Here is a 72,089-nt window from a genome sequence, read left to right as displayed (position 1 = left end):
AATAACACTCCAATCTGCATCATCTGCTCATCCCCACTGTTATTGCCTCTTTACACTCATTAGTTCTTGTCTAGATAACTGCAGCAACCACAGTTACCTGCTTCTACTTCATCCTCTCCAACCCGTTCTCCATGTGGCTGTCAGAGTTATTTTTCTAAGATACAAATCTGATCATGTTGCCTCCTGGTTTGGATTTCTTGAAAGCTTCCCAATGGCCTAGTGTAGGGGTCAGTAAAATTTTTAGGTTTTGTAGACCAGATGGTCTCTGTCTCAACTATTCAAAAATAGCATCAAAGGCAGCCACAGACAATACATAAATGAATGGGCATGGCTGTGCTCCAATAAAACAGTATTTACAAAAACAGGTGGTAGGGGCTGGGAGTGTAGCTCAGTGGCAGAGCACTTGGCTAGAATGTGGAAGGCCTTGGGTTTGATACCCAGCACTTCGATGACAATGACAGAAAGAAAGAAAGGGGAAAAACAACAGGTGGTGGGACAGATTGGGCCTAAGAACTATAGTTTGCCAACTTCTAGCCTCGGGAATGGAATCCAGGCTTCATCACATAACCAAAGGCCCTTTACAACAGAAATGGAAATGCCTTATTCTTCCCTGAATACATCACACTCTTCCCCACGTCCTGAGTCTAGGGTGTCCAATGATTCTTCAAGGTCTATTTCAAACATCACTTCCACAACTCCTTTGGGAAGGATTGGTTCTCCCTCACCTATTCCAGCACTTTCTACCTGTTTCTGTTGCCACATCTATCATTCTGAGTGCATATGATATTTCTTTGTAACCATCATTCAACCATGATACTTAAGACCAGTTTTGCTTATAATTTTTCCTCCCTCCCTCCTCATGCCAAGTTCATTGCCTGGATCATGATGGGTTAGTAATAGCTATTGAGAAACTTTATGTATTTATTTATTTTTGTGGTATGAGGAATTAACCTAGGTGTGCTTTACCACCATCCTATCCAGTCCTTTTTAAAATTTTATTTATTTATTTATTTGTTTGTTTATTTATTTATTTTTGAGACAGGGTCTTACTAAGTTGCTTAGGGCCTTGCTAAGTTGCATAGGGCCTTTCTTAGTTGCTAAGGCTGACTTTGAACTTGTAATCCTCCTGCCTCAGCCTCCCAGATTGCTGGAATTACAGGCATACGTCACTGTGTCTGGTGAGAATTAATGTATTTCCCAAGAGAATAAATGTATTAATTGTTTTTATGGTGCCAGGATATTAAAGTCATATGAAAAGTAGCTGTCCTTTCAGAAGAGATCCCCAATTCCAGTTTGGGAGAAGCAATTGGTTAAGGTCCCTGAAAACAAGAGGGGCCCAGGAGAAGAAGATCACTGATTAGCCAACAATGAGTTTAAGAAAGGGAGACTTGTGTTACATCTCTGCCACATGCAGAACACAGAGCAAGATGCCTTATGAACTATCTCCATTTGGATCCTCCAATAATTCTGCAAGCTGGATCTCATTAAGGTAGATAAATGGGGAATCGAGGCTAATATATTAAAGAAATTGGCAAAGTCCACAGAGCTAGGTAGTGTCAGAGGCAGGACTAAAACCCAGGTCCAGGGACTGGGGGTTTGGCTCAGTGCTAGAGCTTGTGCTTAGCACACATAAGGGTTAGGGTTTAATCCCCAGCAGGAAGAAGGAGGAGGAGGAGGAGGAGAAAGAAGAGAATGAGAGGGGAAAAAAGAAAGGAAGGAAGGAAGGAGAGAGAGAGAGAGAGAGAGAGAGAGAGAGAGAGAGAACACACAGAACAGAACAGAATTCAGGTCTCATTAGTTCAAAAAACACAATTTCCACAAATCCAAAGAAGAGGCACCATTATAGGTCTCCTGATTTCTCACATAGCTTCTAACATGTCATTTAAACCCTCTCCATCTCAGACTTCCCAGCTATAAAGGAAAAGGAATAATCTTTCTAGCAACAGAGTGAATAAAAATGTTACATCACCCTCATTTTTTCCTTGGAAAATGGCTCCATATAAAAAAATCTTTTTTTTTTTCCATGCTGGGATCAAACCCAAGGCTTCATATATGCCAGGCAAGTGCTCTACCACTGAGTTACACCCCCAGCCCTTTTCTATTTTTATTTTGAAGCAGGGTCTTACTAAGTTGTCCAGGCTGACCTCAAATTGCAATCCTTCTGCCTCAGCCTTCTGAGAATCCAGAGTGCTGGGGATCGAACACAGGGCCTCATGCATGCTAGGTTAGGGTTGTACCATTAAGTTACATCCCCAGGTGCCTAGCATTTTTAAGCATACCTTCCAGGTGCTAACAGTGCAAGAGATTTTCTGGTGGTTGTATTTAAAGACACAAACAGCTGGGTACCAGGAGTTTCACATCTCTAGTTACATTTGATATTGCTCCTTGTCATTTTTAGGCTCAAGAATTGTTTCAGAGGAATGAAATTGACATATGTGAGTGCAACCCCTATTCCATGCAAAACACTAAGTGGAAGAAGAACTGTGTGTCCTTCTGCAAAGCCCATCACTACCAGTCCTCTGGGACACTGAGATGAAAAGGCCAGTCAGAGACACGTGCAGAGTTACACACACAGGATGGATTTAAATAACTGCTCAAGACTGCAACAAAGAGGAAGTCACAAAACTATGCATGACTAATTATCAAGTGAAGTCTCAGAGGAGAAAAGGAGCAGAGGAGTGGTCAAGAAAGGCTTTAAAAAAAAAAAAGGTAGTGTGTGAGCATCTAATGGGTTTTCTTTCTTTCTTTTTTTTTTTTTTCTTTCCTTTTTAAAATTTTTCCTTTGGTACCTGGGATCAACATGCTAGGCAAGAACTCTACCACCGAAGTATGCCTCCATCCCAGAATTAAAATTCTACTTATTGAGGAGTGTCTGTGTGTCTGGCACTTACTTGCATTTTCTTACTTAATCCTCACAACAGGTATTATTAGTCATTTTTTAATAGATAAGCAAACTGTCTCCAAAGCACTAGATAGCCTGCCCAAGGCCAGCAAATAGAAGGGCAGGATTTAGATATTTATATGGTACCAGGGATTGAACCCAGGGGTGTTTAACCACTGAGCCACATCCCCAGCACTTTTTATTTTGAGACAGGGCCTCACTAAATTGCTGAGACTGGCTTTGAATTTCCAATCGCCCTTCTTCAGACTCCAGAGCTTCTGGGATTACAGGCAAACACCACCATGCCCAGCCATGGCACAGCAGGACTTAAATTCTGTTTGGCTCTGACACCTCAAAGGTCAAAGCTCCCTGGGAGATGCATCAGCAAAGGATGGGAGATGAGGAAGCCCATGGAGGTTCCAGACTAGCTCATAGGGCAGCCAAAATTGAGAGCTTCTATGGAAAAAAGTGGGTGACCAGCCCAGGTAGTACATCCAGCCCAGGTAGTACATCCCAATCTGGTTCAGGAGAGGTCTGGGTTGTCTCACAGAAGATGTGAGATGTTGAGGAGCTTCAAGAGAATTATTCCAGGAGAGCTCAAGGGGAGGCAGTGCAGATTGGAATGGAAGAAGTGGGCAATGCAGAGAGGCGCTTGGCAGGTTCAGAAATAGCAGTCCAGGGGCTGGGGATATGGCTCAAGCGGTAGCGCGCTCGCCTGGCATGCGTGCGGCCCGGGTTCGATCCTCAGCACCACATACAAACGAAGATGTTGTGTCCGCCGAGAACTAAAAACTAAATATTAAAAAATTCTCTCTCTCTCTCTCCTCTCTCGCTCTCTCTTAAAAAAAAAAAAAATAGCAGTCCAGTGAAAGTAGAATGGCAGCCTGAAGCAGGACATGATGCAGGGGACAGGTGTAGGAGAGATGAAGAAGGAAGATTTCTATGGAGACTTATCTACTAATAGCTATCAGAGTCACCGAGGGAGGAGCTGACAATGGATTCTACCATTCTAAGCAAACCAGGCAGCAAGTCAAAGCTATGCCCCAAATGGCTCCGTTTAATACAGGGACTGATGTTATTGTTATCTGCTACAATTGGTAATCACTTTACAAGCATAAACCTTCATCCTCATGACATCCTTTTTTCTAACTCTTAAAAATATTTATATTTATGAATTAATGGGTTCTCATGACATTCTTATGGATAGGATCTATTACTATTCCCATTTTTCAGGTAAAGAAACCTGGGTGCAGAGAGGTTAAGCAACTTCTCTGAGGTTACACAGATGGCAAGTGGCAGAGCTGGGATTTGAACCCAGACAGTCTGTTTCCAAAGGCCTTGCTCTTAAACACTTTACTAGGCTATATCTGTGGAGGCAACAGCTTCAAGAGGAAGCAGGGCTTCCCACATCCCCCACCCTCTAGGATCAAGCAAGATGGTAGGATTTTTCACTGGGTGGCATTGTCTGGTCAGAACTTAAGTCTCAGCTGGCTGCTTCTCACCACTAAGATGTGAGCTGGTAGCACTGGGGCCTGCCCTGCCCAGGCACTGACCAGCAGGAGTGTACCTGGAGCTGAGTCCTTCTTCAGCACAGTGGAACAGGAGAGGATGGGCAGGCAGCCTCAGAAGCAGGATTAGTAGGTACAAGCCACAAAGAGTTCCTAGCAATCCAAGACCCAGTCCAGGTAGTACGTCCCAATCTGGTTCAGGAGGAAGCAGCATACCTCACCTGAACAGGAAGTTCAGAAAGACCAACTCCTCCATGGTCCTGGACACAAAGTAGTGGGCACTGGTGGGACAGAGAGAGGACTAGCAGTAAAACCTATGAAGCACCAAATCTAAACAGAGAGAAATGCTCCACCAGGAAGCACCATGTGGGCAGTGTGAATGGCAAGATCCCATGTGACTTGCAGGCTGGGGTACCAGGCTATAGCTATGAGGCATCTAGGAAGGACCTCCTTTTCTACTAAGCTGTCCCTCTAGGAAAGAAGAGGAACTGAGGAGTCCCTGCCTGCTGATTTTTGCAAAGAGGTCTCCAGCAGGCACTCCTCTCTATATCCATTCTCTCCTCTCTCACCCAGACATCACAGAAGGTACAGGGCATGTCACTAGCATATTCCAGAAAGCCCAGAAATGGAAGAGGGAAAGGGCAAGAAGCAGACGGAGTGGTTGGTGCAGCCAGACAGGAACTTGGATGGCTCCCATAGACTCATCTTCCGCCGAGGTAACCAGCAGCATGTGGAAGACCAGGAGGATGGAGAGCCTCACCTGCCAACCACAGTGGAAGGATTCCACACTCGAATAAGGGGCCAATGACCAAGTCACTGATCTGGAGGACACAAAACTCACAAGCCTTGAAGGAGAAATTGAGGGGGTAGGGACAGGGAGAGGTGGGGATGGAAACATAAAGCTCCTGCAGTCAGATATTTGCAAAGCTATTTCTGGACCACAGTAAGAGCTCCAGTTCCCATCTGTGCCTGACGCCCAGGCATGCCACTCACTGCCTGACAAGGACGGGAGGAACAAGCTAGAAAAGGACACTCAGGAAGCAGCAGCTCTCAGAAGAAGCCCCAATGCAACCCAAAATTAACCAACAGGCAACACCTTTATCTTGCAATTAGACTTCTATAGAAATATTCCTTAATAGGCATTTGGGGCCTTTCAAGCGTCCTGGGCATTTTCTTGAGACCTCCGTCATACCGGGCATATTTTTCCTAAGATGCCAGAGTGGGCAAGGCATGACGAAGCAATTAGATTGTTTTCCCTCCAGATTCCAGAGACACATATGATTTTTGTCACTATGTCAGGGGTTGGTAAAGACAAGTCTCATGTTCCCCTGACCCTGACCAGTGAATGCTCTTTAAGGGCTCACACTGGCAGAACATCTCATCTTATCTTACATTTCTGCAGCTTCTGGCCCTGGAAATTACTGAAAACATTTGCAAGGGATAGTTGAGGGGAGCATTTACACCCACCAACACCCTCTCTTCAGCCTTCCAAATATACACACAATCTGGATGTAGCAGCGGCAGCGCATACACCCAGAACCAGGATGAGATAAGCCTGCATTGCAACTGATGGTCTTCCCTATTCCCCTCCTATGTGGCATCATGGAGCTGCTGCTGGTACCCTCCCTCTTCTACCCTAGCTTTCAGGAAGCCCTTGCTCCACTGCAGTCAGGGTGCTGTTCTTCTCGTCTCCTTGATTAAAATGTTCTTTGTGACCTCAAGTTACCTCAAACCTCTTGCAGGTTGGTTCTGGCAAATGCACTCTATTAGGATGGTCATGAGCATCTTCAATCCAGCATGTTCATGTGGCTCAGTGGTAAAGTGCCCAGTACAAAAAAAAAGTGCCTGGCATATAGTAAGTGCTTCATTAATCATAGGTATTAGTATCTGTTCCCCAAACTTACCCTTCTTTCTGTCTTGGTGAACAGCAACTTACTCTCTCAGGAAGGAAAGGTGTAGTGGCTATGATGAGAAGGCAGTGGTTGGTGGAGATATTAAGGAGGGAGCATCAAGGGGACTTGGTTACCAATTAAATGTAAAGAAGAAGCAAAAAGATGGAATTGTGGGTAGTGATCAGGATTTGGGCTTGGATGCTGGTGCTGTTCACCAAGACAGACAGGAAGAAGGGTAAGTCTGGGGGACAGATAATAATATCTATGATTAATGAAACACTTACTATATGCCAAGAACTTTTTTTAAAACTGGGGCACTTTACCACTGAGCTACATGCCCAGTCCTTTCTATTTTTTATTTTGAGACAGGGTCTCACTCAGTTACCCAGCCTGGCCTCAAACTTGTGATCCTCCTACCTTATCTTCATGAGTTGCTGATATTATGGACATGTGCCACTGCACCTGGCTGCAAGGAACTTTTCTATATCCCTTAGGTATACTAACTCAAGTAACCCATGAGCTAAAAGCCATTATTATCTCCATTATACAGATGAAGAAATGGAAACATAGAGAAGTCAAGCAACTTGACCAAGGTCACACAGCTTTGGACATCTAAATCCAAGTCTGAGTTTATAACCATTAGGCTTCTTCAGGAAGAAGATACTGGAAACTCCCAGATTGATTATGCAAGCTATCTTCCTCCAAGGAAGTAGGAGCTACCATAGGGCTAGCATTCTGTGTTGGCCTCCTCAGTCAAAGAGGGGACACCCAGAAGATGGGGGCCTCTAGAACTTTTTTCTTGATAAGAAAAACCAGCCAGGTGTTGGTGGAAAGAGGAAACTACCTATCCATCATTGATCAAATGTGTATTAACCAGCCAGGCACATGCCTGTAATCTCAGCTACTCATGAAACTGAGGGAGGAGGATTGCAAGTTTGAGGCTAGCTTGAGCAACCTTGTCTCAAAAAATAAAAAGGGCTCAGTGGTAGAGTTCAATCCTGGGTCCAAACCCCATTAAAACACACACACGCACACACACACACACACACACACACACACATTAATCAGTGATAGAGCCCATGCTTAGAACATAGGAGGCCCTGTGTTCAATCCTCAGAACCAAAAAAAAAAAAAAAAAAGAAAAACCAAGAGCATTAATCCTCCTCTGGTGGGCTTCCTACTCATCCTGGTCAGTCCTCCACCTGAGACAGATTGAAACTCATTTGGTAGCTCCCGGTGTCTGCCTCTCCACAGAACAAAGGCTCTGACTCCTTCCCAAATCCAAGAAAACAGAACTGAGCCTATGGTTCCCTGGATTTTTATTCTGGAAGGAGCAGGGTGGAGAGGAAAGAAATCGAGGAGGCCTCTGGGTGTGGTGGGCACATGCCTGTAATCCCAGCTGCTCTGGAGGCTGAGGCAGGAGGATTGCAGATTTGAAGCCAGACTCAGCAATTTAGTCAGGCTATAAGCAACCTAGTATAAGCAACCTAGTGTCTCAAAATTTATAATAATAATAATAATGTCTTGGGATGTGGTTCAGTGGTTAAGCATCCCTGGGTTCAATTCCTGATATAAATAAATAAATAAATAAATAAATAAATAAATAAATGAAATCAAGGAGGCTTTGCAGTAGTGAAAGGAAAATGCCAATTAGCCCAAGAGGAGGGTGGGATTGAAGAACTTTAGCTGGGGTGGCAGGGAAAGGTTTTAAGAAAAAAATTACAATATGAGTGAATGAGGTTAGATGTTTCTGGTTGCTGGAGCTTTAAGGCAATACAAGAGAACATAGTCTCCCAGGAGAACTTTGAATATGGGGCAGAGATTTATCTTTTTAGGTCAGGGTTTCTCAACATCGGTTTTAAGCTCAGCACACTGGCATTTGGGACCAGAGAATTCTACAGTGGTGGGGACTATACGTGCCTTGTCGGAGGTCAGCAGCATCTCTGGCCTCTACTTACTAGATGATGTTAGCACTTCCAACCACCAGTCATGACAATAAAATTATCTATTGCCAAATGTTCCCTGAAGGACAAAACTGTCCCCTGCCCTCCACTTGAGAACCACTGATCTAGGCTAAGCAAATTGTTTTGAAGGAATGAAGGAAAAAGTTGACTTTCCATCCCAGGAACTGAAAGGTAAACCTACAGAACTGTGTGAACAAGAGGCTGAGACTGGCGGAGAGGTAAGAGAGAAGAGCAGAAGTCTGTGTCATAGAAAACAATGACACTCCAGCCAGCCACCCAAAGTCACACAGGAAGGAAATTGCAATGTCAGGAGGGTCAAATCCCTGAGTTTCAGCAACTGACAATCCCCATGATGCAAATCAGCTGGACCTGGGTGGATCCTCCTTTGCCTCTGAATTCAGATCTTCTGGGGCTGGAGGAAGTGGCAGGGCCAGCCTTCTCTGAGTCTCCCTTTGAACTACACAGGAAATAGAAACCAGCAAGAAAAGAGGAGGCCCAGGAAAGATAAGGTCTAGCAAGAAAATTCCCAGCTCTTCTGGTCTTCTTCTCTCAGCATGTGAGCCTGAAATCAGGGGTCCAGGGCTCCGTCACTTCCTGTGTGACTCTGGGTAACTCACCCTCACTGGTCCTTATGTGTATGACAGAACCAACAAATATGAGATGGCTTTTCAGTCCCAAACACCTAGAAGCTTTACATTCATTCAAATCCTCCTTCTCACCCTATTAGGTTGATATTAGAATGCCAGCATTGGGGCTGGGGGTGTAGCTCAGTGGTAGAGCACTTGCCTACATGCAGGAGGCCCTGGGTTCCATCCCAGGACTGGGAAAAAAAATCCCTATGTCATAGCAGAGGAAAGTAACGGAGGAGCCCCGAGAGGCAGAGAGGTTAATTGGTTACCTAGCTCAGGTTGACTGATTCAAACTCCATAGCTCCATGTTATCAATCATCCAGTACTTGGCACAAGTGTAGCAGGAATGTCTGTGTCCTCAACTGAGGGGTATGGAAAACAGAACTTTTGTATAACTCAGTTTAACCCCAGTTTCAGGCTCCCCCTTCCTCAGGGGGATTTTGTCAAGATGTAACTGAGGCAGGAATGCAGGCACTCTGCCCCTCTCTGTCATCTGTCCCTGACTGGTATCACTGGGCCACCTACTGCCAAGTAGTTATTGATCCACACATAAGTTACTGCTGAGGTATCCTTTGTGTCTGATCTAGTGGCTTTCTTTGCTTCATCTATGCCAGGCACATGATCCCAGGGGTGGGGCTGGGGGGGGGCAAGTTGTCACCCTGACCAGCTTTTCATGCTGCTGTTCTCCTTCTGCTCCCCAAGGATCTGGCCCCAGAAACACAGAAGGATCCTTCCAGAGCCATATATTGCCATTACCCGCTCTATCCGGCAATATATGATACAATTGCTGGGACTCATGGCCACCAACAGAGCATCTCTTCCCCTCTGTCTCTTCCACCCTCAACCTGGAGAAAGTGTCTCTAGTTTCTAGTTTCTTCTCTCATTCTAGTTTCTCTAGTTTTCTACTCCCTTCCATCCAGCCCACATACCTACTCTACCCAGTTTTCACTTAACAATAATTCCCTTGGCTTTCAATCTACGCTAGGAGAACTCTCCATTGCCCTAAAAGTGAAATTTCTGGAGATTGAAGTCAGAAAGCAACTTTATTTCTGAGGCCTCATCCCTCCAGCAATAAGCACAGGAGAATGTAACCCTTAAAAAGTAGACAGTGTAGGGATGAGGTGTTAAAATGCCAGTAAGGCTGGGAAATGTGGCTCAGTGTTAGAGTGCTTGCCTAGTATGTGTGAGGCACTGGGTTCAATTCTCAGCACCACATAAAAATAAATAAGATAAAGGTATTGCATCCATCTACAACTAAAAAAAAAAAAAAAAAAAAAAAAACTTTAAGTGCGCCAGTAAGGAGGGAAAATGCATAAGATCTCCAAAAACCATAATAACCATATATAAAATTATGATTATTACTTCTCCCTGTTTCCCTTTTCTTGTGGGTGGAGATGTTCTAGTCCTACTGGCCTTAGTAATCACCATCATCTTTTTTTTTCCACCATCATCTTTATAATATCTGTTGAGTGTTTATTATGGACCAGGTGCTAGGATAATTGCTTTACCTGTATTATTTCATTTGATGCTCATAAAAATCCTAAGAAGCATGTTTTATTGTCCCCATTTTATATATGGAGAAACTGATCCTCAGAGAGAAAAACACCTGGTGCAAGATCGTTCCACCATTGAGACACACTATCTACATGTACCACAAACACTCACCAGAGTCACGCAGGCTGCCTGTTCACCAGCATCAAGAAACACCATACATAAGCAGAGCAGATGGGTGCCTCCCTACATGAAGGTGTAATGAAACCTTGACATGAGCCAGTTTCCCAATGCAGAAGCAGGAGTTGCTTAGGAGGAAGGTTACTCTCAAGGACCAACCTTGGGTCCTTCAGCCAGGTTGACCCACCTGGCCAGGGGCTCCCCAGGTTAGGCTCAGGACTATTATGCAGAAGTCTAGGCTGCAGCCTCCTGCCTATCTCCCCAATACTGGAAAACCACTGCCCTAATCCAGTGATCTCCTCCTCCACCCAGGAGCAACTGTGGGTAGCAGGAAGTAGATGCCAGATACAGCAGGTGATAGCACTATGGTCCTGGCGGGCAAGAGGGATCAGAAGCTGCAAGTTCAAGTCTGGCTACTGCCTGGATGCTCCCTCACTGTGTGCAAGCTCTCGCACATGCACGTGCGTGCACTTGCACATGTGTGCTCTGTAACAGAGACCGTTAACCTTTCCCTAATAGGAGATTCCATTTTCCCAGTAAGAATACAACCCTTTATTTATAGCTGGACAATGTCCACCTAGAATAAAGACCTTACTTCCAAGCCTTCTTTTCAGCTTGTTGTGGCCATGTGACTATACTCTGGTCAGTGCTGATATACATGGTGGTGGTTTATACGACTTCCAGGCAGGGCTCAGCTGGACTTTTTTTTTTTTCCTCCTTGTGCCATTGACTTTGGGCACTTGGCAGTGTTCAGCTGGTGCATGGTGCATGCCTAGACTGGAACCATATATCTCACACTTCTTTCTTTGTTTATATATATCTTTATTTTTAATATTAATAAATACATTTTAATTCTACACATTTATGGGGTAGCATGTGATGTTTTGATACATAATACACTGTATAATGTTCAAATCAGGGTAAATACATCTATGTAGTCAATCTTACTTCTCAAACTTCTTTCAGTTCCCATCCAACCTGTTCTTGCCCTCTCACCACACTCCCTCCTAATATTATTCAGTGATAATGCTATCTTAAGAGGTATATAGGAACTGCAAAGAACTCTTTACATAGATTGATTTATTTTAGCAACTGCAAAAGCAAGGTGTGTTTTTATTGTTCCCTAGTAGGATAATATTGGGTTGTAGGTTAATTGAATTACTGGAGGTCGTATAGTTAATATGTACAAAAATAAATAATGGACAGATATAGTTTTAATACAGTATCACATGCAGGGTGATTTTAATATGCAATTCCTAGGCCCTTAGAAAGTGACTCTCTAAGCCTGGGAATGAGAAAGTCAGAGTCCTCATTTAAACCATGTCCCCTAGATGATTGTAACTTGGTGGACTGTGGGCCACACTCTGAAAAAAACTAATTCTAAATTCAGAATTTTCTAGTGGAGTCCCTCCCTTCCCTGGTCCCCTGTAACTCACCATCAGAAGTAGACTTGGAATGAGGGTGCTCTGGGAACAGACAGATGCCCCCTGGTGGTCAGAGATGAGAGACCAAAAGAGCAACCAACAGTGTCCAGGTCTACAGCACAAACGTGATTTTTTCCAGAATCCCATTCAGTCACTATTACTGAGATGCCACTATGTGCCAGCACTGAGCCAATGAAACACATCACACACCTGACAGAAGGGAGACTTTTGGGAACAGAATTCTTCAAAGTGACTGCTCAGCTGTTTTCATCCACTGATACAAAGACACCTATTTGAAGCTGCAGTTGGGCAATTTTATCTGATCCAATTATTCATATCTGACAATACATGGCTCTGAACTCTAGGTCTTTAGGAAGCCCACTAAAGAGTTTTGTGAAAAAGGCTGAGCTCAAGCTCTGGAATGAGATGGAAGAACCCAGGCTCTGGTGTCAGGCTGCTGCCACTCTGTTGCTTCAAGCTCTGTGACTCCTAGGACAACTATTTCATCTTTCTGAGCTACAGCTACCTCACCTGAGCCATGTGACTAATCATCGTACCTACCTCATTGGGGTGTGATGAGAGTGAGCTGGTCTCTCAGGACAGAGCCTGGTACATGGTAAGAGCTCAAAAGACTTGTAATGCTTTTGATGCACTTTGTGGTTGTATGTTGTGAAGTATAAAAGATGTACCAGGGGATCTCACATCAGTCTTGATTCATTTGCCTTGAAAAGAACAGTAATAATTCTCAATCCAGTGTAGTTGAGGGACAAGATCTGCTCTGGTTCTGAATCCTCTATGCGACTCATGGACATCAAAACTGTTCCACACCATGGATGAAGTATAAATTAGTAAATGTTGAAAAATTGTTTGAACAGTGTCTGCTAAGGCAGAGCATGACCAAGATCCAGGAATTCCATTCCTAGGTGTATTCCCCAGAGAAATACATATACATATATGCTAACTGATAACATACAAGAATTGTCATAACAATGCTATTTAAAATAGCCTCCAAATTGAAAAATGCCTAAGTGATCAGCATTTAAATGGATTTAAGCCTGGTGTGGTGGTGCACACCTGAAATCCCCAGTGGCTGGGAAGGCTGAGGCAGGAGGATCACGAGTTCAAAGCCAGCCTCAGCAACTTAGTGAGGCCCTGTTTCAAAATAAAAAATAAAATGGGCTGGAGATGTGGCTCAGTGATTAAGCACCCTTAGGTTCAGTCTGTGGTACCACAAAAAAAAAAAGGATTTAAAAATTGATATTTTCATAGAGTAGAATACTATTCACAAATGAGAATAAACAAACCACAACAACATGCAACAACATGGGTAAAGCTCACAAATATAATGATGAGAGAGAGAGATAAGCCAGATACTGAAAAGCACATATGATATAATTTCATGTTTATAAAACACAAAATGGTTAAAATGAATCCATGCTGTTAGAAATTGCAATAGTGGTTACTTTAAGTGGAAAGTAGTGCGGGGGGTGGGGGGGTGGGGGGTGCTGAAGTGGTTCTGGGGAAGGGCTGCCAGTAATGGTCAATTTCTTGGTCTGAGTGGCCATTGCATAAGTGTGTGAACTTGATAAACATTTGTCAAAAATTTCACTCATAATTTGTGTACTTTTTGTAAGTATGTTAGATTTCAAAAGAAAGGAAAAAAAAATCTTACCTAAAAAAAGAAAAAAAGAAAAACAACTCTTGGTGGATTCCTCATGACCAGTCACAGAACATGCTCAGGTCTCACATATCACAAGTTGAAGCCCGGAGTTCCACAGGGTATCAGAATCAGGAATTTAATGCCCTTCTGGGAATGGGAGATGTGGCCTCAGGCCCAGAAGCTGGAACGAGGGTTCCTGCTCAAAGCTAACAACAAAAGGGTTGTCTTGTAGATAAAACAGGTTCTAGAAAAACCACGCCATTGGACTGTGAAACACACTAAGAGAGCTAGGTATCCACCTGGAGTCTGTAGGAAGGAAAAATCAGGCCTGTACATTCTGCAAATGTCGGATATAGCATCTGAGTACACAGTAGACTTGCTGAGAACCCCACTCATGAAATTACTAAACACTGTTCAGAAGTGGCAAAACACATAAAGTGCTTGCATGAAGAAACACAAAGCAAGCTGGCCATGGTAGTGCACACCTGTAATCCCAGTGGCTCTGGAGGCTGACAGGAGGATGGTGAGTTCAAAGCCAGCCTCAGCAAAAGTAAGGTCCTAAGCAACTCAGTGAGACTCTGTCTCTAAATAAAATACAAATTAGGGCTGGGGATGTGACTCAGTGCTTAAGCACCCTGAGTTCAATCCCCAGTACCAAAAAAAAAAAGAAGAAGGAGGAGGAGGAGGAGGAGGAGGAGGAGGAGGAGGAGAGAAAGAAAGAAAGAAAGAAAGAAAGAAAGAAAGAAAGAAAGAAAGAAAGAAAGAAAGAAAGAAAGAAAGAAAGAGTGGACCCTCCCACAGGAATTTGTCAAAAACCTAGAGAATGATCAAGACTTTGCCCTGTGCAGAAACAAATCAATAAAGATGCAAACGCCATGACAGAAAGATGGTAGATGTGATGAATGAGAAAATTTATAATCTATGAATTTAAAAAAAGGACAATCTGAAAAATAAAGTTTCAACTCATGAAACATGAAAGCTAATTTAAAATAAATGTTTAAAATGGTCAAGTACATGAAGGAAGAGATTAAATCCATGTGGTAATGATGAGATATTATGGAGGAAAACATGGGTTTGAAAAAAGACATTTGTTTTATTAACCTGGAGACAAGTCTCTTCATGTTAATAGATTAAACAGTTAAGTAGACCATACTATAGACTGAAGTAATGAATTAGAGCAAATATGAGGAAATCCGAATGTGGTACAAAGAGATAAGGAAATAGAAAATAAGAAACGAAAAATAAAAGTCATGGTGTATAGAATGAGAAGCTCCAAACAGGAGTTCAGAGCGGAAACAATGGCAAGAGTGGAGGAGAGGCAGTCCCTGAGCCGTAATGATGAAGAAGCTTCCTGATCGGAACAGAGGCATGAGTTTGTCCACTGAAGAAGCACAAGTTCTGAACAGAATACATAAAACCAAGTCTGTGTCTAACACATCCTACAGGACTTCAGAACATCAAGATTAATAGGAACTCCTAGAGGCTGCAAAAATGAATAGACTACGAACATTGGAAGGATATTCAGAATGAGAGTGGATTTCTTACCACTAAAAAAGTTTCCAGAAGATGATGACCAATGTTAGCAAAGTGTTGAGGAAATAACTATCAACCAAGAATTTTGTTCTTACCTATACTTTTATTCAAAAGTGAGAGTGAGGGTTGGGATTGTGGCTCAGTGGTAGAGCGCTTGCCTAGCATGTGTGAGGCACTGTGTTCAATTCTCAGCACCGCATATAAATAAACAAAATAAAGTCCATTGACAACTAAAAAAAATATTTTTTAAAAAAGTGAGAGTGAGGGCTAGGGATGTGGCTCAAGCGGTAGCACGCTCGCCTGGCATGATTGTGGCCCGGGTTCGATCCTCAGCACCACATACAAAGATGTGTCTGCCGAAAACTAAAAAATAAATATTAAAAAACTCTCTCTCTCTCTCTCTCTCTCTCTCTCTCTCTCAAAAAATGAACATCTTCAAGTCTGAAAACAATATATATTCTACCTGTAGTATAATATCTATACTTAAAAAAAAAGTGAGAGTGAGTTGTTTTTAAACATACAAAAATTAAGAGAGTTGATTTGCTAAAATAACTATTTAAGAATTACGTCAACAACAAGGAAGACAAATTCAGAAAGGAGAGGTAAAGTACATGAAGAAATGGCAAATTAAAAAAAAATATTTTCAATTGATCCATAGTAATTGTACATATTTATGGATACCTTGTGACATTTTAATACATATGCATAAATAAATATGTAACATAAATAAATAAATATGTAACATAAAGAAATAAGTATGTAACTTAAATAAATATGTAACTTAAAGAAAATAAAGAACCAAATACTAACATGGAGGAAAGGAATGGAAAATTCCTATCTCTATCTTGTTCAAAAGGACAGAGAAACTGAATACATTTACAGTCTAAGCCAGATGTGGTAGTGCACGTCTGTAATCCTGTTGACTTGGGAGGATTGGAAGTTTGAAGCCATTCTTACAACTTAGCAAAACCCTCCCTCAAAAAAATTAAATAGGGCTGGAGGTGTAGCTCAGTGGTAGATCACTTGCCTAGCAGGTGTGAAGCACTGGGTTTGATCCTCAGCACACATAAAAATAAATAAGTAAAATAAAAGTATTATGTCCATCTACAACTAAATACACAAATATATTTATATTTTTATAAATATAAACATATATATACATATATATACACAGATGGAAAGAATACATACCAACTTTAAGATAGTAGTTCCCTCTGAGGCAAGAAGAAGGAGGATAAAACTGGGTTAAAAGTCTGGGGCTGTGGCTCAGTGGTAGAGCACTTGCCTTGCACATGTGAGGCACTGGGTTCAATCCTCAGTAGCACATAAAAAATAAATAATATATAATTTTAGTTATAGTTGGACATAACACTTTTATTTTACTTATAAATATTTACTTATAAATATTATTTTACTTACAAATAAACAATAAATTATATATATATATATATATATACATATATATCTATGACTAGACTGAAGTACAAAGAAATCTTCAATTTTAAATGTAAGTTTTCTTTAAAAAAAATCTGAAGCAAATATGACAAAATGCTAACTTTTGTTAATTTGGACGAGGAAGGCATGAGCTAAGGTATTGAGAAAGTTCCTCTCTCCCTGTCTCCCTACCATTCTCATCCTCCCCATGGATGTGAACAATGAAGCACACAGCCCCAAGTGCTACTGGAAAATATCCAATAATGATGAAAGCAACCAGCCTTAGAATGAAGTCAACACTGAAGTCAGGGGAAGAGGGATGGAAAAACACCCAGGTCATTGAAACATCACTGGATCAACCCAGTCTGAAGCTAACTTTATTGAATTATTTTCTGTTAAGTGAACTATGTAGTTTCCTTATTGTCTAAGCCAAGTTGCATTAGGTCTTCTATTACAAAGAGCCAAACGTAACAATGGTCACGGATATAATGGAGCTGAGAAGTGGGCACATAAAGAACTATTGGGGAGGTAGAATCAGCAGGATTTAGTCAAATGTTGAAGATGGTGAGAAGAGAGAGAGAGAGATGTCAAGATTGGATTCCCAGATTTCTAGCTTGAGTGGGATCATCTCTGAGCTGGGAAACATCAAAGGAAGATCAGGTTGGACAACAGTGGAGATCATCTGAATAGTTTAGCTACATTAGGTTTGAGGTATCTGTTGAATATCATCTAACTGGGAACATTCCAGAGGTAGTTAACTACTCAAATCTGAAGTTGATTATACTGGGTATAGTATCTGTCTAAAACTTGCCCACCTGGAACCTCAGTCAGACCTTAATTGAAAATCGGATTTTTGCAGATAAAATAAGGTAAATTAAAATAAGACCAGATGGATTATGATAAGTATTAAATATAATAACCAATGTCCGTATAAGAAGACTATGTGGGCGATGGTTAGAGATCAATGGTAGTGTGCTTGTCTAGGGTACACAAGATCCTGGGTTTAATCCCTACCACCCAGGTGAAGACAGTGACACAGAAGAATGCTCAGTGCAACAGAGGCAGTTTGGAAGGGTGCATCTGCAAGCTAAGGAATGCTATGCATTGCTGGCAATCACTAGAAGCAAGGAGAGAAGCTTGACATAGTCACTGCCTCAGAGACTCCAGGAGGAACCAATCCTGAATTTAAGACTTCCAGCCTTCGAATTGCACGAGATGGTTGGGGATGTAGCTTAGTGTCAGAGTGTTAGCCAAACATGAGGGAGACCCTGAGTTCAATCTCCAGCACTGTAGGAGAATAGATTTATGTTGCTTCATGCCAAGTTTGTAACAATTTGTTACAGCAGCGCTAGGAAACTAATACGAAGAGATGCTTGAATTTGGATAATTTGGAAATCATCAGTGCAAAGTGGTTGTTGAACTCTTGGAAGTAGATGAAGGGACCCTAAGGAGGGTAGAATGAAAAAAAGGCCAAGAGGAAGACTGACACAAAGGGAGCCGGAAGAAAAGGAATGGACAAAGAAGATTTAGGAGAAGCAGCAGCAGAGAGTGTTTATAAAGAAGGAAATAAATGGTATCCAAATAGCATAGAGCTGTCACACCCAAGAAAAATGGAACCCAACATAGGAGTGCATACCTCTAGTCCCACTGCATGGAGATGAAGCAGGAGGATCCCTTGAGCCCAGGACTAGCCGGGCAATGTAGCATCTTTGCAGATGAGATTAATAAACTTGAGATGGGAGAACGATGCTGTATTATTTGGGTACTCACAAGAGTCCTTATGAGGGAGGCAAATGGAAGGATCAAAGAAAGACAGAGACAGTCAGCTTGAAATTTGAAGATACTATGCTGCTGACTTTAAAGATGGAAGGAAGACCATGAGCCAAGACACGCAGGCAGCCTCTAGAAGCTGGAAAATACAAAGGAACAGACTGACTCTCCCCTGAAACTTCCAGAGGGAAGGCAGGAAAGGCAGTTTCATTTTGCTGTGGGTTTTTTTGGTTCTAGGGATTGAGTTCAGGGGCACTTAACCACTGAGCCACATCTCCAACCCTTTTTTATATTTTATTTTGAGACAGGATCTTGCTGAGTTGCTTAGAGCCTTGCTAAATTGCTGAGGCTGGCCTAAAACTCACGATCTGCCTGTCTCAGCCTCCCAAGTTGCTGGGATTACAGACATAACACCATGGCAGGAAGGCAGTTCTGTCTCCAGAACCGTAAGATAATAAACTTGTGTTGTTTTAAACTACTAACTCTGTGGTGTTTTGTTAGCAGCAATAGGAAGTTAATAGGATTAAAAGCTAAAATCAAGGGAATTTCTTAGGAGTTAGTTGGGGGGGGACACATAAAATAGAAGAGAAATACAAGAAAATTAGAGCATCGATTCAGGAGTCCAACATCCAACCAATGCAAGTTGCAGAAAAAGAATACAGAAACTTTGCTAATAATTGAAGAACATACATTTTCTGAGAGTTTAAAGAATCTACCAAATGCCCAGAAAAATAAAGGGAGAAAAATCTCACTAAGGCATAGCCTCAGAAGCTTCTAGAAAATAAATAAATAGGGCTGGGGATGTGGCTCAAGCGGTAGCGCGCTCGCCTGGCATTCGTGCGGCCTGGGTTCGATCCTCAGCACCACATACCAACAAAGATGTTGTGTCCGCTGAGAACTAAAAAATAAACATTAAAAATTCTCTCTCTCTCTCCTCTCTCACTCTCTCTTTAAAAAAAAAAGAAAATAAATAAATAAATCACAAAAATAACAAGGAATCAAAACATCATTATACTAGGTTGGGATTGTGGCTCAGTGATAGAGCACTTGCTTAGCATGGGTGAGGCATTGGGTTTGATCCTCAGCACCACATACAAAAATAATTAATTAATTAATTAAAATTTCCTTTTTATTTATTTATTTGTTTGTTTATTTATTTACTTATCTATTATTACATACATGACAATAGTGGAATGCATTACACTAATTATTACCCATTTAGAACACATTTTTAAAATTTATTTTTTTAATTTCTTACATACATTACAATAGAGGAGTGCATTAGATTCATAATTTTTTTGCATTGCAATTCTTAATACACCTTTATACTACAATTTATCAAATCTCTGTTTGTATGTAAGGTATGTTGACACCAAATTCACACCTTCATACATGAATTTTGTATAATGGTGACCGTCTCCTTCCACGATCCTTGCTATTCCCATTCTCCCTCACTTTCCCTCCCACCCCTATTCTCTATCTAGAGGTAATCTTCCTCCCTTACTCTCCTTCCCAACCCCATTTTGAGTCACCCCCCCTTATATCAGAGAAGACATTCGGCATTTGTTTTTTGGGGATTGGCTAACTTCACTTAGCATAATCTTCTCCAATGCCATCCATTTCCCTGCAAATGCCATGATCGTATTATTTTTTAATGCTGAGTAATTTTCCATTGTGTATAAATGCCACATTTTTTTTTATCCATTCATCCACTGAAGGACATCTAGGTTGGCTACACAGTTTAGCTATTGTGAATTGTGCTGCTATAAACATTGATGTGGCTGTGTCCCAGTAGTATGCTGTTTTTAGGTCCTTTGGGTATAGTCCCAGAAGAGGAATAGCTGGGTCAAATGGTGGTTCCATTCCCAGCTTTCCAAGGAATCTCCATACTGCTTTCCATATTGGCTGCACTAATTTGTAGTCCCACCAGCAGTGTACGAGTGTACGTTTTTCCCCGCATCCTCGCCAGCACTTGTTGTTGTTTGTCTTCATAATAGCTACCACTCTTACTGAGGTGAGATGGTATCTTAGAGTAGTTTTAATTTACATTTCTCTTATTGCTAGAGATGATGAGTATTTTCTCGTATACTTGTTGATTCATTGTATATCCTCTTTAGAGAAGTGTCTGTTCAGGTCCTTGGCTCATTTATTGATTGGGTTATTTGTTTTTTTTTTTTTTTTTGGTGCTTATCTTGTTGAGCTCTTTATATACCCTAATCTAATCTAGAGATTAGAGCTCTATCTGATGTGTGAGGGGTAAAAATTTGCTCCTAGGATGTAGGCTCTCTATTCACCTCACAGATTATTTCTTTTACTGAGAAGAAACTTTTTAGTTTGAATCCATCCCATTTGTTGATTCTTGGTTTTAATTCTTGTGCTATAGGAGTCTTATTAAGGAAGTTGGGGCCTAGCCCCACATGATGAAGATTAGGGCCTACTTTTTCTTCTATTAGATGCAGAGTTTCTGGTTTAACTCCTAGATCCTTGATCCATTGTGAGTTAACTTTTGTGCATTGTGAGAGATGGAGATTTAATTTCATTTTGTTGCATATGGATTTCCAGTTTTCCTAGCACCATTTGTTGAAGATGCTATCCTTTCTCCAGTGCATGCTTTTGGCAACTTTGTCTAATATAAGATAGTTGTACTTTTGTGGGTTAGTTTCTGTGTCCTCTATTCTGTACCACTGGTTTACCAACCTGTTTTGGTGCAAGTACCATGCTGTTTTCATTACTATTGCTTTGTAGTATAGTTTAAGGTCTGGTATATCGATGCCACCTGCTTCACTCTTCCTGCTAAAGATTGCTGTTCTGGGTCTCTTATTATTCCAGATGAATTTTATGATTGCTTTTTCTATTTCTATGAGGAATGCCATTGAGATTTTGATCGGAATTGCATTGAATCTGTATAGTGCTTTTGATAGTATGCTCATTTTAATAATATTAACTCTGCCTATCCATGAGCAAGGTAGATCTTTCCATCTTCTAAGGTCTTCTTCTATTTCTCTCTTTAGGGTTCTGTAGTTTTCATTGTATACATCTTTCACCTCTTTTGTTAAGTTGATTCTCAAGTATTTTTTTTTTTTTTTGAGGATATTGTGAATGGGGTAGTTTTCCTCAATTCCTTTTCAGAGGATTTGTCACTGATATACAGAAATCTACCACTCGGCCTGCGCAGTGGTTTCATTAATGAGGTTCTGGCATTAAGTTAGTTAGAAGAGATCAAAATAAAACACACAGACAGTACCTTATTTCTATTGCTAGGTCCGAGACGGCTCGCCTCCCTGGTTCCCACCTCTAGCCGCCCAGCAGGGCAGCGAGGATTACTCTGGGCTAGCAGGAGAGAGAGAGAGCGAACACGCCGGGGAGTAGCCTTTTATTTGGGGAACAAGAGATTCAGGGGAGAATTCCATCCAATGAAGGTTGAGGGGGGGCTGCACTCCAAGGTCAGGGTCAGTGATTGGGTCTCCGGGGTCAGTGGTCACGCACACCCCCACACGGATGGGCTCTCTCTTCAGGAAAGGGTCGGGATAGCTCCGACACAGCCAGAGCGCCTCAGGCCCTTAACGGGAGTCACCCAATCACGTGTCAGAATGGCTCCCCACACAGAAATGCCTTTGATTTATGGGTGTTGGTTTTATATCCTGTCACTTTGCTGAATTCATTTACTAGTTCTAGAAGTTTCCCGGTGGGGTTTTTTGGGTCTTCTCATTATAGAATCATACCATCAGCAAATAGTGCGAGTTTGAGTTCTTCCTTTCCTATAGTTATTCCTTTAATTTCTTTTGTCTGATAATTACTCTGGCAAGTGTTTCAAGAACTATGTTGAATAGAAGTGATGAGAGAGGGCATCCCGGTCTTGTGCCAGATTTTAAAGGGAATGCCTTAAAAAAAAGTCATCATACTGCTGGGCACAGTGGCACATGCTTATAATTCTAGCAACTGGGGAATCTGAGCACGAAGTTCACAAGTTTGAGGCCAACCTTAGTAATTTAGCAAGACCTTGTTTCAAAATAAAGTAAAACAAAAATAAACAAAAGGGCTGGGGATATAACTCAGTGGTAAAGCACCCCTGGGTTTAATCCCTAGTACCAAAAACAAAACAAAACATCATCATGCTCTCCAATAGCAACATTGCACATAAAGGACAAAGGGGAAACAACTTAGAGGTCTAAGTACTCTACATCTAGCTGAACATGTAACCAAATGTGACCGTACCAAAAAATAGGATTTTTGACATTTTGATCTGAAACACATTTTCTTCATATCTCAGAACATTATTAGAGAATGTACTTTACCAAAACAAGAAGGTACACCATTGGGCTGGGGCTGTACCTCAGTGGCAGAGCACTTGCCTAGCATACACTGGAATTGATCCTAAGCACCACATAAAAATGAAACATATAAAAAAAATAAAGGCATGCTGTCCATCTATAACTACAAAATTTATTTTTAATATATATAAATATATTTTAGTTGTCAATGGACTTTTATTTATTTTATTTATTTTTTTATATGCGGTGCTGAGAATTGAACCCAGGGCCTCACACATGCCAGGCAAGTGCCCTACCCCTGAGCCACAACCCCAACCCCTATTACTACAAATTTTTTTTATTTTATTTATTTATTTATTTATTTATTTATTTATTTATTTATTTATTTTTGGTTAGACCCAATACCTATATTTTACTTATTTATTTTTATGTCGTGCTGCGGATCAAACCCAGAGCCTCACACATGCTAGGTGAGCGCTCTACCACTGAGCGATAACCCCAGCCCCCAAAATTTTTTTAAAAAGAAGATATACGCCATGAAAGAAAAAGACACAGGATTCACAAAAGAGAAGCAAGGGAATTCCCAGGGTGTCAGTCAAGAGACATCTGTGGTCAGTAGCTATACAACAGCATAGGGAGAAACTTCTGCAGGCTGGAAAAGTGTGGAGGCTTCCAGAAAGGAGGACTCCTTGGGGTAAATGAAGCTGATAGAGAATATGGCATAAGAGGTGTTTAATGAAGATGTGGGAACAGCTTATGAAAAATTAAGGTAAATTTTAAAAATCTCTTTTTACTTTTACTGGATCCATAGGAACTTTACAGAAAATTTTAAACTACAGGAAAAGCAAAACATGGTACAAGAAAGGAAATGTCATCACATATTATGGTTCAGCATGAGCAATACTAACAAAGTCATAGAAATGTAATCACTGAATATGGATTTCAGCAAATTTTGTGATGTGCCTATAGAATGGAGGGGAGGGGAAATAGGCAGTAAGAGAGATAAAATCCTATCCATCAAGACAGGAAATCAATACACCATATCTAAAATTGATAAATATCAGAAGAAAAGCTGAAAGAGTTGAAAATAATAACCTCTGGGGACTAGGCTGCTGTTTTTTTTTTAATTGTGTCCTCCACCTTTTATACACCAAAAAAAAAATTATATAAGAATAGATTGCTGGGCACAGTAACACATGCCTGTAATCCCAGTGGCTTGAGAGGCTGAGGCAGGAGGTTTGCAAGTACAAAGCCAGCCTCAGCAAAAAGCAAGGTGCTAAGCAACTCAGTGAGACCCTGTCTCTAAATAAAATGCAAAATAGGGCTGGAGATGTGGCTCAGTGGTCGAGTGCCCCTGAGTTCAATCCCCGGACACCCTCCCCCCCCCAAAATAGATAACTTCTTAAGTTACATATAATTTTGTAATAAATATAAGGATTTCTTGTGGGGGAGGGGATTGAACCCAGTGCCTTCACATGCTAGGCAAGTCTCTTCCAATAAACCACATCCCCAGTCCTTTTTATCTTATTTTGAGACAAGGTCTCTCTAAGTTGTCTAGATTGGCCTCAAACTTGAAATCCTCCTGCCTCACCTCACAAGTAGCTGAGATTACGGGTATATGCCACCATGCCTGGCAGAAATCATTTTTTAAAATACTAGATAAGAGGGCCAGGTACAGGCGTGAATGCCTGCAATCCCATCGACTGAGGAGGGATATAAGATATCATATATAGGTAGGTAGGTAGTGACTTTTTACACTTCTCCAAAGGACAAATGAGAAGCTGATTGGCAGAGAAGCATCACAGGAGGATGCAGACAAAAGCATTAGGAGACTTGAGTATCAGATAAAATGCAAGGTGCCCAATAAAATGTGAATTTCAGATAACAAAGAGTCAAAAGACTCTTTTATACTAAAAATTATTTTTTAAAAAAATGTTTGAGACTGCCAGATGCAGAGGTGCAATCTCAGTGGCTCAGAAGGCTGAGGCAGGAGGATCTCGAGTTCAAAGCCAGCCTCAGCAACTTAGCAAGGCCCTAAGCAACTCATTGAGACCCTAAGCAGCTCATTGAGACCCTGTCTCTAATAAAATATAAAAAAAGAGCTGGGGATGTGGCTTGGTGGTTAAGTGTCCCTGGGTTCAATCCCTGGTACCAAAAAAAAAAAAAAAAAAAAAAGTTTGAGACTTACTTATTCTAAAAAAAAAAAAATCCATTTTTTATCTGTAATTCAAATTCAACTGGGTGCTCAGCATTTTCATTTGCTCAATCTGGTGATCCTGAATGAGACCGAGTTGGACTGCAGGCTGAAGTAGAGAGAATAGGCTAAGCATCGTCCACTAGGACAAGTTCCATCCTCGTACCTATTTTTTCTAAGAGTTTCAAGGGCTTTCAAGCTGGAGAATTGGGAAATTCAGTGAGACTGAATGAAGTGAAATGCTCTCCAGCTGCTTACATACAGAGGGAGCACGCGGCTGGGCCTCCAGGTCTAGAAGAAGAGGACTGGATGACTCAGAAAGGTCCACAAAAAACTGGAGGCTCAAGATGCCTCCCAAGTTCTCCCTCAGCACCTGGCCTGCTGCCTTTTCAGGCCCGGCCAGACCCCCAGCTCTATGCTTGGTGAAAGAGGTAGAAAAAAGATAGGGCTAAAAAGATCCCCCAGAGGCAGCCACTTGTGGGGGAGGTAGGCGCTGCCTGAACGCTGACTGAGCCTTTGCTTTGTGCCTGTCCTGCTTATTCTCAAACAACGAAAGTGCTGCTCAGCCGCCTGGCTGGTCCCATTGTGTTGTCACCATAAAGTGCTGAGTCCACGGGCTTCCCTGGCCCCATGACCTCACTCCCCCACCTCCTACCCCCCACCCAGAGGCAATGCCAGAGGGTCCGAGCCATCCATAAACTTCTACTGAGTGGCACCGACCATTCTTGGCATGTGGCCTTAGTGTCAAGAAGCCCACTGTTCAAACTGTCCAGGTTAAACTTGGAGGGTTGTCACATTCCCCTTAATGTCAGTCATCACCCCTAAACCTAATAGCTCATTCTAGTGGACAGACAGTTGCCCCACCAGCTTGTTCAATGAATATGTGGCCTGAGAACATGATTCACAGTCCATGTCCCCAGCAGAATTTCAGAAAACTGGATTGATGATGGTGGGGCCTGTGGCTCAGTGGTGGAGCATGCTCCTACCATTCAGAAGGCCTTGGGATTCAATCCCTAGCATGGAAAGGAGGGAAAGAGGGAAGGAGGAAGGAAGGGAGAGAGGAAGGAAGAGTTTTTTTATCTGATAAATTTTTCTAAAATCGTGGCAGCTTGCTCCTCCTACTTGTCTCTATGAGAACCTAGCACAAGATAGTATCTGATTTGGCACAACCAATAAAACAGCTACTGTTTGAGTTTTGAGTTCCCACCGCTGTCCTAAATACCTTTATTTTCTTTCATCTGACAGCAGTGGGTAAAGTAGGAATTATTCGTCCTACTTTATGCCAGAGAGGAAAGAATATGGGCTTTGGAGTCAGCCATGAGTTGAAGTCTTTGCTAGGTTACCTGACCTGGAACTTAGCTTCCCAGAACCTTACTCTGCTCATCTCTAAAATGGTTATTACAACTATCTACTCCATGGGTCATGGGGAGGATTAGAAAGTCACTGTCTGGTTCATAGTCAATGCCCAGTGAGCTGTAGCTATTGTGATTGAGGATGAACAGGAAAGACCCAAGCCCAGTATGGGAAACGGGATCACAAACTGTCATTCCTTTAATTCTGTTCCTTCAGTAGCTTTTCCCCTAAATTTCCTGAAAAGAGATGGGACCAGTGGCTGGTGCTCTAAGGCCATGATGAACATGGGGCAGGTAAAGACAATGGTGACAATATCAGAGAGGAGGTTCTCTAGGACTTAGTTTAAAAACATCAAGGGGCTGTGGATGTAGCTTGATCACAGAGCACTTGCCTAGCATGTGCAGGTCCCTGGGTTCAATATCCAGCACCACATTTGGGAGGCTTGGTGGTTACTGCAGGAGATGTGACGATCCTCAAGCTTCTGGGACATAAGGTGATTTAGAAAGCAGCGGGAGAACAAGCTACAGCTACTTAAACTCCAGGAATGTTTGATGGGTTTTTGTAAATTGTTTGCCCAATAACTGATCCCCCACAATAGTTTTGTGCATGGGTTGGTCTTTTTCAATCAATTGTAAAAGCCCTACTTTTCTGTAAAAAACACAAAATCAGTTTTCATTGCACCACCAATGCAGTAAGGTGTGAATCTCCCAGATAAGACTCTAAGAGTATATGAAGCCCACACACAGCACACACAGGCCAGTGGTGGCCGGGATGAGTGGGCCATACTCAGCAGGTGCTCCTAGCAGTCAGGAACATACCGCAGAGTCACAAAAAATTTCCCCAGAGTCACAAAACCCACTCATTTGTTTATTCCTTCATTCAGAATATATATATCAAGCCAGGAGTTTTGCTCAGAGATAATGATATAACAATGAACAAGACAGATGAAGTCCCTGCCCTCATACAGCATGCAGTCTAATGGAAGAAGTAGACCATAAAGCAATTGAGGTTTTTTATTATAAAAAAATAATTTAAATAGAAAATATAGGCTGGGTGAGGTAGTTTGTAATCCCAGTGGCATGGGAGGCTGAGGAGGAGGATCACAAGTTCAAAGCCAGCCTCAGCAATTTAGCAAGGACCTAAGCAATCCAGCGAGACCCTCCCTCTAAATAAAACATAAAAAGGGCTGGGGATGTGGCTCAGTGGTTAAGCACCCCTGGGTTCAATCCCCAATACAAGAAGAAGAAGAAGAAGAAGAAGAAGAAGAAGAAGAAGAAGAAGAAGAAGAAAAATAGATTCTCATCCAGGTAGAGTGGCACATACCTGTAATCCCAGTGACACAGGAGACTGAGGCAGGAGCATCACAAGTTTGAGGACAGCCTCAGCAATTCATTGAGACACTGTCTCAAATAAAAAAAATAAAAAGAAGCTGGACGCAGTGGCACACACCTGTAATCCCAGCCGCATGGGAGGTTGAGATAGGAGGATCACAAGTTCAAAGCCAGCCTCAGTCTTGGTGAAGTACTTAGCAACCCAGTAAGACCTTGTCTCCAAATAAAATACTAAATAGGGCTGGGGATGTGGATCAGTGTTTGAGCACTCCTGAGTTTAATCCCCAATACCCCCCAAAAAAATAAATAAAAAGGGCTGCAGACATAGATCAGTGGTAAAGTGTCCCAAGTTCAATCCCTAGTACCACCCCCTATAAAAAATAAGAAAGAAAATATGTTCTTGATGTTCAAGATTTAAATATTAAATATATATATACTGGAAACCAGACATGGTGGCATGTGATTGTAATTCTAGCTACCTGAGAGGCTGAGACAGGAGAATCACAAGTTCAAGGTCAGCCTCTGCAACTTAATGAGACTCTGTCTCAAAATAAAAAAATAAAAGAGACTGGGAATTAGCTCAAAGGTAAAATGCCCCTGGGATCAGTGCCTAGTATTGGGGAAAAATACATATATCTATATATAGACATATAGATAAATAAGTCATATATAATTCATGTGCATGTGTATATAAAAGGTTTGTCTTATACCTGAGCTCCAAGTGCCTCAGCTCCAACTCCCTCTTTGGAGCCAAATATTTCTAATTCCTAAAGAAATTTCTATAGCATGATCAATGTGGAAACTGGAGGAGTCTAGGATGCCCAAAGGGCACATTTTGGTGGTACCTAAGCCATCTCAGTAGTTAGAAAACAAATGAACACATGCTCAAAGAAATGTTTTCCCAGTTCTGAGAGGATTAAGAAAAGAAGAAGAAGAAGAAGAAGAAGAAGAAGGAGGAGGAGGAGGAGGAGGAGGAGGAGGAGGAGGAGGAGGAGGAGGAGGAAGACAAGGAAAAGAGAGAGAGCCACTAGTCAGACAGCTAGTTTCTTGTGCCCTTTGCACAGTGATGAGGCAGCTGGGGCCTGTTGTCATCCTCAGGCAACTCGGGCCCTTGCCAGCCAGTTGTTCAACATCACCACTAATCAAGACAGCAGAAACACCCTTGAGGTTGTCCGCTGTTCTTAGCATTGGATTTCTATGCTAGAATGTTCTGCCCAAGACTGCAAATACTTGCATACATACCAGACCTCACCCCCTAATTTTTGGCTCTGAGAAAGAAAAAAAAAAAAGATGCTCCAGTGAAACTTGAGTTACAGTCAAGAATGATTACAGAGGGACTGGGAAAACTTTCCTCCTCTCTCCAAGTTGCTGTATAGATTTTCTATAGTGTCCACAACCAGGACGAGAGTACTATTAGATATAATCTCCTTTTCTGAGGTTGAGAAAGAGAGATTGAGTGACTTGCCTGAGGTCATCCAACCAGGGGAGCTGGGATTTGAACCCATATCTACTTGGGTCCTCCTTACCCCTCCACCCTGTTGCTTTTCACAGCAGCTGTTACCTAGGACAGCACATCTTCCCCTCAGGGACCTTGACAAGTTTCCACGATTCCTGTATCCTACCTTCACCCAGTGCCTGAGTTCCCAGGGAAACTCATTTTCCTCTTTAGGGTACTATAGGCATAATACCTTGGACCTGAGAAATTTCTTCTGTCCTAAAACTATATATTAAAACCCCCAGAAGATTTATTGGCTCCAAATTTTTAAAAGCAAACTGCAACATTAAAATGAATATTTAATAAACTAGCTATAGTGAGACTCATATCTACTAATCCGACTGTAATTAAATTTAGCTCTTACTAGTTATAAGTAGCTAGGGTAGAATAAAGATTTTCAAAAACACAGTAAGCCATATTTTTTCCTCAACAACATTTAAAATTGTAATAATCCTTTGATTTTTTTAAGCAACAGGAAATGAAAACCCGTGTAGAAATAAGGTGCATTTTTATGCATCTGACAAGACCTCCCAACATCTTAGAAAGATATTGGGATGACATGATGAACAAGGAGAAGGACAGGAGAGACCTGTCCTCAGCTCCCAGCGGTTCTGAGACCACAGCAGCCAAGGCCTGCAATTGCCAGCCTTGCCCAGGCAGTGGGGCCTCCCTGGACTTCGGTAACCCTAGTTTTAAACAAAGGCCTGAGGGACGCCTGCCCAGTAGGCTGAGCCACCAAAGCTCTGGGGATCAGGGGAAACAAAAGGAGAGGGAAAGCAGAATGCTGACAAGGACTTCGGCCATCAGTCACAGGGCTATAAAGAGGGGCACTGCAGAGGAAGTGGCACCAGATGGAGACCCAGACTGTGCAGCGGGAGCTGGGTGAGTAAGGCCCTGAGGGTGCCCTTGCCTTTGCCCTTCTCTCCCTCCCCTGAACAGACATACCGGAGAGAGCCCAGTTTTCCTGCCCAGAGGTCAGAGTCTTTGAGGTTAGCTGGAGAGGAGTGGGGGATTCTGGGTGAGGGCCTTCTTCTTCTGCCACCCAATAGCAGTCACTGATATGGCAATAACCACTACCCTAGAAACCATGACGGGCACAAGGGACAGCAAGAAATGAGCAGGCTCCTGGGCACAGGGAGAAGGTCCTATCAGGCAGGAGCTGGGAGATGTTGCTCATTCAGTGGTTCAGAATATAAAGGAATATCAGAGTTTACATGCATTATTTCCTGAACACCATGCTGCCAGAGAGAAGGGTCATAAATGATTGTCCTGAGTCAAGAAATCTGCTGCACACCTGCCTGCCTTCTTTTTTCCCTCCCTTCCCCCCTCTTCCTCCTATCCTCCTTTCCTTTACTTATCCTACCATTTTTTCTGACTCCCAGACCTCTATGATTCTCATTATTCTCATCTATAAAATGGGGATAATGACAGTAACTACCTTCTAGGCTGTTTGAGGGGATTAAATGTATTACGCATGCAAAGCATTTAGAATATTCACTGACATAAGAGTGTTAAGTGTTAACTATTATTATCACTTCCTTTTCTTTTTTCATTTTCCTTCAGTAAGTCCTTCCTCTTCTGCTGCTGGCTCCAGTACTGCAACTCTACCATTAAGCTATGTCCCCAACACTTTTTATTTTTCATTTTTCATTTCATCTTGCTAAATTGCTGAGGCTAGCCTCAAACTTGCAATCCTCCTGCCTCAGTCCCCTGAGCCTGGGATTAGAGACCTGTGCCATCATGTCAGTTTCAATAAGTCTTTTTTTTTTTTTTTTTTTTTGTGGTGCTGGGGATTGAACCCAGGGCCTTGTGCATGTGAGGCAAGCACTCTACCAACTGAGCTATATCCCAGCCCAAGTCTTTTTTTAAATCCTCAGACCCATCCAAACTGGTTGGGCATGGTGCTATATCAATCATCCTAGGACTGAAATGCTCAACCAAGATATAGTCAATGGGAACAAGATCAGTGCTAAGGCCAGGCATGGTGATGCACGCCTATAATCCCAGCAGCTTGGGAGGCTGAAACAGATGATCTCGAGTTCAAAGCCAGCTTCAGCAAAAAGTGAGGCACTAAGCAACTCAGTGAGACCCTAATCTCCAAATAAAATATAAAATAGGACTTGGGACGTGGCTCAGTGGTCAAGTGCCCCTGAGTTCAATCCCTGGTATGCCCCCACACACACACACAAAAAAAAAAAAAAATCAGTGCTACTATAAGTGTTAAAAATACAGGGAGAGGGCTGGGGTTGTAGTTCAGTGGCTGAGTGCTCACCTCACATGAGTGAGGCATTGGGTTCGATCCTCAGCATCATACACAAAAATAAATAAATAAAACAAAGATATTGTGTCCATCTACAACTTTAAAAAAAGTTAAAAAAATACAGGGAGAAAGCTAGTAGCTGCAGGATGGAGGAAGCAGGAAAATCTCTGTGAGGCAGCAAGATCAAGACGAGGTAAGTCTAGAAGATAGAGATGCAGGGAGAGAATGGTACCATGCCCAGGCACTAGAGCCAGTCAGTGTAAATGCTATGAGAAGCCAGTTAAGAGTGAAGGGTCAGAGCTCAGGCTGCCCTTGAGTCGGTGTGGGGAGGATGGAGGGGATCATGGCATGCTGTGTGGCCAGTGGCATGAAGGGTCTGGACTAGACCCTTGCCAAAACGTCGATATTGGAGTGTGTGAGACTGAGGCGATGCTATCACCTAGAAGCAATCAAAAGGACAGAAGCCACATTTATCACAAGGTCACAATGCTTGTGCTTTACCTGCTACATTGCTTCTAATCCTTATAATAACTCTGCATGTAGAACTTTCCCAATGGGAAACCTGAGGCCCAGGTAATAAGTGGCAGAGTCAGGACCCCAACCAAAGTCTGTCTATTGAACTGCTGGCTACTTTTCCTTTTCCCTATGTTCTCTCACCTCACTCTCCCTGCCCAGAAGTCATATCACTGGTGTGTGATCTGTCTTCCAGAAACCGTTCCAACCACCAAGATGGCTCAGACCAACCCTATGCCTGGGTCCTTGGGGCCATGGAAGGTAAGCCCACCCCTATCGTGTGGAAAATCAAGGGATCCCACAGAGCAGGGTTGAGTGCTGCTACAGAGAAGCCACCAGGGCTATACTTGATCATGAGACAGTGGCCAATCAAGAAAACACCAGTCCATAAGGGGAGAGTCCACCCAACATCTGGACACTGTCAAAAGATCTCTCAGGGTACCACTTGTTAAGACAGAGGAAGAATTACCCTGGAAACCCATGATGGGTGAGAGATGATATTTAGTTTCTGGTCAACTCTCCTCTGCACTGCTAAAATCATCTCAAAATAGAGTAGCCCAGGGGGGGATTATGCCCAATGAGAAAATTAGAAGCCATAAGTGAAGAGAGATTTGGCATCAGATCCTAAATAAGCCATAGGACCCAGGTACTCTATCAACCTGAGTTTGAGGTTAACCATGGGTTGAAGTGCTGATCCTCAGTCCTTTCCCAGCACTTCCTACCCTGCCCCCATCACTTGTCAACTCTGAGGCCAGTTTACAGCTTCAGGAGTTGTCCTCTGGCCAGGTTCAAGAGCCAAATTCTAGATGAAGGGATCAAGGAGGTTTATCACAACCCTCCCTATACACTTCAGGTTTTTATAGTGAGTGTGGCTGAAGAAGCTAAGTAGTAATCTACAAGGAGCTCCTGGGACTCTCTGAACTCTGGCCTCTGGGCCACACTTATTTAGGAAGCTTTGAAGAGTACACAAGCCCTTTGGTCTGTCCATTGGGCTAATCTTCACCCCTGACAAGAATCTCCTGTTATAAACCAGTCCCCCCCACAGATCTTATTCCTATCCTGAGCACTGCATATCATCAACCAGTAGTGTTAATTCAAACCCTTTTCTATCCTGTCTACACTGGAAGAGACCTCATTAGGCCTGATGGGCTACTGCTGGTGATGGAAAATACAGGATAGACCCTAGTTAAGCTTCTCTTTTTCATGCTGTACCAGGTTCTAGCTTTCTTGCCCCATTCTATCCCATTTCAGATAACCATCTACGATCAGGAGAACTTCCAGGGCAAGAGGATGGAGTTCACCAGCTCCTGCCCAAATGTCTCTGAGCGCAGTTTTGATAATGTCAGGTCCCTCAAGGTGGAATGTGGCGCGTGAGTATGGATCTCAGTAGAATGACAGGCCCCTGTTTCAGGTCCCTTTAGATATAGATAGGGATAGGGGTATAATGTTCCCCAGACACTAATCCACTAGTCACTTCTTGACCTCCATGCATAATTTAGTAATCAAAAGCTAGAAGGAACATGAGGTTTTTAGTGGCTTGGTACCAGATTTGGTGGAGGAGTGAAATTAAATAAATATACACAATCGGGTGGGAGCAGTAACAGTAATCAGGTCCATGCTTTTGTAGCAAACAGGATGCTACCTAGGATTCCCTCAAAATAATTACAGGCCCTCGTATTTTTCATGCCTACAAAATATAGGTAAGGAGAAGAAACTGCCAAGTGGCAGCCTTTTTATGGCAAATTCACTTCATGAATGTCCTAGAAAAGACACTATTATGTAATTTCTCCATATAAAAAGGAATTCAACCCAAGACCCCAGAGACCTATCGGTTTCTAGCCTCCCACAAGTCCCTTGTTGATGGTCAATCTTGGTGAGGAAGATTCTCTTGCTTTTGTCTTCCGACTCTCAGCAGACTGATCCAGGCCTTTATCATTAATGTGAAAACACACAAAGAAAGAACTCTCCTTTGGCCTAAGAGAGCACAAGTTCAAGGCAGAACTAACAGGGCTGGGGATATAGCTCAGTTGGTAGAGCGCTTGCCTTGCATGCACTAGGCCCTGGGTTCAATCCCTAGCACCAAAACCAAACAAACAAAAAAACCCACACACAACAATAATAATCAAGGCAGAACTAAATTTGCATATGGCCAGCATTCCACAAGCTGTTTGCCACCAAAACAGCAACCCTAAAATGGACAACACCTTAGGATGTCATCAGTAACCAAGACCCAATTGTGAAAAACTGAGCAAGGGTGTTTTCAGGGTATGAGGGTATTTTCAGTATGAGGTAGCAGGCGAAAGAACCCACAAAGTGACAAGAAAACAAGTTTAGTTGTTCATCAGCTGCCTATTCATCTCTTTGCCTCCTTGCAGGTTTGACTGGAGCCAAAGCAATAGTCAGTCATTAGATCATGAACCTGGAGCTCAAGATAGAGAATAGGTGACTTGGGGGGGAAAGAAAGATCACTTTGCTAACACACATTACTGAGCCAGTGAAGTAGATCCTTTCAGTGGATAATCTCAAAACAAATGCATTTACAAACCTGCTTAGTGTAGCTCCCAGCTCATTTCCCCCCTTATGATAAATTTATTACTTTGTATGGTTCTATTGGGATTGCTTTGATATTGTATCCATTATAAACTTATTTAAATGAAAGATGCCTTATCCCTGAGGCCATATAGACTTTGAATATCATGAATGAAACCACTACCTGTCTTTGGCAGCTGGATTGGTTATGAGCATACCAGCTTCTGTGGGCAACAATTTATCCTGGAGAGAGGAGAATACCCTCGCTGGGATGCCTGGAGTGGGAGCAATGCCTACCACATTGAGCGTCTCATGTCCTTCCGCCCCATCTGTTCGGCTGTGAGTCTCTGAAATTTCCACTTCTGTGCTTGGGATGGGGACAGAGAGGGCATGAATAGACTGACAGTTACTTCTCTTGTTATGCTGAATGTGGTAGGAAGAGAAAAAGTTTAAAAGAGAAAAGAATACCACCAGTCCCTTTAAGTCGGCCATTTTCCTTCACTGGTGGTATTTTTTCTCAAGCTAAAAAGTAAGGGTCACAGGCCCAATGCAGTGGCACCTGCCTGTAATATCAACAACTCCAGAGACTGTTAGGAGGATTTCAAGTTTGAGGCCAGCCTGGGCAATTTAGTAAGACACTATCTCGAAATAATAAAAAGGGCTGGGGATGTAGTTCAGTGGTAGAGTGCCTCTGATTCAATCCCCAGTATCACAATAAATGTATGTATGTATGTATGTATGTACATATGTATGTAAGGGTGGCAGAAGTAACATTCAAGACCAGTCAAAGTGCCTATAGGACCAGTGCAAAGAAAGCACCTACCGGGGCTGGGGATGTGGCTCAGGTGGTAGCGCGCTCGCCTGGCATGCGTGCGGCCCAGGTTCGATCCTCAGCACCACATACAAACTAAGATGTTGTGTTCGCCGAAAACTAAAAAATAAATATTAAAATTCTCTCTCTCCTCTCTCTCTCTCTCCTCTCTCTTTAAAAAAAGAAAAAAAAAAAAAGAAAGCACCTACCTTATAGTAGAAAGTAAATTCTTAGCCATTTAAATTTCAATCTAAATATTTTACTGCAGAAACAGGGAAATGCTTAAACCTTTGAAAAAGTGGAAACAAATGAATAGACAGTCTTTTAGTATCTTTTTTTTTTTTTTTGGTGCTGGGGATTGAACCCAGGGTCTTGTGTATGCAAGGCAAGCACTCTACCAACTGAGCTATATCCCTAGCCCTTCCAGTACCTCTTATCTGCATTGATTCACAATAATCTTATTTCTAACACTAAGCATCAATCAATAATGCATCTGGCTGCATTTAAAGTCTTTGGAAGATTTCAAACTGAAGCAGGACAACCTTTGGACATGTGTTAAAAAGGATCCCTGTATTGGGAGTAAGGCTTGGCTAAAAATTTTCTAAATACTCAAGTGATTTTTCTGATTTTAATTATTAATGGTCTCCTTAGTTCAAAGTCAGATTAAAATACAACTCCTAAAGACAGTAACATACATGACTCTAAACCTAAAAAATACTTATCTGGAACTGATTTTATTATTTTTTTTAGTTCATATATTAGATGCACAGATTCCAAGCATACACTCCCATGAATTTTGAAACAATGTATACCCCCATGTAGCCAACACCTAGCCAGATATATATATAATCCCATCACCCTGTAAAATTCCCTGGCACCCCTTTCTAGTCAACTACTCCCAGGCCACTACCACCAGGGTTGTTATTATTATTATTATTATTTTTTTGGTACCAAGGATTGAACCCAGGCTGCTTTACTACTGAGCCACATTCACAGCCTTTTTTAAAACTTTTGAGACAGTGTCACTAAGTTGCTGGGGCTGGCTTTGAACTTGCAATCCTCCTGCCTCAGCCTTCCAAGCCACTGTGATTATAGGCATGTGTCACCACACCTGGCTACCTGGGTTACTTTGTTTTAAAATTCACACAGGTTCTTCTCTGCCCTTTTTGGGGGATGGGTCGTGAAGAGGGTACCAGGGATTGAACTCAGGGGCATTTGACCACAGAGCCACATTCCCAGCCCTATTTTGTATTTTATTTAGAGACCAGGTCTCACTGAGTTGCTTAGTGCCTTGCTTTTTGCAGAGGCTGGCTTTGAACTTGCGATTCTCCTGCCTCAGCCATGAGAGCCACTGGGATTACAGGCATGCACCACTGCACCGAGCTTCTTCTCTACCTTTTAAATGTTTGCATTGTATTTGTCCCCTATTGAACTTGCAATTCTCCTGCCTCAGCCATGAGAGCCACTGGGATTACAGGCGTGCACCACTGCACCGAGCTTCTTCTCTACCTTTTAAATGTTTGCATTGTATTTGTCCCCTATTGAACATGCTATCTCAAATACACATACCTGCACATACGTATTGGGGAATTTCCACATCACAGGTATTAATCCCTTGGTTGGCTGGGGTTTTTTCCCCTCTGCTGTATTGAATCCTCTTCACTGGTTTTTCATTGTAGCCAAGTATTGGTTATTTGTACATTAAACAGGATTATGGGTGATTTCTTACAAACCTCTTTTGGGTCAGATATCATGTACTTCTTTGTAAACCAGAAAGTGTTTCAATTTGAAAAAAAAATATGGCAATTAAAGAATCAAGATGACAGCCATTAACACTAGGTACTAAAAGTTTTTAATTTCTGGGCAACAGAATCACAAGGAGTCTAAGATTACCATTTTTGAGAAAGAGAACTTTATTGGACGACAGTGGGAAATCTGTGATGACTACCCCTCCTTGCAAGCCATGGGTTGGTTCAACAACGAAGTTGGTTCCATGAAGATACAAAGTGGGGCGTAAGTGCAAAAACAGGGTTGGAGTATGTTCCAAGTAAATCCTGCAGGTGAAAGCCTTGCAAACATTAATACATCAATGGTAATGTTTTATCAGGTTTCATGCATTGGCATAATATTGGCACAGGGGTCATGTTCTAGTTATTAATTTGAATCTCAAGTTCTTTGTATCAACTACCTTTAGATTTTTCTCCCCTGGGCATTCCTCTATGGAATTCCTCTGACTACTGTTTTCTCCAAGCCTAAAAGCATTCTGTACCATTCTGCTGAGAAGTCTGAGGTTTTGGGGTGTTTGTCAGGTTCCTAACTAGTTTTAATAATGCCATATACTTTGGAATTTTGTAGCTGGGTTTGCTACCAGTATCCTGGATATCGTGGTTATCAGTATATCTTGGAATGTGACCACCACGGAGGAGACTATAAACACTGGAGAGAGTGGGGTTCTCATGCCCAGACATCCCAAATCCAATCGATTCGACGTATCCAACAGTAGTGGATTAAGAGCTCCAAGAATTCCTCAAGCATTAAGACCTTGCTAAGCACTCTAGAATGAGTTTTATGTTCTGCTCAAACATTGCTTCCAAATGTTAGATGCTGAAATCCACAATAAATGTCATTTAAAAACAAGAAACAAAAAAAATTGTACTGAATTAACTACCATGCTTTGTGCAAACCACACTTAAGTGGCTGAAAATTTTAACAGCCTCAATAAAACCCAAGTTCCTCTTTGGGTCCTTGCAAATCACTTAAAAAGGCTAAAGACAATTATTTTTAGATCCCAAAGAATAAAGCATTTGATCAAAATGCTAAGCGTCTATAGTGACTAGTTTATGCATTTTTCACTCCATTATTTTCTAATATTGACTTTAGCATTGATTTTTCCCCAATTTGTGACAAATTGGTGCTAAAAATGGTAATGTCTCAAAATGTGTATTGCCATATATTTCTACGGTAAGTTATGAATAAATTCAGAATCTTGGCAGCTTAACATTCTAGTTGCTTAATTGCTTAGTTCAATTTAATTTCTTATTTTAGTTGTAGAGCATAAGGCTCAATGTCCTCAAAATATGTGAAGACAGCTGTGCTCTCAGCTGATTTTAATAAACATGCTAATTCTAAGCACTATAACCACCTGTATGATTAAAAAAATGGAGTTGGGGTTGTGGCTCAGTGGTAGAGCACTTGCATAGCATGTCTGAGGCACTGGGTTCAATTCTCAGCACCGCACATAAATAAATGAACAAAATAAAGGTCCATCAGCCTTTAAAAAAATTTTTTTTAAAGACATGAGCATAGTACAAGATTTAAATTCTTTGCACATTTGATAGAGGGGACATTATCAATGTCAGTATCTTTTAAGTTTTCAATAGGCTTTTTTTTTAAAGTTAGAGCACACAAAAGATAACACAAACACCCCAGAAACTTTAAAATTTTTTATTCAACAATGTACACTTATTATCTCTTAATTTGATTCTACAAATCAAGGTTTTTTTTTTCTGATAAAATAAGTAAATCTGAGTATGGTTGTAAAGTGTTTGTAATGTATATTTTTAAAACACTGAACATTAAGACATCAATAAAGGAAGATTATCATGTTACTGACACTTCCTCAGAATCCATGACATCAGAAACTGCTATAGCAAATACCTAAAGCATTCAGCAAAGGGTAAATTTCTGGTCACTGTTCTTAAATCTAGAAAGTATCTTTTTTTCTGGGCAAAACATTGAAAAATGTTTTTGAGAGGGGGGGGGGAATGTCTTCTAACAACTGTAATCTACTAATTACCTTCTCCCCCAAATCAAGAATTCAGCTCCTAAATACCTATGCACACAAGACAGAAATTACTTTGCTCCTCCAATGTTCTAAGACTGAATACAAGTGGACTGACAAATGCTGAAGAGTAGCCAAAGCCATTTACAAGGATGCCTGCTACACCTCCTGCATTTTTTGCCTTTGAGGCCATGCATTACGGGCCACCTTTCAAGTTTTGACTAGTAGTTAGTAGTTAATTAACTGATACTATCAATGAAGATACAAGAAGGTTTGTGTTTTCAAATTCAACATACATACTTGAGGATACAGAATTAACCCTCTTCTATACACGGGAAAAGCTATAAAATGGAAATATTTCTTTGTCTAGGAGCATAAGGAAAATACCATTAGTAACACCTTCTATTTAAATTTATTTATTAACCTTTCCTACAAAGGTCCTGAAGAAATTAAAGACAATTTTAAAAGATGATTTGACAAGACCTGACCAGTACATCTATACAACCTTATTTATACACATACATGTGAAGTAAAGCTATTTATATTTAGTACATGCAAACTGCAGCGACTGAATCAAATGTGCCTGACTTCTAAACTTATTCTAATCAGCATGAATATTTTTTATAAAGATACACATTACCTTTAAAACAATCTGTGCTTTAAGTAACTGAGTGAAACTAATTTCAAACCAATCATTTAGTAAACCAAATTTATGCTAAAGCAATAAAGCTATTTAGGCTATCCTACCTTTAAGCCAGCTTTAAACCATAAATTGTCAGAGCTCCATATGGCAAAGGTTCTTACTTCATTTCAGTTTGAATTACTTCCCATTTCTTTTCCATGAAACAAACCAATATTCACTGAGAAAGAGCATCCAATGATTTATAAGGGGATAAAACTGCCCTGTTTCAAGAAAAGCCCTTTAATAATACAAGTCAAGCTCTTGTTTAAACTTAACTTTATTAATACAGGTGCCAATTAATTTTCCTCTCTTCTAGTCCCACTCATAAGCTAGCTCAGAAGTGTAGTAACTTTGAGCCATGTTTCCAAAGGTGGTAAAACTAAGAACAGCAACATAATAAGGACAGGTCACTTTTGGTAATGACACACAAATTAAACTTTCAAAACATGTGCATAGCTTTATTCATCTACTTAGATCTAACCTTTTCACGGAGCTTCAGCAAAATTCAAGTGTGCAAAATGCATTTCTAAAACGTAATGCAAGCAAAGCTTTTCACATTTACACTGGCAGGAAATACAGAGAAACTAACAAGTCACATTAGGGAGAGTTCAGATCTTTTTGTTTTTAATGACAAGAATTGCACAGTTTATCATTTTGAGACAATTGTTGCAGACATAAATATTTAAAATTTTCTAAGCAAGGTGCTTTAACAATAAAAAAAAATTTAAGTTGGAAAGAGCCAATAACTTGGATTAAAGCTCACACAGAATTCCCAATTAACCTGGACTCCATTATCTCCCTATACTTTGCAAACAATGCTTAACAACACTTTTTATAACACTAAAGGAGACAGCAAGCTCAAACTTTTTTCAAAGCACAAGAAATGGTGTCATCACATTACTTAAAGAAGGTGCTAAAGGGGCAGGAAAGGAAGTGAAGAATCCTTTTACTATTTCCCGCTACAGAATAGCCACTAACAGACTTAAAATTAAAAAAAAAAAAATCACTCCCCAGTTTATAAAATAGTTCCAGTTTGACAAGATCTATAACTTTTAACAGAGAGCACCAGTTGGGCAATAGAATGAGCATTTCATACTGCATAAAAATTAGTGAGGTGGTTAAGAACCATCAACTATCTCAGGCATTACTACATGGTCTTTCCAAAAATTTTTTAATATACATGCAAGGCACATTGATATAAAAATAGATCTCTGGCCAACAAATATATTAAATAAGCAAATTAAAATTTTGGCTCTGCGATATTGGCAACATCAAAATATAACCAGATAGCTTTGGACCACACATCATTCTCATATTCCTCCACCTCATTTGGTGTTTCCCCTGCATTGTTTTGGGTTCCATCTCCTTCAAGTTTGGGGATGTGCTTGAGAAATTCTTTTCCTTTTTTCAAGTAGCATTCCTACTATATTTAAAGTTTACCTTTGCTAAGTAAAAATATACTAGAAAACAGAAGAGTTGGGAATTTTGACTGATTTAACTAAAACTGACTGGTTTAGAACAGCATTCTCTTTTGTATATAAGCAAAAAGTAAGTTCCCTAGCTCAGATAGCAGATAATTGTTTTCTAAAAGAACAGCAACTTCCTTTAAGTCATTCTTCCTCTTTTTGAGGCAAAGGGAATAATAGAAACAAAACTAAGATTTAAAATATTTTTCAGTAGTAGAAGACATTTTAAGGCCAAAAAGTGTAATAGTAAGCAAATCTTTTACTTTCCTAAGTTATTGTCATTCATAGGCCAATACCAACTATGGATTAGCTACTTGTACAGACAGATTCCCTCCCAAAGATAACTGTAAAATTCACTCACTTTTGTTAGTGGCTGTGCTACAGAAAAGGTACCAAAGCAACCTATGGTATATGTATGGTATATAGTAATGTAAAAAGTGCATCACATTCTTGTTTTTCAGTTTTTCATAGCAGCAGCAGGATTAATCTAAGACAGAAAACAGTTGTATTTTCATTCAAAAAAAAAAAAAAAAAAAAAAACCACACCTATTGAAATGTACTCAAGATCATAAAAGGATTCACCTCTATAAATGAGAAGAGACATTAGACAAACAAGGGCAAACTAAAGGCAATCATTCATATTTACATATTAAAACTTTTTTGTTAACACCAAATCTTTACACTAGATCTAGTAAAAGAAATAATGCATTTTAATAAAGCAGATGTTACTAAAGCAGTATCCATTTTTGGAGCCTTTGTTTGTTAGCACCTGAGGAAAAAAAGGGTATATAGAAAGCTATGTAATTTACCTCAAGTTAATTTGTCGGTCTATACAGACTACAACTTAAGATATACAGTGAAAGTTAAAACTGAACTGGAAAATAAACATTTGTAGGTGTTTTTAATAAGGCTGTAGAAAAGGGATACTGCACTATATACAGTGAAAGTTAAAACTGAACTGGAAAATAAACATTTGTAGGTGTTTTTAATAAGGCTGTAGAAAAGGGATACTGCACTATCAGAAAATGGCTTCAGAACCCTGAACACAAAACTTTATGTATAAAGAGGGAAGTTTGAATCAGCAACTATCATGTGAGGATGGGTGTTCCATAGTTTCTAGCCCATATTTGACAATCCCAGTAATATAAAAGCAAGATACCATTCTTGCTTCACTGGGTGTTTATTATTATGGAGACAACTTAAACATTCATAACATTGCTGGGATCCTTTAACTACTTTAAGATCTTTCTTAAGCAGCAAAATGGTGTGGAACTTAAAACTCAGTAAAGCAGTGAGCATAGTCAATGTTTCATCATTCTTTAAACCAGCTCCCCGTGGTTCCGGTTCTCATATCTGAATAGACTGATGTTTAAAAAGAAACCTTTAAAGACACTCATAGCAGAAGCCCATCTTTTTTCACCATAAAAGAATCCTGGTGCCCAGTCAATTAATAAAAGCAATATTGACTTTAAAAACCACCATGCCTCTGGCAAATTCAGAGCAGCAAAGTCTATCCTTGTCCTCTGCCCTTTCCTTTTCCTTAAAATCTAGAAGCAGGGCTATCAGAAAACACCATCTTATTAGAATCCACCTGCTGGTGCAGCATCAACAGGTCTTACCATAAAAATTGTCATACTTGTATACATTTGTCCTACTACAATATCAATTCTGCAGTTAGCACATGAGGGATCATGTGTTATTTGAGGACATGGCCCAGAGGCACTCCTATACCCATATCCCTTGGAAATTGCACTTTTAATTAATTTATTTCTCCTAAGAAAGCCTTACAAAAAAATGACTCCTCTCTTTATTTGGTGGAATTTAAAATTAAGCAAAGCCCTATTATAATTTCCTTGCCTGTGGCCATTTGTTCCATGACAATTTCACACTAAGTGGCTTTAAAAAAAAAAAAACTTATTGGCAATTACAGAAAAAAACCCATTAGATGCCTCTAATATGAGTTAGCAACAAACTTAACAGCCAAATATGAAACTACTGCTGCTATGTCATATTTTATGAAGAAACACATTTTGTATTGTGGACAACTCTTGATAGCTGAGGTTTGTCATTTTGCCTAAGAACTGTTACTTGAAAAAACAAATGCAGCAGATTCTGCAGATTCTGAGTGGTGACTAAGTATGCAAATGATAAAGGACAGCAAAATTCTAAAATGGAGACAAACTAGCCATTTATTTCAAGGAAAAAAATAAATAAAACAAGTTGCCATTAACAAATCCCTAGTTATTGGCTATCTCCTCCTAAAAAGCAGGGGAGGAAGATGAGCTACTACAGATGGTGTAAATATATTTTATGTTAATGGTTCATTACTAAGGAGGTTAGAGGAAAGGCTATGCAATTAACTTCAGTCCAGCAAAGTGGGGGTGAATAAAGAGAAAGATGAATACACCCTGTCTTTTGTGGGGACATCTACACAAGAGTGGCATGTGACACAAAAGCCTACAATCAAGACAAATTTAAAAAAAGAAATCTTCACCCATAATTAGTATCTTCATAGCTATTAAAAAAATAGGTCATAACTTCATTCTTAGTGCCATTTTTCAAATACTACCCCTTTAAGGATTTAAACCACCTGACTTTATTCTGTGTAATGAAAACAAATGGCACAAAATAAATACAAGTTTCATTCTGAATACTAATGTCTTATACACATTCACTAATCTTTTATCCTTCCCTCACATACAAGCACCCAACACACAAACATGCATGCATACACACAACCACACACACCCATAGATACACACAGCTTTTTCAGTCTTTTTAATGGAGGGATGTTAAAAATCCCCTCTAGACTGTATTTGGTTTATGCTACAGTACTAATACTCTGAGTCGAAGGAAAATTTTATAATGAACAGAAACATTGTTATTTAAATATGCTAAATTAATCACAGCTGAAGTTTGTTTAGAAGCTTACACAAAAATAATCAGAAAACAGATCAACTCTTCAGATTTTTTTAATAAGTGCTCTGTAAGGAATTGTGTGAGGACCTAAGGAGAAAGATTGCAACAAGTAGAGTTAAGTGTAACCAAACAGCACAAAGGAGAATTTGTCCCAAAGTCCTGCTTGTACCTAGGCAATTAAGTCCATTAACCCAATGCCCAAAAATACTGACGGTTAATATGATGGGGCACTAGGGTTCCCAGAAAATTAAGAAATTCCTAACCACTATAATATATACCTCTAATCATATAAATTTCAGTTCAGAAATAAAAGTGAAATGTTGCATTGTTTGATTTAGAATTGAGACTCAAAAAACCTTTGGACAAACAGAAGGGTTACATTCTCTTCAGCTTCTCTGAACCCAGAGGCCTGAGGGATATAGGAGGGAATTAAGAAAGCAAAGACTTTTTAAAAAGTATTTAATTGTTGCTTCCAAGGTAAAGGTAAAGCCCAATTCAGATGGGGGTTGGGGTGTTTTTTTTCTTAAATATATGTTCATTCAACTCTGTATGTCACAAACCAAGAAAGTTTGTGAGTTGTGAAACAAAAAAAAAAAACTTTAAAATTCCAGGCAAGCAAAATGGACATTTAAAAATAAGAGGTGTGGGGTGAGGGTGGAGATCTGGCCCTAAGACAAGTGGTTACACAAGGCAATTGAACACACAGCAGAACTTTAAAACCTGTAAAACAAACTGGAGCCTTTTTTTTTTTCCTTTAATCAACCTTTTATCTTTTTTTTAAAACTTTTTGAAAATTTTTATTAAAAAAAAAAACACAAAACACAAGACTTTTTTTCACTTCAGTATGTGGTATGTTGCATTTTCCAGTTTGTTCAATGCTTTAAAGCTCAAGGATGCCTCTGCTTTCAATTGTACATGGGCCTGAAGCATCCTAGCTTTTGGCAAGCAGGCAGGAGATTCAACAAAAATCAAAATAGGAACAAGGCAGACTAAATGCAGGGCACATCTGTAAACATATTATACATTTGAAAATTACAATATCAGTAAAAGTGATACAGTTTACAGGTGAAATGAAACTATCTGGAACTGGCCTACCACAAGTTTCTGAACCTGGACTGATACAATAAGTTATTATATATATATATGTATATATATATATTATGTATAAAAAGTTTTGTTTACATCAAGTGGAATTGGCAATCCATGCTTATAACTTTTTAAAAAATCTAAGCAGGGCAGAAATCCAGACTAAAAAGATATTTTCTCTACTCTACATTGAGTCCAACAGCTTCTTTCATGAACTACTTATTAAAAGCCTCAAATAATCAACAAAACAAGAAAACCATCCACACTACAGTCGCTCAAAACCGGACATTTCTTAAGCAAAGGGGTAGAGCAAAAAAAGCAGTTCCTTTCTCCCCAGATATTCCTAGGGGATCCAGCTTATTTTATTAGAAGACTACAACTCTATATAAATGCCCTGCTATTTTAACCTGTATTTGACATACATGGATATACTAATTTCTCTCTGTGTGTATATGTGTGTGTGATGTTATGCTGTGTCAGGCCAGAGAACTTGTTATTATATCACTAACATCACCCAATCTTAAATTGGACCCTTAGTTTCTGCACACACACACAAAAAAAATTTATTTCAGCATGCTATACACAAGCTGCAGTGCAACAGGATGGCAATGTGATGATAAGACAGGGCTAATGCTCTTTTCTGCCCAAAAGAAAATTTCAGAATTTCACATTATTTTCCTTAAAAACCCATTTTGCTCTAGTAATAAAATATATTTGCTAAGATATAATTAGAAGCTAATAAGCTCAGAAGTATAATTTGCATGAAAGCACACCTTCTATAAGCAGGGTTTATTACCTCCTCACTGGCTAAAAACATGAAAAGTTTAGTTTTCATTGCCTTTTTTTCTTCCCCTTTTAGATTTTGCAGAGAAATCAAGAGAATTTACAGAAAAGTACAAGTTTCTCTTAGATGTTTGATGAAAAACAAGGAAAACTGCACATTTAGTGTTAGTGACAGAGAGCAAGTCTGGAGCACCTACAGTTGAAAAGCAGAATATATTTTTGCTCCCAGTTATACAATTACATTAAAATATGGGCAAAGGATTCCCCCCATATCTAAGCCAATTGCTTGTTCTGCAACTTTTCTTTAAATGACACTCATGGATTCTTCAGTTGTTAAAAGTTCAACATATAACCAAAACAAGTTAACTATGTACCCACCAACTACTCCAGAATTGTAGAACTTCAATGCCCTCCCCTATCCCCACCCCACAAAAAACAAAAGGAAAGAACAAAAAGATTTCCCCAATACCCCACAGAGGCTGCTTAAACTCCTGGCAAGACATGCAAATGATATTTGCTTAAAAAAAAAAAAAAAAAAAAAAAAAAAAAACACCCCTGCAAACTTCAAGGCATTTATCCAGCATTCTCACAGGGCTTAAAGTAAAACCAAAAGATCAAGGGAGGAGTAGGGGAAAATGTTGAAATCATTCTGGGTTCCCCGTGATTAGTGTATCACTTTAGTCACAGAACAAGATACAGAGATCTTTTAAGTGGATTTGCCTTTCCAGTGGGTCATTTGTTGCCCAAGTTGATGACAGCAGGAACTTTAGAACCACGCTTGTAAGTCTGTATTCATTAATCACTTGCATTCACACTTAAACAAAAACTTACAAATGAAAAGGAAAAAAAAAAGAGAGAGAGGAAAAAAAAACAACAACAAACTATTCAGTACCGGAGATTAAATAACCATGTGTAGTCTCTTGAAATAAATTTGATTCCTTAAGAAGTCTAATTACTTTCAGTTGCCTTTTTTTAAATAACTATATATATATATATATATATATATATAAATGTATATATATATATTTGTATATATTATCCTGTGATTCTACTTATGGTTCCTCTGCTGCGTTGAAGATCTAGGAGCATAAAAGCCTTGTGTCCCCCATGAACGGTGGCTCTAATGCTGCAGAAAGGTTACAAACAGGCAGTCTGGTCCTTCATTGATCTGGACTATCCATGGCTTCATTGTAAGTGATTATCCTTTTGGGATCTAGAGGGAAGGTTAAAAAAAAAATGTAAAGATAAGAAATGGAATCCCAAAATAAAGCCTAAATAATCATAGTTTAGGTTGCCCCCTCTTATTAAAAACACAATTTAAAGGCTACTCTTTATAAATACACATCCAATCCAGTTTCTTAACTCAAAAAAAGTAAGTATTCCGGCACTCCAACTGATTCCTGCAACAGGGTCCTCTAACTTATGATAACCTCAATTCCCACAGACTAGCAATGGCTAAGCTCATTTAATAAAAGTTTTCTTTATATGTTTCTGTGGATTACAAAAGTAGTAAATTTGAGGGATTGGGGTTGCAACTCAGTTGTAGAGAACTTGCCTAATAAGTGTAAGGCACTGGGTTCAATCCTCAGAACCACATAAAAATAAATAAAATAAAGGTATTCTGTCTACGTATAACAACAATAACACAAAACATAAACTTAGCCAGGCATGGTAGCGCACACCTGTAACAGGAGGATTACAAGTTCAAAACCATCCTCAGCATCAGCGAGCAACTCAGTGTCTCTAAATAAAATACAAAATGGGTTGGGGATGTGATTCAATCCTTGAGTGACCCAGAGTTCAATCCCCAGTACCAAAAAAAGGAAATCTGAAAAAAGTGGAGTCCCTTCCTTGCAAAAAAAACAAAAACAAAAACTTAAAACCATCAAATCTTCATACAAAACAACAACAAAAACCACTTTCCAAAAAAAAACAAAAAAAAAAAAAAAACAAAAAAAAAAAACAGTGTCTTAATAAACCAGTGGATACTAATACAATAATTGAGGGCTGGGGATGTGGCTCAAGCGGTAGCACGCTCGCCTGGCATGCGTGAGGCCCGGGTTCGATCCTCAGCACCACATACCAACAAAGATGTTGTGTCCTCCGAGAACTAAAAAATAAAAATATTAAAAATTAAAAAAAAAAAAATGATATATTGATTTAAAAAAAAAAAAAAAAACCACTTTCCTCTTGTCCCTTTCAGCAACTGAAGTTAAATTTATTTTAACTGGTACAGACTGTCCAACAAGGACCAGTTTAATTAAAAACTTAGCAACCAAAACTTCACTGTAAAGTTTTTGATGTTAGTTCTAATCATGACTCATTGATTCCTTCTTATTTTCCTCAGGACCACCAGCCTTCATTCTCAGCAAAAGCAGATGCTGTAGCTCAGTGGTAGTGTGTGTGCAAGGTCCTCTGTTCAATCTCTAGCACCAGTGCATGCACACATATGAAAAGAAAAGGAAAAAAAATTAAAAGCCTAGGGATCTTCTGGGTTCAAAATATAAAACTGTCAGAATATGCCTGGGCAAAGCCTGCAGGGGTATTCTAAAGTATTAAATTTCTATTATTTAGCTAAATGCTCCCATTTTCTGAAGGGACAATATTTTTATTACATACTACTTCTACCTATAACTAAGAATTTTTTAAAGTACACATACTTCAATGCAAAATAGACAAACCAATAAAACTTGTCACCTAGTGGAAAATAATAATGGCCTGAAAATAGTAACATAGAACTTAAGCTCATATCAGCTTAAGAATCAATCTAAGGCTGGAATTGTAGCTCAGTGGTAGAGCACTTGCCTAGAACATGTGATACTGGGTTTGATCCTCAGCACCATATAAAAATAAACAAAATAAAGGAATTGTGTCCACCTATTAAAAAAAAAAAAAAAATCAATCTAGTCCAGAAATTATGTAATATCCTTTCTGGGACTCCAAGGCCCACCTTCTGGCAATCAATTATGAAAATAATGCTCATTTTTAATAGTAGTCACTTTACAGTACAAGGTAGGTCTACTTTTGAAGGGTATATTTTCTAATCTGTTTTTTAAGTTGTGTGTTTTATTAGGAAAGTACCCCCACCCCCCAAAATCTAAATATTTAAGAAAAAGACTTGACCCTAAGAAACAAGGTGAGGTCAAAGCTGTAGTTAAAAAAAAAAAAAGCTGGAGTAGTGTTAGGATATTAGGGGAACCTACATTCTAATCCTGCCACACTCTAGTTTCTATACCCGTGACATTTTAATATATTTAGGGAAAAGGCAAACAATAATTAGTATAACCAATTTTAACTTTTTGAAGATTCCAAATAATCCACATGTTGATTTTTTTCTTCCCTCCTGCTAGTCACACCTTGGTTATGGGAGGGTGAAAATAATTGTGTGCGCCCGCCCACGAGAGTTCCAGAGACTGAATCCTGGATCCCTTGCATGCTAAAAACACTATATCCTTACCCCACTGATCTTCCTTTCTATCAGAGTAAAAAAATAATTCACTGCTTTGTCCAGCAGCTGGAGTATTTTCATACTTATAGTATTACCTGATCCTTATATGGCATATTTATAGTACCTGATCCTTATATGGCAGTTAGTGCCTTGTGACTGCAATAATTAAATAGCACAAAATACAAAATGTATTTGGTAGGTCACTTCATCTGTTATTCCCAGCCAAAAAGAATATGTAACAACTGCTCATTAATACTAACATTTCAGGTAATCTAAACATTCTTACCTTGCTTCTGCAAATTCCAAATAGATTCCATTTCTGCAGGGAAAAAAAGAAAAAGGATTATTTTATGACAACTTTCAAGGAACAAATGCTTTTTCCCTTAAAAAAAAAATTACATATATATAACCTAGACTGATTACAGCTGGGCTAGGGCTGAAAATAACAATTCTACAAAGCACTGATGTCTTTCTGTAATTCTTTCTTTTTTATTTTTTTGAACTAGGGATTTGAAACCAGAGGTGCTCTATCACTGGGCTACATCCCCAATCCTTTTTTAAACATTTTTTTTTAGTTGTTGATAAAACCTTTATTTATTTATATGTAGTGCTGATAATCGAACCCAGAGTGCCTCACACATGCCAAGCAAGTGTGCTACTGCTGAGCCACAGCCCCTTTTTATTTAAAGACAGGATCTCCCCTAAATTGCAGAGGCTGGCCTTGAACTTGCAATCCTCCTACCTTAACTTCCCTAGGTGCTGGAGTTAAAGGCTTGCAGCACTGCCCCCTTCTAAGAGATGAACCTATAATTCTTAACTGCCATGTTTAATACAGAAAGTTGATTACTGTTATCTGAAATTCGCAGAACAATTCTATCTCCACTAACAGCAAAGTCATGCACAACAATGTTATAAATAAAATGATATTTCAACAACTCATCATTACTTAAAAAAAGAAAAAAACAAACCCACCCACCCACACAACCAAATACTTCATGGCAACTAATCACTTCTGAAGAAGTCTTTTGGACACAGCATTTATCAAAGTTGATTAAATCTGATGCTTAATATAAGCATCCAGGCATTTGGTTCTACCTCTAAACTATACCTACTTGTCATTTTAACCCATAAGGTCAATATGCCAATCCATACCCAATGACTAATGACAAGATCCTCATTTGCTCCAATTTCATTCAAAACATCGACAAGGAGCTTATTTGGCATTTTCATTAAGAAAATATGAACACACCCAAATGATAGCAACAGAGAAAATGCAGGACAAATTCTACCAGGCATACAAGAAAGCTTCACAAGAGATACCTGAAGCCCTGATGAGTAAGACAGTAGATGACTATTATTCTATAAGAATCAAAGAATCGACCTTGAAAGGAAACACTGTACCTAGGACATAAAGTAAATTAAAAAACTACTTAGTAAAAGGAACAAACTATAATAAAAATTAAGAATAAATATTTCTCTTATGGTCATACAACAGTTATTTGGAAAAGCTGAAGATTATTTTACCATATTTGGATTCTGTGTTAAGTGTAATCTAATTTATTAGCAATCAATATAAAGAAAAATAAACTGGAGCTCATGAGAAGGGATGTATCTGGACACCAGTTACAGCTAAGTCACAATCTAACCCCTCTCCAGGTTTAAATGAAATTAAATGTATGGACCTAAAATTGTAACTGTCATCTGCATATGGATGGGGAAAGGAAATAGTATACTCTCTCCCTGCAATGAGCCAAGATCAAAACCATATCTAACCAGCATGGTGGATCTCAACTGAAGCTTTTCCTCAAAAGCTACAGATTTCTGCTAAGAAAATTGCATTATCCTCAAATGTAGGATCTGGAGTAGTCAATTTGATTATGTCTGATGAGGGAAAAAGAAGATATAATTCATAGCTTAAAAGCTAGCCATCGGGGTTGGCCGTGGGGGTTGTGGCTCAGTGGTAGAGTACTCGCCTAGAATGTGCAAGGCCCTGGGTTCGATCCTCCTTTATAAAAATAAATAAAGATATTGTGTCCAACTAAAAAATAAATATTAAAAACAAATAAGCAAGCCAGGAGCCAGCATAGTACAGCCAAAAAATAAGCTAAACTAAAAGTGAATGCAAATTCCTTTCCTGCATTAATATTCCTTCTGTGACTACTAGCAACTTTATTTCCTCAATGGGGATAAAATTCAAGGCATGCTAGGCAAGTGTTCTATCACTTAGCTACATCCTCCAGACCTTAAAATTTAAGTTTCCATGAAACTCAAGGTTGCAACCAGAAAGAAAATGTAAATAAATAGTCTGATGCCATACTTAACCCTAACTAAGGCTAACAAGAAGTAACAATAGATTTGATATATTTTTGGCTCCTTATAGCTTACATAAGTCTCAACTAATTATGAATGTGAATGTAACTGGATAAAATAAACCAACTAAGGCTGGAGAAGGTACTTTTAACAATACAAATCCTGATAGGACCTCCCATGTGCTAGAGGCAAGCGCTCTACTGCTGAGCCCCAACCCCCAGAGCTAATTTTTTAACTTGACAGTTCTTTATTAAAGATGGATCATATTATATTCAATCATGCATGTCATGAGAAATGCCCAGAGTCAAATCAAATAACTAAATAAATATATTAAACAAAGGTCCATAAATGGCTAAAAAAAAATATTTAAAAATTAACAAAAACAGCTGGGGATGTGCCTCAGTGGTAAAGCACTGCCTAGTTCAATCTACAATTCCAGTAATTAAAAAAAAAAAAAAAAAGAAAGAAAGAAAGAAGGGAAGTTTATTATTAATTATACAGGTGAAGGGAAGTCACTGAAGGAATTATTATACTAAATATTAGAAATGATTCTTCCAGGCAACTGAAAAGAATGAGATAACATCAAGTCCAATAAATGCTACTGCAAAATAAGTTATGACAGTTTGTTGTCAGAGACAGAAAAGAAAAATGGAAACATTAAGAGACTGGATCTACATAATCTAATGACAAATTGGACTAATGTTAACTCACTGAGAGGAAAGGTGGGGAAAAAAGTGGGGGTGAGGATACTGGGGATTGAACCCTGGGGTATAACTGTTGAGCCACACGCCCAGTCCCTATTTATACTTGGCAAACTAATTCAAATGTATATACACCTTAATTCTGTGTATATAAAATTGAATTCATTAAGGTGATACAACAAAGTAACAGCAGTTTAAGAAGTCTTAAAGTTTAACATACAAGAGAATTGGATGAGATTATCATAACTTTGTGTAGTATGAAAAAGGAACTCAAGTAATGTCAAAATTTAAGGAACAGAATGATAGAGAGCAAAGAAATTCAAAGTAGATAATTTAGGGAAGGAGTATTCAACTATGATGATTCTTAACCAGTATTAAGACACTTGCAACTTTCTAGCCATCTATTCCCTTTTATTTAGCCCAATGCCACGGCCCTGGCTCAAGTATAATGATTTCTGAAGGTTGTGTTTGCCTTGCATGCACAAGGCCCTGGGTTCTAATCCCCAGCACCCCAAAACCAAAACACAAATCTGAGGGCTGGGGTTGTAGCTCAGTGGTAGAGCGCTTGCCCAGCTTGTGTTGAGGCACTGGGTTCAATCCTCAACACCACATAAAACAATTTAGAAAAGAGCAACTTTTACTTAAATCTAACCAGACATGGTGTCACACACCTGTAATCCTAGAGACTCAGAAGGTTGAGGCAGGAGTATTGCAAATTCTTCCCACAGTGCTTGGTACTATAAATACTGATTTGAATGAAACATTCAAATAAACCAGGAAATAATACAACATAAAGTAGTAACTAAGTAAGATCCCCTTGATACCACTGACATTCAACTTTTGACCTCCCAAAACAGCAATTTCATATGATCAAAACCGATTTAGTATTCAATTCTAAAATTTCTCAAAGAAAAAGGATGAAGTTATGAATCAAAGTCAACTTGAAACTTATTTTGTCTTTAAAATTGAACAATGATCCTATTCTCTGGTTAACAAAATGTTAAAAATTAACATCTAAATTGATGTTGATCAATACATAATAGAACTCTCAAAATAAAAAGTCAAGCCAGATGCAATGTTGCATGCCTGTAATCCTAGAGGCTCAAGAAGGTGAGGCAGGAAGATCAGGAGTTCAAAGACAGCCTCAGCAAAAGCGAGAGGCTAAGCAACTCCGTAAGACCCTGTCTCTAAATAAATACAAAACAGGGCTGGTATGTGCCCAAGTTCAATCCCTGGCACCTAGCTAACTAACTAACTAAATAAATAAATAAAACATAAGGCCAACTCCCATAATTGTGAGCCCTAAGCCAATCTACAGTTAATCACACTTTTCAATCACTTAGAAACCATTTTATACCAAATTCCTTAAGATTCAGCAATCATGGTAAGATCTTCAATTTCAATTCTTTTTCCTAACCTAGATTCACCTATCTTTTGATGATACAAACTATCCCAATACTATGTTTTCCTATTCTGATTTCCTTTCTCAACTAGTCAACTGTACACCTGCCTATTCATTTACAAAGAAATCTTTCAGGGGGTGGGGATGTGGCTCAGTGAGCACTTGCTTGGTAAATGCAATGCCACAGGTTTGATCCCCAGGACTTGGGTGTGTGTGTGGGGGAGGGGGTCCTTTCAGAAATCTTACCTATTCATTACTTTTTCAATTTGACTGTAACTAGAAAGAGGTACATATTTTCAGATAATTTTGATTTATGGCAGTTAGAAGTCACCACCTTTTCAGTAAACAATAAATCTTTCATCCCCAATTTGAAGTACCAACCAATCAGAATAAGCAGGATAGTCTGGACCACCTCTAAATCCATAACAGAAACTTAACAATTTGGTTTTGTTACTTTTCTCTTTTCTACAATACTTATTCTAATCTGGTTCATACTGTAAGGGTGAAATATCAAATTCAACCTGCTTGGAATGAAACTTGGAAAGATGAGGCAGAAAGATCAGTACTTGACAACAGTACTTGACAATTCTACTTTAATAGCATGGGTGACTTTTTTATTTCCTCCTTACTTAAACTAGTGAAAACTGGGGCTTAAATTTCAGCTTCTTTAAAATTCTTACAAGTGACCTTTTGGATCAATACCAAAATAAACTCATTATTACTGTATTCATAAAGCAGACATAATAAGAAATCAACCAAGCAATATAGATACAAAACTGGCAAGTCACTAAGGTTCTTAAACCATCTTAGGGATTATTATGTCCTATGAGAGAAAAACAGGGACCCTTTCCCAATCTAGGAAATTCAACTAGAGCTAAAACTAAAATTACAGTACTATAGTATGCACATGATTTTCATATTTACGATTAAATATTGTATCTTTACATTTCCTTTGCAAATGGTGCCATGTCGGTGCATGTATCCATGTTGATAACATTAACTTTTTTAAAAGTATTTTTTCAGTTGTAGCTGAACACAATATTTTACTTATTTATTTTTTATGGTGCTAAGGATCAAACCCAGCACCTCACACATGCTGAGCAAGTGCTGAGCCTCAGCTCCAAACATTAATTTTTTCCCCAATATTTAGTTTTAGATGGACAACACCTTTATTTCATTTGTTTTTATGTGGTGCCAGGGATTAAACCCAGAGCCTCATTACTACCAGGCAAGCTCTCTACTGCTGAGCCACAACCCAAGCCCCCAAACATTAACATTTTATAACAGATTTGTTTAAATTTTATATTAGTAAATGAAAAAACAGATTATGACATTCATGACACTTTTTAAAAATTTCTCTGCTGTGTGGTTTGAGTTTCTTCAAATTATTACAAATCTCCAAAATATAATCTGCTATATGTAAGAGAACCCTGCAATTGCATATAATTCCTTTGTCAGTTTTATACAACAATTATCTACAATTTATCTCTTCATATTCCATTTCCCAAATCCTGTAGAAATACTTCAGTTCTCTTGTGCCCTTTCCCAATCTAAAAACTTTTTGAGTAAATGTTTGTTATAAGTTCAAAGGAGAAGACCTTTGTTATTTCTCTACCTGGAATATCCACGAATCTAAATGATCTTCCACTTTACATGGTCACCAGAAAAATGGGGAAGCAGAGTTAGGGCTGTAGCTCAGTGGCAGAGCACTTGCCTAGCATGGGGAGGGCCCTGCCTGCTACCCCCGACACACACACACAAAGAAGAGGGGCAAAATGAAAAGGAAACTTGGGGGAAACAACATTGTCCAGTTGGGAATTTTCTGCCAACTATGCTCTCCTCATCCATCTATCTTTCTTTCCTTCCTTCCCTCCCTCTGTACTAGGAATTTAAACTGAGACTCTATAACTGCCACCCCCAGTCCACTATTCTGTTTTCTTAAATTAAATATCTTCCCCATCCATCAAAACTCATTTTAAATGCTCCTTAAAAACAAGACTCTGTTCTTTTCCTACTTTCACTCCATTAGAAATTCTCTTCCTTCACTATGACATTTAAAATATTGCATTATACACTGTGTATTGTTTTATCCTCTACCTGATCAAATTCTGTAAAGGAAAAGATTCACCCTGTTGAAATAATTTTTCCATAAGTAAGCAAAGTACTGTGCCTACATAGGTACTTCAAAAAGGAAAGGAAAAAATACAGAAAATATTGTTCAACTCCTTAGTTAAAAAACAAAGAACAAAAAAACTACAAAGTATCTGAGAAAAGATTACTTACACTGAGTAAAACCCTTATACCTATCATTCCCAATTGCAACCAGCAATCAGAACCACCTAGAGAGCTCATTTTTTTACTCTAGATCCTACCTCAAATCTAGTGAACCAAACTATCTATACCAACAACCTACCATCTGTGGAGATAGTAGAGAAATTTTTTAAAATTTTATGCAACAGTCTATAGTTACTTAAGGAATATTTTATACCAGTAGCTTCTCCATCTATAGAGAAGACACCTCCCAAAGATTAAAGAAAAAGAGCATCAGAACTTAAGTAGAGTTACTATTCCTCCAAAGTAGTTGATTTAGGTTTCATACACCCTATTTTTAGGACAATCACCTTAACCTTATATTTTTACTGTATTTCACATTAAAAAATTTTTTATTTTTGATCATTAACTAATTTTACAGTCAAGAATAGCTTTCATGTTCTCAACCAAATGATCAAGTACATTTTTTTAAAAATTTTTTTTAAGATTTAGTTATAGATGGACACAATGCCTTTATTATTTATTTTTATGTGGTGCTAAGGATTGAACCCAGGGCCTCACATGTGCTAAGTAAGCACTCTACCCCTGAGCTACAACCCCAGCTTCCTCAAATATAAATCTTGATCATCTCTCTAGGCTCTCTGTGTCTTAAGTCAAATTTACCATATCTTTTTTTTTTAAGGCAGTGCTGGGGATTAAACCCAGGGCGGCCTTGTACATCTAAAGCAAACATTCTGTACCAACTGAGCTATATCTCCAGCCCCCATATCTTATTAGCTTCATTAAAATGTCAGCATTTCAAGTGCTCTATATTCTTCAATTAAGTATTAGCCAGGTAAGAAAAATAACAATGCCCTAGGTTTGATCCCAGCACCAAAAAAGTCAAGACCAAAAAGTCAACCAAATACACACTCTTATCAATCTCTTATTGAGGCTTTAAATGGCCAGGCCATTTAAAAAAAAAAAAAAAAAAAAAGTTAGGATCTAGAGTTAGAAGCCTTTGAAGACAAATCAGAGTTTCATTAAACTAAGAATTCTGAGTAAGCTACTTCAAAGGAGGTAACAGTTACACATCTTGGGTATATGCATTAAGAGCTACTACTAGCCAGATATAGTGGTACATGTCTATAATCCCAGGAGATCTAGAGGCTGAGGCAGGATGGCGAGTTCAAAGCCAGCCTTAGCAACTTAGTGAGACCTGAATATTAAAAAGGGCTAGGGATGTGGCTGAATGGTTAAGTGCCCCCAGGTTCAATTCCTGATACAAAAAACAAAGAAAATTTGTAAACACTGTACATTAAAAAAAAAAAAGTCCACAGACTGGGAGAAAATATTTGCCCATCACATATCTGAAAACAGAATAACCAGAGAACCCCTAAATCTAAAAAAAAAAAAAGCACACCAGGTCTAAAACTGCAAAGCGCTTAGACATTTTCCCAAAGATATACAAATAGCTAATAAGTACATAAAAAGATGCTAAACATCACTAATCACTGGGAAATGCAAATCAATACTACAAAATACCAGCACAGTGCACTCCTGTAATTCCAGTGGCTTGGGAGGATGAAGCAGGAGGACTTGAGTTCAAAGCCAGCCTCAGCAATTTATGAAGGCCTTAAGCAACTAGGGAGACCCTGTCTCTTAAAAAAAAAAAAGGCTGGGGATGTGGCTCAGTGGGTTAAGTACCCCTGGTTTAAAAAAACCAAACTACAAAATACCACCTCTCACAACCAATGGGACGGTTGCCATCAAGTAAACAAAATCTGTGTTGGCAAGGATGTGGAGTAATTGGAACCCTTGTGCACCACTACAATGCAAAACAGTATGGTGATTCCTCAGAAACTCAGAATTCTATCATATGATCTAGTAATCCCATTTCTGGGTACATACCATCAAAGAACTGAAAGCAGGGTCTAATAAATATTTCTACATTTGTCTTTGTAGCAGTATTATTTATAATTGCTAAAATATGCAAACAACCTAGGTGTCCCAACACAAATGAATGGATAAAGAAATGGTGGTTGCCAAGGTTTCTGAGGAGAAAATAATAGTTGTTTAGTGTCTAATGCGATTGTTGCCTGGCATTGTAGTACACACCTATAATCCCAGTAGTTCAGGAGGCTGAGGCCAAGAGAAGAACAAGTTCAAAGCCAGCCTTAGCAATCTGGTGAGGCCCTATCATAAAATAAAAAGGGCTGGGGATGTGGCTCAGTGATCAAGCGGGATCCCTGGGTACAATCCCAGTGCTCCCCCTCCCCAATAACAATGCTTCAAGGCCAGGTGCAGGATGTACACCTTTAGTCCCAACTAGGCAAGGCCAGCAAATTTTACAGCATAATATATATCAAATGCTAAGAAAAATCCCCCAAACTGTAATTCCCATAAATCAATTTTTATGCTTTATTTTATCTTCCCTTCATAGCTGTTAATTGTTCTGAATTACATTTTTAAAAATCCACAGTACTTGTAAGGCTGCTAGAAACTAATGCTAAACCGAAAAAATGTACCAGCCCTGCCAAGACACACTGTCACATTCCTATAACCCCAGCTACCAGGGAGACTGGGGAAGAGGGATCCTAAAATTATGACAACTCAACAAGACTCTGTCCCAAAATTTAAAAAAAAAAAGGGGGGGGGCGCGGGGGCTGGTGACCTAACTGCGTACCAGAATGCTTGCCTGACAAGTGTGAGGCCCAATACCACAAAATTAAGTGACACACCTTCCTATCTTAATGAATGGCTTATTTCTAAAGTTAGGACTACACTACAGAATAATACAGGTACTCTTAATATGCCAATAAGCCCAACTGATTATTACCTCTTCAAAAACTTTTTAAGTTTTCATTAAAAAAAATGTCCAAAACTCAAGTTGATGTACTGCACTAGAACAAATATTCTCAATAACATCAACAAAACAAAACTACCCTTATGAGGCATTTAGTTTATCTAAACCATTGATATCATATTATAATTAGTCCATGTATAAAGAAAATGCATGGGGTGGGGCTATAGCTCAGCGGTAGAGTGTCTGCCTCGCACATGTGAGACACTGGGTTCAATCCTCAGCATCACATAAAATATATCGTGTCCAAGTACAATTAAAAATATATTTTTTAAAAAAGAAAATGCATACAGAAATAAGCAAGTCAATACTTCAATTTAGAAAGGCCTGCAATTTTACATTAAAAAAAAAATGCAAGGTCTAGCCTGGACAAATATTAAGACCCCCATCTCTTAAAAAAAAAAAAAAAAAATCACCCATAAGACCACCAACTAACCTACGACTTAAAGGAACATGTCAACATACTTTTTGGAGGTACCCTACTTTCCTAAAAACATCCAGCTTCTGGTAACTCATATTTACTTCCAAAGAGAAGAGCAAGTGAAGACAGGTAAACTATCTGTTAGGATTCCTACCCTAAGACTTCCATAAATCAATCCTTATTCCCATTTCTTAAAGGAAAAAAATATGAAGAGGACTTCCATTCATTTTATTGTCCTCCAATCTGAAAATAAGGAAAGATATGCAGACTAGGTAATTCGATTAAAAGGTCACATAAACAACTTTGTTATTCATCTCTGAGGCAATGATTTCTTTCAGGCTCCCTGAAAGAACTGGCAATTACCTCGACCCTACAATCTGATAGGCTACCCCCTTTTCTTGGGAGTTCCAAGTTTGAATAAGCCCATGTTAAAGATGGGAATGTGCAGTTCATATTAGGTATGCATACGCAAATGGGGTGCGACTTTATTAGGGTAGGGGGAGAAATGAGGCAGAAGGGGTAAGACTAAAATCCATTGTTGTATATATCACCATTATCTCATTACTTTAAAGTAGTTATATCATTCAACCAATTTTTTTTTTTTAGTTGTCAAGACTTTATTTATATGGGGTGCTGAGAATTGAACCCAGTGCCTCATACACGCAAGTGTTCTACCACTGAGCCACAACGCCAGCCCATTCAGCCAATTTTTAAGATCAAAATCAGTGTTGGGTGCCCACACCTGTAATCCTCAGGAGGCTGAGGCAGGAGGATCACAGGTTCAAAGCCAGCCTCAGCAACTTAGACCCTCTCAAAGAAAAAAAAAAAAAAAAAAAAGGAGAGGGGGGATGTTGCCCTGTGGTTAAGCGCCCCTGGGTTTAATCCTGGAAACAACAACAAAATTAAAGTCATATTATAAGAAAGTATTAGCATGGAATTTGAAAAATATCTGGGTTTTATTAAAATATTAGGGACAGGGTCTTAATATGTTGCCTAGACTGGCCTCCAACTCCTGGGCTCAAGCAATCCTCTTGTCTCAGCTTCTCAAGTAGCTGGCACTGCAGATGCAAACCACTGCATCCACAACTGGTTCCCTTTTAACAGGCTTTGGAGCTATGAAAAGTACAGATTCCCAAGCACCTGGTCTCTACAATGCTCATAAACAAATATGCTTGACATAGAAACTTGTCTAAATTCTTTCAGTTACCATTCAGCACCCATTATTCCTTGTTATAAGAAAAAAATAGTCTGACATTCCATCTTCTTTGGACTCCTTGAAAAAACACTGTTCTTATTCATTTTAAGCAAATTAGAACTACTAAATGCTTCACTAATAAAGCAGCATATGATACAAAAGCAAAGAAGGGAGTATCTGCAAAATATACTCTACTGTAATATATAGCTAGTAAAAAGAAAAAAAAAGGAGATATCTGTGCAAAGGAAATAATTTTTAAGACCCTTATGAAAACATAAGGTAATCCATTCCTTGAGGTAATCTGCCCCCCTCACCACCAATATACATACACCTCTGTAGTCTCTGAACTAGATAGGGTCAATTATACCTATTTATATAAAAATATCTTAAGTTGAAAAACTGAACATTTTTTCTAAACTTTAACCATACTATTTCCAAAGATCCTGAATTAAGACATTCTTGTCTTTGCTAGTTGCTTCTCCACTGTCATTCTCAACTAAGCTCTCCAGTGTCTTAAAGAATCACAGAATATTCAAAATTTACCACAAACAATATGCTAAATTGCCCAATAAGAATCTCTGTATAGGAAACAAATGAATTACCTTTAGTGTGATATACAATAGCAGCCCTCAGGTCAAAAGAACCCCAGCTATCATTCCTTTCTAGGCCTCTCTGGTATCTCTGTTCTTTGGCGGAGCCTAACAAAGTGTTCGTAGGAGAGGCCAGAGGATTTTGATTTTCTATCTCGTAGTCCTTTGAGAGAAACACTAAAGCACCTTGACTACTGGTGTCTGCTTTCTGCAGGTCACCTATATGACTGGGTTCCAAGGATAAGGCTCCACTCTCACTAACAGTCCCAGGTTTTAGAATGCTACCCAGAACTTGAGGACTAGTCCGTTTTTCCAGCTCATAAGCCTTAGGAAACACAGGATGCTCCGTTCCTGAGGGGATTATTTCAGCACCCTGTGAAACCAAAGTGGCAGGATATTCTCCTTGAAATGTCACCTCCATCACTTTATGATCTGATGACTTCCCAATAACAGTCTCAGGGCCAGCACTGGGCTCATTTATAAATGATAAACCCCACTGATTCTGGAAGATATCCCCCAGGTTTTGCTGATCTGTCTGAGAGGGCAGATCCACTTGTGCTGTGCTCAACAGCACAGTTTGCATATTTGAAGGATAGATAAAAAGGCTAGACTTAATTTGTTCAACAGCTGCTGAAGTTAAACTCATGTCTTGGAGTACTGAATCAGTTCCAGAAGAGACGGGTGTTAGAGTATTAGCAGCAGTAGTTAGCAGTGGCTGGCCCCCTGAAGGATACACACTTCCATCAGTCCCAGCTAAAACAGGCCCATTGGAAAAGTTGGCAGAAGTAACAGATTTCAGTGCTGACATAGGGACCTGGGATAACCGACTTGAAGACTGGGTCTGAGTTTCCCCAGCAGATGACGAAGAAGATGAAGATGAAGATGGTGAAACAGAAGAATTCTGTATAGTTTTGTTGAGGTTTTCCTTAACTTTGCTTGCATAACTTATTTTAGGAACTATTTTAGCACTGCTATTGTCCACTGGAAAAACTGGGGGTGGTTTAAATAGGGTCCATGAGTCCTCTTTGGAGGCAACAGCTGAGGCATGCTTTCCTTTGGGCCGATCATCAAACTTTTTGCTGCTCACACCAGGTTTAATATCTGAACTTTTACGAAGTATATCACCCATGGCAGGTTTTCCTCGAGTTGCTCCTCCAGGCCCAGTCTCATATTTCCAAATGGGCTTTGAACCATCTACTCGATTTCCCTTTTGTTCACTATAGTCAGGCTTGAAAGTTTCAAGTCCCTGTTTTAAAGTTGGGACACTAGTCTCTTGTTGCATTATTTTGTCCTGCACTAAATTAAGGTTTTCACAACCCTTGGCACTATTGCGCCTCGCTTTCCTTTTTTTAGGAGTGGTATATCCACTCTCAGATCCACTACCATCATTATCTGCTCCTTTGCCCATATAACCATTAGTAATGTAGCCTGAATTATTTGTTACGACACCATTTGGAATTGCTACAGTATCAGTCTTATCTACAGACTGGTTTTCTCCAGATTTATTTTCGTAAGACTTCCCATTCTTTTTGTCCATACTGTTTTTCTGAATGAAACTCTTGGTTTTAATTCCTGCTTTCCCAAAGGTGCTGGCCTTTACAGTCTGCTTCAGGCTAGTGTCTACAACTTGCTGGTTGCCATTGAGGACCCTGGAAATAGGGTTGGTAGCTTCATCAGAACCCAGGCTCTTTAAAGATATTTCTCTTTCTCCAGCATTACCATTTATTTCACCATAGCCTAAGGGAAAGAAAAAAAAAAAAGACTTAAAAAAAATCACAACATTTAAATTACAGTGGCATCTAACACATAAGAACTATTTACTGTGCACTAGATACTATGCTTAGTTGTAAGTTTGTTATTACTTCATATCTCCCCAAAGACACTTGTAAGCTCCACTTTACAAATTAAAAAATGCAATCTACTGTTAAGCAGAGGCAGAACTAAGCCATGCTTCAAACCAAAATCCACAGTATCTGAGAGAACATGACTCCCTCTTAAGTATGCCACAACACCCCTCAATCTAAGAATTAACTTGCCCATCATCCTCACAAACCACTGTAAATTTTCCTTACAATTAAGAGTAGATCTATCCTATGGGCAAAAAACAAGTTTTATTGATTTAATAACATTAAAAGGAAATTAGGGCTAGGAGTACCATACTTGAGCCCCTGAACACAGCAAAACAAAGGGGTGGGGGAATAGGAAACAACATTTCATTTCTATGAAATCCTGAGTGGTCAGTGGTCACCAAGTAGTATCCATTGCATCTATCAGAGAAGCTGTAACACTTACAAACTAACAGTCAAATTCATTTTGACATAAGATCATACGATACATTAAAAAAAAACAAAACACACCTGTATACCAATGTTTCTAACTCTTCTAACCCATGTTTTCTTTATTTTTCATTTGGACAAACAAATTCTCACAGAGATGAAGTAACTTACCCCAGTCACAAAGTGGCAGAACTGGAAATCTGAACTCCAGTCTGGAATCCACAGTTTCCTACCACTATGCAACACTGCCTACTCAAGAAATGAAATATTTACTAACAAAACTACAACCAAAGAAATCTAATTTTCAAGTGTTATGTTAATTAGATATTAGATATAATAGATATAACGAAAGCCTTCAACCACCCAAAAGTTAACTCTATGATTATAGGTGATTCAATTGGGTTAACAACTTTTTCTACTCCCTTACCAGTATACTAATAGTGATATTAGTTATCTACCTTTCTTTGAAAAGTTTACAAAACATATCCTGGGGTCAAGTAAGCCATTAGAAACAGACATGCAGTAGAATACACACACATCCATTTATGGAAGTTTTTCAGGGTGGAGATCCAATATGAATATAAATTATTTGTTTTTAATTACTTTCATTCATGGTGTTAAAACCCCTGGCCTACCTATGAAAGCTGAAAAGCATGTGAGTTTGTATAATATTTTTTTCCTTCAAAATTTGTTTTAATTTCCTACATGGTAAATACCGATCAATATAAACCACATCAAAAACTCTTTGAGGCCCTCAGCTTTAAGATAAATAATAATAAGGGGAAATGAAAATCTTTTTGAGCCTGAGAACCATTATGTTTAAAACATGATATAGAATAGAACAGTTGGGAAAGATTCACAAAAAGTCCACTAAAACTTCAGAGAAAAAGATGGAAATACTGAAAATGAATAAACATTGTCTTCTATTATATAAACTACCAGAAAATAATTCAAGGTATCATCATTTTAAAAATAGTGGTATAAAATTTGTACCATGAGAATACATTTCATAAAAGTTCTTAACTTCTGCAGTATTACATTTCCATTATTCGGCTATCCTACAGCCAACCAAAAAATTTTGGTGGAAAACTTCTAAACTATATAACAAAAAGGAAGAGATCATTGTATTTTAGGATATTTTCTAAAAGGTTTTCTTTAGGAAATCACAAAGTTCTAAAAGGATGTTTTTAACAGATAGAACTATACTCCTGTACAGCTCTGGACCAAAGACAAGAATGACCCACATCACTAACTATGCAAACAGGTTAAACAAATGGCCCATTAGTGATAACTTTTCAAGTTCCAATTTATGATAAGCAGTCTTAAATACAAAAATAAAAAATTAAAATTAAATAAAATCCAATGTCCAAACTGCACTGAATGAAAGCAAAGATTCTAGTGAACTAAGTTTACTATCTATGGACTTAAATATCAGAAAAATACCAGAAATCGCCAATAAAAAATAGCTTAGTCACTGTACTGAACCCCAAACTTCTTTACTTTTTCTGTGCTTGGGATACAACCCAGGGCCCCATATGTACCAGTCAAGAGCTGTACTAAAGAGCTACATTCCCAGCCCCCACCCAGAAGTTTTAAGAACCAAAAGAAAGACAAAAAACTCTTTTAACTACATAAAAAATTTTCCCATGGCAACTTTGTGGGTATTGTATAAAAGTATGCCAGAGAGGCATATTATTTTTAAAGCTTAGGTCTTTAAGAAAAATGTAAACATTAAATTACTGAAAGAAATTAAAAGACTCCTGGTTTAGGGATGCCATGTGACCCCTACTTCAAATAGACTCAGCAAAACTAAATTCTGATACATCTAGTGTTTGGATTAGAAACTGAAATTACTCAACACGTTTGGTCTTGTCTTGCGCCCTCTTCTGGATAAAGAAAAACGATTCCTTTTTATAGGTTTGCGGGTAATGGGTCATAAAATCCCACCTCAAGATATTACAGATAACGTTTGAAAAATAACCCAATGTTTTCTTAGTTATTAGCATTGCACACTCTGAATCAACAGTACTGTGCGACTAGGCAGCACATTAATGCTCACCCCAAATTGTTCACATTCTCTCAAAATTGCTAAGCTGTTTCCCTTCTTATTCTTTATTCCAGGATAAGACATTGAAGAATGCAACCTTGAACAGATCAGGGGCTGCTTCTACTGATAGAGAGGAGCTCTGCGTTAATAACCTGACTGGTAAAACACAATTTAAAACCCAAACAGTAATACTGCCTTACATATTCCAAGCAATGAGGTAATGAGGTAATACTTTTTCATCTTTTGAAAAATCTAATGTTAAAAAGATCCAGTATTATATAGTTCCTAACAATTTAAACTGCTCCAAATTCTTAAACTCTTATAGATCTGTGTGTCCTCTACTGAACACCTTAGGTTCACCACCCCCTAAAAAATGGAAAATCTGATATGCCAATTTCAATCTTCAAGTTACAGCACATCTGCAACAGAAAAGCTGTTTTTCTCCAGCTCTCAATAATTGCTGGTATTAAATCTGACATGCTGGATTTAACATGCGCTCTCTAGCCTTCATATCTCAATTTACGAAGAACCCATATTAAAAAAATTGTGCTTGATTATAAACTTTGAAGCTTATTTCATCTCACCAAATGACTTTTTCCCTCAAAAATCAATTGGGAATCAATATCGGTTCTAAAATGCGAAAAACATCTTTCATGTTATCATGGAAAAAGACTTATCTGAGGCAAAATGGTAGTGGATCCAACCTCATGGAGGAGCCACTTCAGTTCACCCTTAAGGACAAGAAAGGGGTCAAAAAAACTGCCCGTCTTCCGTATCCAATCAAACATTTGTTTAATTCCTCCCCTTAAAGACACTGCCCCAGCCCAGAAGGTTAAATATTGGGTGGGGAGACGGATGGAATACGGTTTGGGGGTTATAACCCCCCTTTTGGTAGAAAATGAGCCGCTCGAAAGAAAAGGCCCAAGTGAAAGCCTCAGAGGCGGAGTCGTGAGCGAACCTGGCAGGAGATGAGGTTCCTGTGGCAGAGAAACTCGTGACCGGGGAGCTTGGTTCCCGCTGGGTACCCCACCCGGCCAGAGGCACCGCCTCAACCCAAAATGAATCCCCCGGCCCTCCTGCCCGAAGGATCTCCGCGGCCGCCGCCCGGGGCCTCCTTCCCCTCACTACGCTCCTAGTCCGGCTCCCCGCCCCGACCGCCCGCGCCTCCCGCCGAACCCGGGAGCGGGAAACGCGGCCGCCGGCGCGCGGGGCTCGGCACAGGCCGCTCCCCTCGTGGCCGCTTCCCTCCCCCACCCCAACCGCCCCCGCCCCTCACCCCAGGGACCCGCCCGGGGCCGCGCGGCCGCCACCGGGTTACACAACCCGGCCGGCGCCGGGGGGAGGGGCGGCCTAGGGACCGGGGGCGACGGCGCCCCCGAAGTGCTGGGGGATAGGCGATGGCCCGTGGGGTTCCCGGGTCGCTGGCTCCGCCACGCCGCGTGCCCCTCTACACCCTTTCCCCTCCGCTCCTCAGTGTGCCGGAGTCGGTGACAGGAATCGGCTTCCAACATGGCGGACAGGAAGCGGCCCCGCGAGGAGGAGAGAACATTCCAGCCGCGCCGGCTCTGGGGGGAGCGGGCCCGGGGCGCCGGCCTCGGGAGGAGCCGCGGGGCCGGACTGCGGGGTCCGGCACCCAAAAAGGGCATTTAGGAGTGGAAGTGACCCCAGAGACCATGGGTCCCAGTCACCCCCCACGACGGGGGGAACCCCAAGGCCACAGGTGGGCTTGGGGTGGCGGGTGAGGACGCTTCCTTAACTCAGTCCACCTACCCACTCCTCGCCGCCAGCAACAGGGCCTCGCGACACTACCCGGGTCGGGATTCGCTAGGCCTTCCTGAGTTACACCTCCAGGGGATTTTTAGGGGGGTAGGTTCACCCCACTTCAAGACTCCCAAATTAAGGTAACTCAGGGCCACAGAAAGGTGAACGGGAAAGGAATAAGGCTGGATCATCAAGGCCGACCCTGCGGGTCTCCCTTCAGCCGGGGCGGGGGCCGGGAAGGTCACGCTGGCCTGGTTGGGCCTCTCCCATGCCTAAGAGAATGAGAAGGTGCTGCAAGCCCCTCCGCCCTGCCCGAGCTTCGGGAGAATGAAACGGGGCATCCCCAGACCCCGAGGAAACACACACACAACCCCGACCCCGTCCGCGCTTTTCAGATCTAGCCCCACCCCCAACCCCCCGTCCCCCACTCCCAACCCCCTTCCCCCACCCGTCCTCCCTCCCAGACCTGTTTTCTTCTTCGGCGTTTCCTGGTGCTGCTGGAGGGTGTGTTTCTGCTCATGTTTCAGCGGCTTTGGCTGGGCCTTGGGGCTGCCCTCGGCTCCATGCTGCAGGTATTGGTGAGGCTGCTGGTGATGGTGGTGGTGGTGATGGTTGTGGCTGTGGTTGTAGAAATAATAATGGTGGTGGTGGTGCGGCTGCTGCTGCTGCTGCTGCTGAGAATGATGGTGCGGATGGTGGTGACTGTGATGGTGCTGAGGCTGTGGCTGGCCGGGCTTCTCCTCCATTGAAAGCGGCTGGGACTCCCTGGCTGAGGCTGCGGGCTGCTGCACCGTCAGGATCTGAGGCTGCTTCTCAGAGCTCGCTCAGTATATCTGAGCGCGTCTCGCCAGCGCACTGGTTAACAGAGCGATTCTGCGAGATTGGCAGCTGCGCTCCAGCAATCAGGAGCCACGCTGTGCCGCAGGCCCCGCCCCTAGCCCAAATCCTCTTTCCTTCCCCTTAGCCACTGCCTCCTGGCCAACGCCACTTACCCTGTGCAACCTCACAGGGCCGGGCCTTCAACGTCAGCACTATGGCTCTCTCTTCTGTCGCTTTCTCTCCTTCACCACGCAGTCTGCGAACAGCACTTTCTACACTCTCGCCGGCAAGCAAGCTCCTGTCGAGTGTAGCAGATTCCACTGGCGCTGGGAGCCATCTGTTGGTTTTGCACCTCCTAGAATCTGTTGGTTTTTTTTTTTTTAATCCTTTTCCGGGTAACCAGAGGGGAAGCTCAGTTCCCTTAACCCTGAGACCACTAAAGGGGCAATACAAAAAAAGGAAATAAATACATTTTTAAGAATACAAGAGCTTCACAATTCAGTAGATCATTTTGTATTCTGGATTCATTTTGCTTTGTATTCATATGCTAATCTCTTCCTTTCCACGAAGGGATTATAGGGTTCCACAATGGGGTATCTGTGTAATTTTCTAAAAGGGCACAAAGGGTTTAAATCATTGTTTCTTTGTAGTTGGAGGCAAGGGAGAAAGAGAAGAATGAAAATCTACACTAAAGATTTTTTTTTTAATTAAACTCTGCAGGTGAGGTCAACTGTGGAACCAAAATAGGTCTTAGAAGAGTTTCAAGAGTAAAGGAGAGAAAGAGTGCGTTAAAGTTTTTAAGGTTCTTTTTGGTTTTGTTTTTGCATTTATAGAGAATATTTAAATTAATTTAAATATTTTAAATTAAAGAAATACTTTTGTTTCGTTTTGTACCCTTGATCTAACTTAAGCTGCATTATCACATAACAGTCTTGATTGTTAAAAGTCAATGTTAAGAGTCATGGTAGTGTTTATTCAGGAAGAAAGAGGTTTGATGAGGGACACTGATATTCTCGGATAATATATTATTTCTTGACCTAGGTGGTGATTACACATATATTTGCTTTGTAATTATTTTTTTAAAGTGGGCATATATACATAATACACTTTTCTCAGTATATGTAATATTGGGAACTTTTTAAAATTATGATAAAAATATACATAACAAAATTTACCATCTTAACCATTTTAAAGTATGCAGTTCGGGGACATTAGCCTCTGAACTGCAACATTCACATTGTTGTATAACCATTACGTCCATTTCCAGAACTTTTTCATCTTATAAAACAGAAATATCCATTAATGTCATACCCATTTAACAATAAGTCTGCATGGCATGGTGGCATACTCCTGTAATCCCAGCTACTCTGGAGGTTGAGGCTGGAGAATTGCAAATTCAAGATCAGCCCAGGGCAGTGGCCCAAACCTATAATCCCAGCTGCTGGGGAGGCTGAGGCAGGAGGATTGCAAGTTCAAAGCCAGCCTAAGCAATTTAGCCAGGCCCTAAGCAACTCAGAGACCCTGCCTCTAAATTTAAAAAAAAAAGGGGGGGGTGCCCCTGTTTCAATCCTGGTAACAACAACAACAACAACAACAACAACAACAATTCTAGGCAATTTAGTGAGACCCTGTCTCAAAACAAGGTAAAAATGGGGCTGGGGTGTAAATCAATGGTAGAACACTTGCCCAGCTGTCTAAGGTCCTGGGTTTAATCCCCTGCACCTCCAAAAATAAAATTTAAAAAAAATGGTACTTAAAAAAAAATTTAAAAAAATGGTACTTGCCTAGCATGTACTAGACCCTGGGTTCAATCCCCAGTACTGCAAAAAAATAATAATTTTTTTGTTGTTCTTAAATATTTATTTTTTAGTTGTAGCTTAGGACACAATACTTTTATTTATTTATTTTTATGTGATGATAAGGATAGAACCCAGGGCCTTTCACGTGCTAGGTGAGCACTCTACTGCTGAGCCACAACCCCAGCCCAATAATAATGAATTAATTAAACCAATAATTTCCCTTGCCCTCCTCCCCCATCCTCTGTTTTCAGCCTGTATGAATTCAGCTTCTCTAGGTACCTCACATAAATGGAATTACAGTATGTCTTTTTATGACTGGCCTAGTTCATTTAGTATAATGTCTTCAAGGTTCATTCTTATAACATATATAAGAATTTCTTTCTTTCTTTTTTTTAATTTTTTGGTACCAGGTATTGAACCCAGGGGCACTTAACCATTGAGCAACATCCCCAGCCCTTTTGGTATTTTATTTAGAGACAGGGCCTCACTGAATTGCTTAGTGCCTCTCTTTTGCTGAGGCTGGCTTTGAACTCCAGATCCTCCTGCCTCAGTCTCCAGAGCAGCTGGGATTACAGGCATGCACTGCTATGCCTGGACCATCTTTTCCTTATTTGGCAATGCATGTGTGAATTATTCCATAATGTATGTTATGTTTCATAGTTTTTTAGAATGACTTGAGTTCCTACAAAGAAGCCTAAAAGCAAAAACTTGTGCTGTGAAATTAATGAATGTCAACACAAAGGAGTATTTAAACCGGGTTTGGTGGCACACATCTGTAATCCCAGTAATTTGGGAGGCTGAGGCAGGTGAATGGAAAATTTGAAGCTAGCCTTAGCAATTTAGTGAGTGAGACCTTGTCTCAAAATAAAAATTAAAAAGGCTGGGGATGTAGCTCAGTGGTAGAGTGCCCCTGAATTGAATCCCCAGTATTTAAACAAAACCAGACCTTGATTTGTTCCATACAGTGAAGATTTATATTGCATTGCTAGATTTTAAAGACATATCCCTCTACCCAATTTTGAGAGCTAAAATCCCAATGTTATCATGATAAATAAGTCTTTGCTATATAATAGTATTTCAACACTTTCCCATTAAAGAAGAAATTTAAATGTATATAGAATTTAGGATTATGCTGATATATGTATCTTATTTATTTATTTAGTTAGTTCTTACAGACATTTAGTTAGATGGCTAGAATTTCTGAGTTCTAACTTCTTTGTCTACATTTCCTACATTATAGTTGTAGGCAAACCAAAAACACTGATTTATCTGATTTATCACACCATTGCCTTCCTGTTTCCTGCTCTAGTCTCTATGAATGCTGTCTTAGTAATATGTAATAGTGTGCAAAAGCTCTTGTGATATAATCTAAGAAAAAAATGCAGAATATTAAATTATATATTCTGGAGTCATAATTTTGAAAAGCACAAATTTTTGAAATAAGGATAGATATACAGCAATAAAACGTGTGTCCCTTTTCTTGTACTTGATTTTCTGAAAGTTTTATGTAAAATATATTTGAGATTTGCCATGCATTTGAAATACTCCATTATAATAATGCTATATTTGCAAACCTACCTGAAAAAAAAAAACAATTGGGTCTGCTTATTTCAAGCATATTTTTATAAAACAGAACCTGCATTAGGGGAAAAGTACAAGAAGGAAATACAGCACAAGTCTAGTGAAACTATATTTATTTTTTAGTTTTCGGCGGACACAACATCTTTGTTTGTATGTAGTGCTGAGGATCGAACCTGGGCCGCACGCATGCTAAGTGAGCACACTACCGCTTGAGCCACATTCCCAGCCCTCTAGTGAAACTATAGATGCTTTTATTCCTGCTTTCACTATTTTCCATATATTCTATAATAGAGTTATTACTTTTCATAATAATTTTTTTTCATTTTTCAGTGCTGGGGATCAAACCCATGGCCTGTGTATGCTAAGCAAGCACTGTGCCACTGAACTATATCTCAAGTCCTAAAAACATTATTTTTTAAACTGAAATTAATTTTATTTTTTATTTTTGTTTTATTTATTAATTTATTTATTGAAACAGTGTCTTACTATGTGTTCAGGTTGGTCTTGAACTCCTGGACTCAAGTGATCCTCCTAAGTAGTTGAGACTATAAGCACAAGCCACTGTGCCTGACTAATTTTAATAATTTTAATCTGTATATTCCTTTGAAATTCACTTTACACAGTATTTTACTTATAGTCAATGAGGAAAGTTATAATGGAGAAACAGAAGTTCCCATATGTGTTAGCTTAATATTTTAACTATCAATATAATCATAATCATCCATATTTGCTGGGTATTTATGTCAGGAAATGTACCAAGTATTTATTTATTTTCATTTCTAATTT

General features: G+C 39.7%; 2 protein-coding genes and 1 long non-coding RNA gene across 4 annotated transcripts; 2 read left to right on the top strand and 1 right to left on the bottom strand.

Moving 5' to 3' along the window:
- Positions 1–29,861: 29,861 nt before the first annotated feature.
- On the top strand, positions 29,862–37,732 carry CRYBA1 (crystallin beta A1; the record flags this gene model as incomplete). 2 transcript variants are annotated; one of them, XM_081272197.1, is made up of 6 exons in its annotated part: positions 29,862–29,892; positions 31,980–32,044; positions 33,035–33,153; positions 34,510–34,651; positions 36,994–37,136; positions 37,479–37,732. In XM_081272197.1, the coding sequence occupies 6 exons, from the start codon at positions 29,862–29,864 to the stop codon at positions 37,624–37,626; spliced, it is 648 nt and encodes a 215-aa protein (XP_081128323.1). In that variant the 3' UTR covers positions 37,627–37,732. The 2 variants fall into 2 exon arrangements, with proteins under 2 accessions (XP_081128323.1, XP_081128324.1); XM_081272198.1 differs by lacking the exons at positions 34,510–34,651; positions 37,479–37,732 and having other exon boundaries at positions 36,994–37,318.
- Positions 37,733–38,203: 471 nt separating this feature from the next.
- Positions 38,204–42,256, top strand: LOC308635682. The gene is made up of 2 exons (XR_014019234.1): positions 38,204–41,947; positions 42,032–42,256. It is a non-coding gene; the product is annotated as an uncharacterized lncRNA (long non-coding RNA).
- Positions 42,257–42,956: 700 nt separating this feature from the next.
- On the bottom strand, positions 42,957–68,340 carry NUFIP2 (nuclear FMR1 interacting protein 2). Its single transcript, XM_081270278.1, has 4 exons — positions 67,571–68,340; positions 61,033–62,757; positions 49,575–49,607; positions 42,957–47,053 (listed from the first exon to the last, which is right to left on the bottom strand). The coding sequence occupies exons 1-4, from the start codon at positions 67,848–67,850 to the stop codon at positions 47,001–47,003; spliced, it is 2,091 nt and encodes a 696-aa protein (XP_081126404.1). The 5' UTR covers positions 67,851–68,340; the 3' UTR covers positions 42,957–47,000.
- Positions 68,341–72,089: the final 3,749 nt, after the last annotated feature.

Source organism: Spermophilus citellus, assembly GCF_964194105.1.
Source record: "Spermophilus citellus genome assembly, chromosome: 17".
Taxonomy (NCBI): domain Eukaryota; kingdom Metazoa; phylum Chordata; class Mammalia; order Rodentia; family Sciuridae; genus Spermophilus; species Spermophilus citellus.
The sequence above is the reverse complement of the archived record's forward strand: the minus strand, read 5'-3'. Positions and strand labels throughout refer to the sequence as shown.

What these genes read in the sequence shown, in the direction of transcription:
- NUFIP2 (XM_081270278.1), bottom strand. Translation starts at nt 67,850, where the DNA reads ATGGAGGAGAAGCCCGGCCAGCCACAGCCTCAGCACCATCACAGTCAC. An exon ending in AACGCCGAAGAAGAAAACAG is followed by an intron (nt 62,758 to 67,570) that starts GTCTGGGAGGGA and finishes TCTTTCCCTTAG; the next exon opens with GCTATGGTGAAATAAATGGT. An exon ending in TTGGAATTTGCAGAAGCAAG is followed by an intron (nt 47,054 to 49,574) that starts GTAAGAATGTTT and finishes CCTTCCCTCTAG; the next exon opens with ATCCCAAAAGGATAATCACT.